The 66,106-nt window shown below is 42.5% G+C and overlaps 2 protein-coding genes across 2 annotated transcripts; one reads left to right on the top strand and one right to left on the bottom strand.

Annotated features, from left to right (window-relative positions):
* The first annotated feature begins 34,141 nt into the window (after positions 1-34,141).
* On the top strand, positions 34,142-43,441 carry f3a (coagulation factor III, tissue factor a). Its single transcript, XM_083778014.1, has 6 exons — positions 34,142-34,576; positions 34,950-35,061; positions 36,550-36,743; positions 38,059-38,240; positions 40,297-40,465; positions 43,276-43,441. Exons 1-6 carry the CDS (start codon positions 34,498-34,500, stop codon positions 43,437-43,439), a joined length of 900 nt encoding a protein of 299 aa, XP_083634140.1. The 5' UTR covers positions 34,142-34,497; the 3' UTR covers positions 43,440-43,441.
* A 3,492-nt stretch (positions 43,442-46,933) lies between these two features.
* LOC310868117 (tartrate-resistant acid phosphatase type 5-like) lies at positions 46,934-60,783 on the bottom strand (the record flags this gene model as incomplete). Its single annotated transcript, XM_083778379.1, has 6 exons — positions 60,643-60,783; positions 56,851-57,041; positions 54,944-55,071; positions 53,982-54,173; positions 49,126-49,273; positions 46,934-47,176 (listed from the first exon to the last, which is right to left on the bottom strand). Exons 1-6 carry the CDS (start codon positions 60,707-60,709, stop codon positions 46,934-46,936), a joined length of 969 nt encoding a protein of 322 aa, XP_083634505.1. The 5' UTR covers positions 60,710-60,783.
* Positions 60,784-66,106: the final 5,323 nt, after the last annotated feature.

The raw sequence follows: 66,106 nt of genomic DNA, 5'->3' as shown, positions 1-66,106 counted from the left end.
GCATTTGACGTGAAAAACATTATTATGGCTCTTTTTCACGTCAAATGCTTAAACCAGAACCTTCCATGACATATGGACTTTCCAGAACCTATGCAGTTCTGTGATTATTATTTAAAAATCCCACTCGTGTGAAGTGAGGGGCACCTGGTAATGTCTGTTTAAAGTGCTCTAAACAAACATTAAAAGTCCATAGACTTGGCTTTGCCATATGACGTAATTCCGAAAGGCAGATGTTGGGAGGGAACCGTAGATCTCATGATCTCAAAGATTTTCTGAATAATCTTTAATTCTTACAAAAAGACATTTAGTTTTTTTCAAAAATAGCAAGAATAGCATTGTTTTCCAGCAGAACCTTTTGAAAGTAAAACAGGCTTCCCAGAACTCAGGATTACCCTACCTCTTGAGGAGAGGTTCAGAGAGCGGCCATGCTTTTCTGAAACCAAGCCGTAGTTTATGGAAACGAATCCAGAATGGCAGTCTTGGCAGAAGCTGTAAAATATGTTACATGGCGGTACGCTTCGCTTAGTTCTTGTAGTCAATGGGCTATATGCACACAGAATAACTCTTCCCTACTTCCGGGCTGCTTCCCTACTTCCTTCACAGGTGTTACCGATATACTAATTAAGGCTCTGTTCCATTTAGGGTGCGTTCGGAATTGCGCCCTGAACGCACTGGTGTGCTCTCTTGTCGTTAGTTTATTCAGTGCACTCGGTGCGTTGCCGTTCGAAAATCCAGTGTGCTGCACACCGGGTGTGCCGAGTGCACGCACTGAGCGACCCTACCCTGAAGCTGGGGTTGTCCAGTGTGAATGCGTCACAGCTGTGTTCGTTCGTAAATAAGGCACCCTGAACGCACTCTGTGACATCACCGCCAACCACACTTAACAAACTGACCACATTCCCGGTGCACATTTCCGAACGCACCCTTAGTGTGCAGTGGTTCTTAACCTTACTCATTTCAAGGACCCCCATATCTCGAACAAAAAGAAACATAGCTTCAAGTTTCTTTATTATTTGTCTCGCGAGGAAGAAATTTGTCTTAGACAAAGGGCCCGCATAAGCATAGCCCTTATGTCCATGTCGCCGCAGTGCAGCGCCAAATAGCTTAGCTGTACATGACATCTAGCTGAGGTATTGCTAAAAATAAAAACAAACATTGCAAAAATGCTGGAGAAAATAGGCTGTGTAACAGCCCCTGACGAAGACATCAGTCATTATGGCGAAACCTGTGCTTTTCGTCAACCAAGCTGTCCTAAGCTCTTCCAACGGACTGTGACGAGACGTGAGATTTGTGGCGATGAATCTAAAACACATGCATGTTTAGGCCGATTATACTTGGTACAGCATTCTGTGGTTTTCGGTTAAGTCTAAATTGATGTGGAACGCGGTTTTCTGAAAATATGTTCTTTGTAACTAGACTAGAAGTGTGTGTTTTTTTCTTAATTCAGAGTGTGGGATTTCTTAAGGATGAGCTTTTCCCACAACTGTAAGAGTCTCATGGCATTCATCGCTCTCTATAAGTGGTACCACGTTTGTTTGTTTTTTGATCATTTTGACAGTTTACCAGGTCCTTGGGACTTGGCATAATTAACAACTACATTTGGAGCAAATTAAAAAATCTCATGATCTGCAGCATACCTATTCTGGGGGAGCGAACATTTGGCGAGAATAGACGATCTACAAGCTCACAGCGTGTCGCGTCGTTGCGTTGCAGTGGGACGTGTTCGGCAGCGATATTTGCCGATTGGCTATTTTCAGCGAAAGCTTTCTTCACACAATAACAGAAAACACGCTATTGCACTATTTCATCGGTTCAGTTATAAAATAGATTTAGTAGACACTAGTCACTCCTCCCTCATGCACTACACTGAGCTCTTTTGGAGGAATCCAGTAGGGCCAATATATGGAGCAATGCGGCAGTATTCCATGTCACTGTCTGGGCGTGTCCTGGAGCCACATGGACCACCAACGCACGCAGGGAGCTCAGCTCACCATGTGAGCCCCTCTGGGTTTGAAGCACTGTAAAAGTGCTGTACTGTAGTTAATGGGGAATATACCACTCATTTTCAACATCTGCCTATGTCATTAATATACCTTAAGGCTCATACATAGTCTGGATTTTTGGTGGTTAAGTGACCACCGAACTACAACATGACGTCACGAGCTGCGGTGAAGAGCAAACCACCGCCACCGCTCCAGCCCTTCTCTCTGTTTTTACTCACCACCGCTCAACGTTATTTCAGCTCCGGTGGTCAGCTCACCACCGGATCGGTGGTCACCTCACCACCGAACATCCAGACTATATGAATAGGCCTTTAGAGTAGTCCTGTAGGTCTGAAAAGAATCAGTGGTCCAGGGAAGTACATTATGAAGTACATCTTTGTGATGTCACTGAGATGTACTTCATAATTTTTTCAGACCTCCAGTTCTATAGGCAACACAGAATGGGACTTTTTGTTTATTATTTCCACACAACTCTAAGGTACAACATGTGAGTATACTTCTTTCATGGGTGTCCATTTGAACTATAGAGCCTTTTCATATCAAGGACCATAATGTCTTGGGCATTTAAACCACGTCGGACCACCATTATGACATTTAGCCTCTAAGACCCAAAATGTAGAATATGTTGTTGTCGGATAAGATTGTGTCCAAAATTCCATGCGGTGTTGATGTTGGTACCATATGGATACAACAGGCAAACTTTGATCAAAATAACAATTATCTTGTGTAGAATTAAGTGATACAATAATCTAACTCTTGAGAGCTTTAAAAAGAGTTAAGGATCTATAAGGGTCCATTTGGGTAACATCATCATTTAGCTGGGGACCACCTGGAACCCCCTCAAGGACCACTGGTGGTCCCTGGACCACTGGTTGAAAACCCAGAACTAGAGTGAAGCAACATGCAGGCAAAACAACTAAACATTCCACATCTGGACCTCCAGTACGTAGAGCCTTCATTAGGTTCCCATGAGACGACACCAGCAAATGGCCTAAAAAACAAACCATGCAAGTTTAAACTGTATTTATTTATTCATGTCTAAGTGTGATGATGCTCTTAGCTCGAAGCCAAGAAATCAACTGTGAGCGTCTCTGACTACAAAACAGAGTGTGAGAAAAACAACTGGCAGGTGTATGGTTGGTCTAAACAAAGGACTGTTGATTATTATCATTTCCTCCATTTGGAGCGGCATTGTGCCACTTTTACATGAATGAATAAAAGTAAATTGAGTTCAGAGTGATGTTTAATACAATATAACTTCTACAATTGGGGATGGATGTATTTTGTCTTCCTGCTCCGCTATTGAGACATTTAGATCATAATTATGTCTTTCCTAGACACGGGTTCGGACAATGGTCAAAAATGTCAGCACTTGCCGGGCCTGTGACAAATAAGGTCATATATCTGATGTATATTGTGAGTCATGTCTCGTTTTAGTTTTTTCTTCTCTTTTTTGTTTTCTGTGATTCATATGTTTGATTTTTGTTCATTTATTCATTATTTGGTGGAAAGACATTTTTTAAAATAAAAACAAAGTAAAAAATAAAAAATAAATGTCAGCACTTGCGCAGCACACAGGGTTCAAATCCGGGGTAGAAGAGGCAAGTTACCTACTGGTGCTTTAAACACTTAAACATTGACGCTCTATACTAGGCCCTACACAAAATCCATTTTGCTGAACATACAGTAGCAGATCTACAAGCTCGCAACGTGTGGCGTTGCGGCACGTCGTCACCTTGCAGTGACGCTATTTCTGCAGGAAAGAGACCTGATTGATTTCAAGTGGTTAAAAGAAATGTGACACCTATACTGTGACCAATGATTTGTGCCAAATCTACATCAGTGAAATACCGGTATGTCACATGTTTTGAAACGAAACACTTCGTCTTCAAGAAAGGGGAAGTTAATTGGGTCCAAAATTAGAATGATTGCTTAAAGTAAATACTGACTCAGTCTAGAGTCTACCATCGCTTCCCAACTTGTGGGCCGGGGCAATTGGATATTGCAAGTGGACCCCCAAATAATTGGCAAAATAACACTCATATTTTAATAATAATATATAACATTAAATGTAGGGTAAGTGATATTTTTTGTGTAAAAGATTAAAGCACCAAATTGTGATACTGATAGTAATCACAATGTGTGAGTGTTTGTTCAGTCTCCCTGTCTTTCCAGCTCAACCTCTTTTCTGTGATAAAGGAGACGGTATCAGCTTGTATAGTGAATCCTGTATCCTGTCTGTGTTCTATTTTAGTTTAGTTTAGTTTAGTCATAGTCTTTGGACTGACACTTCATTTAGTTTTAGTTATATTTTAGTCACCTGGAACGTTTAGACGTTAGTCTGATATTAGTCTACTAAGAGTCATGCAATTTTAGTTGACTAAATTTACAAAATGTATTTTGGCGGGCCTTGATGCCATCGTAATGACAGATTTTACACTTGCTGAAAATACCCAATCTACAAGCTCTACAAGCTTGTAGATCTGCTATTTTCAGCATGCAAAAAAAGTGTAGAATCACTTATTCTGGATCTCTTGTCCACTAGTCCCTTCCTAGCATTTTAGTCTAGTTTTTATATTTGTTGAAGAAATTGTCAATACATTTAGTCTTAGTCATCATAGCTTAGTTTTCATTTAGCTTCCATTCAGTTTTTGCCAGTGAAAAAAGGTACTCAACGAAAAATAATTTGTCTTAGTTTTAGTCGACGAAATCAACACCGGCGCCTAGCAATTCATTTTCAATGAGACCTGCGTTTTGTTTCTGTACGTGCGAAGAGGACGAGGGGCGACTACGAAAACATAGTTATGAGGGCACGGTCTCGCCAAATTGTTTCGTGCACACGCCGCGACTCACCAGACCTGGATTCTGTTGAGCTTTTTTATTACGCTTGTGTTGTCGGCGTCGCGCCCCTCTTGTGTAAACCTGGAGCAGACCTGTCGTTGATCCAGTTGACAATGTCTGCGTTACTTATAATGCCCACCTGAAAGGACCTCAAGTCCAATATTTAGTCTTCTGAAAAACTTTAGTCTTTTTGTCTTAGTCTTAAGTCAACAAAATCAACACTGCTTTTGATGCTTCTGTGTGACGTTGTAGTACGTACGTCGTCCAAGGTAGGACATTAATTTACGGAAAACAAAACACAAAAAGTTAAAATATGGAGACAGTGACGACATAGAAGCAGATTCTTTCCACCAACCCACAGATACAGTATATCTTTATAACAATCACTCTTAAAGTGGCCCGCTGTCTCCGTGCATGCCGAGCATTTGGCCCGTGATCCACCAGACAGATGTGGATCAGACTGCGTCTACACTCTGATATGACCTCATATGGTGGTACGCTAACCCAAAAACTCAAAGTCTGGACGTCATGTCCCCGCACAACAGAAGGGAGTGTGCAGCAGGTCCTGTCTTTAATTGAGATATACAGCGAAAACTGTTCTCCAAAAACTACAAAGAAGCTTATAGTGAAGGTCTGAAAGAAGGTGCTTAAAGTACCAGAAGTAAATTACTCGTTTTGCAGAAATATGTCCCGTTATCATTTTGTCTAAAATGTATATAAACAAGAAAATAGCTGATCTACAAGCTCAAACTAACTCATCTCGTTTGTTGTGTGAGCTTGTGTTTTTTAATAATAATAAAAACCTACAAAGTAACTAGTAACTAAAGGTTTCAAATAATTGTAGTAGCCTAATTGTAGTGGAGTAGAAGTAAAACAAAATTGAAAATGTATGTATTTTCTTTCTTTCATGGTATACGTGCATTTTGAAACGCACAACCAAGATATTAAGCTCTACACCCAAATGCTGAACTTTTGAACTTGAACTTGTGACCGAAACTTTGAGCCCAAATTAATCTATTGTGAATAATAAGTATATCACGACACACAGCCTTTCCTAAAGAATCAGCAGAATGATTCATTCTCCTGATTCACCAAAGAAAAGAAGGATGTGTCATTTTGGTCCTTTGGCTTATTAGATTATGTGTAATGCTTTGCTTTGATCTGAAAAGCAATATCTAGATTTTTCAGGACGCCTCAGATAGTGGCCAAAATGGGTCCAAATCAATCGAATACATGCTGGAGGGTCTGGGAATCATACTCATATATTCTGGACATATGCCCCAAATTGAGACCATTCTGGAGGGAGGTATCTGAAGCATTAAAATAAGTTATCGGTCAAAACATTCCGTAGGATCCCATGGTAATGTTGTTGTTGGAATGATACCGGAAGGTCTGGAGGGTAGAGCCAGAATATATTTATTACATGTGCTGCTTACAGCGGCCATCACATGCATTACAATTAAATGGCTAAAACCAGCCCCACCAACATAATAGTATGTGGGTCGAAAAAATATGGGTCATTTACCAGATGGAACAAATTACATATATGCCCTGAGGCTTCAACCAAACATATTTAGTAAAAGATGGAGTCCTGTACTGCCTTTACAATTCACACTTCTCCCCAGACATTCTGGTGCGTTCAAATGATTTTCTCTGACTCCAGTCATGTCTGTTCTCAGTATTGTTCACTTCCCATTGTTGTCGACGCTCTGTTGTTTTTGTCTCTCTACTTGTATTTTATTTCCTTGTTTTATGGTGAATAATTGTAAATGTATGTGACGTTGTTTGTGTGTATGAGTGTATAATATATATATATTCTGTGAAAGTATGAAACAGCCGAGGTTGTGCAGAAAAAAAGGGGGAAAAAAGCAGTTGTAAGAAATATGTATGCTTATAATTCTGTTGCCTAAATTGAAATAAAAATAAATAAAAATGTTCCTGTGTGTGTGGAGAGGAAGGGGAGAATGTTTAGGCCCGTCACAAAATGATATTAGATTGACTTTTATACCATTTAAATGGTATAAGATGGTTCTTCCGGGTAAATTTCCGAGTCAATTGGAGTGAATATCATCCGATCACCGATCGGTGGGTGATTGATCGGAGCGTCTCTACGCTGTGGTGTGATCAAGTACAGTATAGGGCGTTAATCTACAAAAACACACAAAAGGTTTAAGGAGTTAGGCCTCACTCACACCTTTACAACAGACTGATGTATGCTTGTTGTATGAGATGTATAGCTGATGCAAGCTCGCAATGCATTTCCAATGGGAGTCACATGGTTTGACACAACATTTGTGTTGTATGAGGGGGTGGGGGCAGTCGAAACACAGCCCAAAGCCGTACAACACAAATGTTGTGTCAAACCATGTGACTTCCATTGGAAATGCATTGGGGCAAGATGTATCACACCCTTTGTATACATCTAGCATGCATCAATGTTGTATGCTAGATCGAAAGGTGTGAGTCGGGCCATAGAGTTTTCTGCCCCGACAGCCACGATATCTCTAATCTACAGTACCTATGCTCCTGTCTGAACACATCAGGTGAACAAAGTCTCTTTTGAAAGTCACTGTTTGTTATGATTACTATGATTACAGTCATTCAGAATCTCCCTCTGCCTCGCTGGTTCCACACCCACCACCATCCTACCAGCAGCACTCATAGGCAGCGGTCGAAAAAGTACTCGCATGTTTTACTTTAGCTTGGTGGACTAAAACTATGACTTAAAATCATCGACTACCTTTTTTCACTGATGAAAACTATGCCTAAAAACTGAGACTAAATATACTGACAATTTCCTCAATGGATACAAAACTAGACTAAAATGTTAGGTAGGGACTATAGAGGAGAAGAGAGTTGCACTCTGAAAATAGCAGATCTCAAGCTCTCCTGCAACGCTTTGTGAGGCTGTTTTCAGCATTCAACCCAGTGTAAAATCAGGCATTGCACCGCCATCAAGGCCCGCCAACTGTAGATTTAGGGCTCAGTATTCTCCTGTCTTCAACTTGCGCAAAACTCCACAGCTAGACTACTAACATGGTCTAGGTCCGGAGACATGACCACATTACGCCAATTCTGGCTGCCCTCCTGACTTTTAGAGTTGATTTTAAGATTTTATTGATTACTTTTAAAGCCCTGCAAGGCTCCCAGCTATATATCGGATATGCTGGAACTATATGAGGCCAGTACAGTATGCACTACGCACCCTTAGATCCTCATGTTTGGCTCTCTTGGAAGTTCCCTCGAATCGCCTGGTGGTCACCATGGGCAAACCGGGCTTTTGCTGCCCAGACGCCCAGACTATGGAATGACCTGCCTGTGGCTTTAAGGCTATAGCTGTCATATTTTAAATCACCTTTGAAAACATATTTGTATACCAAAGCTTTTTCTTAGTTGTAACACGTTACTTGCATGTCTTGCACACTTCATTATCGCAAATATGTTAACGTCTTTCAATATTATGTACAGTATATCTGCATGACGGTCTATGTATAATGCTTTGGTATTAATATTTGTCTTATATTGTTTTGTTTAATTCATTTTTATTGATTGTTGTTGGTTATCCCTATATGGATGTTTGTTATCTTGCCATTGTAAAGCACTTTGTAAACATGGTTTTCAAAGTTTATTATACATTTTACAGATTTAGACAACTAAAATAATAATATATATTTAGTCGACTAAAACTAGACTAAAACCAAACATAATTATTTATTAGGTGACTAAAATATGACTAAAACTAAATGGAATTTTATTCAAAGGACTATGACTGAAACTAAAATCAACAGTACTACTCCCTTCCTTCTTACTGTTACAAACCAAATAAGCAGTTCATACTGTGGTATAACATTCCTGGGCAAGTACGGGCGATGCACAGGTACAGTACACATTACACAAGGGCCAGGCCTCAGTGGAAATTCACTGCTCCACCAATGCAAGCTGCAGCAGAGATAGTTATGTTATGATTGTGGATGGCTTATTGGCTTTGCACAAACCGTGTTGTGCTTGGCACAGTATTAATAGGACTACTAACCCAATGCTAGTGCATGGTGGGGGAAAAAGTACTCACATTGTTTATCTATCAACATAGAAGTACTCTAGCTGTTACACGAAAAAGTCCATAATTCAAAATGTACTTAAGCAGGGCTTGACATTAAGGCTTGTCCTGTTGTCTCTGACAATTAATGAATCTGTGACGCTCCTAGCAGCCAACAATATTGTCTGGCTTTCCTAAAGATCACCTTTCCAATATTGTTCTCATAACCCTAGAATATCTGTGATCTTGATTCTTGCATAGAGTTCATGTATTCCAAATACACCATAGATTGGTCCTATCCGTGCACGCGGTTAGCAGACTGACCACGTCGGCATTTAAACTTGTGTACTCACTACTCGAATGTATGGGGAACACATTTAACAGGTGTGTTGCGATTGGTGTGGGGAAATTGATGACACCACCTATTTTGTGTGGCTCGTACAATTGTGCTTCCTAAAGTACGTTTTGATATGTTCCTGCACTCATTCCGGGCCCCTCGCTGGAGAGAATGTCGTCTGTGTGCAGCTAGCAACCTCAGATCAAATGGTTGGTTACGCTATGTCGTGCCCCCAACAAAATCTGAGGCTGGGAAAAAAAGCATTGCTTATTTCGGACCCTGGTCTTGGAATGACCTACAGTCCAGACTCAAACTGGCTGCTGTGATTCCCCTAGTGAGCTTTAAATGGATTGCCATGGGCACACTTCCCATACACTGCTCCTGCTTTGACGTATAGCAACTGTCTTCTTGCTTTTTTAGTCAACTAGCAATTCCCGTTGCTTAGATCTTTTAGTCCTTATTGGTCGCGTTCCTGTTCTCCCTTTTAGCTTCTTTGGTAGTGGGTACTGTATTTATGAGCATTGTATGTCTGTCCTGTTTTTTTGTTGTTATTTTTTTGTTACTGGCAGAGTTGTGTCACTTATTTTGCCTATTGTTCTGGCCAGTTCACACTTGTAAAAGAGACTTCAGTCTCAATGTGGTTTTTACTGGTTAAATAAAGGTTAAATAAATAAATAATAAAATAAAAATAAAAGCTTGTGGAAAAGTGGAGATATTTTGTTTTACTAAATACATGTTTTCTGTGTTCCGATGAGCTTGTAGATCAGCTATTTTCAAATGTATATAGGGCTGAAGTGGAAAGTTTTGTAATAAAAGTCAAAATCTACAAAGTTAACTATAGTAGCTAAAGTTTTCAAATAATTGTAGTGGAGCAGAACTGAAAGTATTGAAAATTGGCAATAAAAGTAAAGTAGAAACACCTCAAAATTGCACTTAGGTACAATACATGAGTAAATGTACTTAGTTATTTACACCACTGCCATAAACATGGAATAAACACTTTGGCATTATGCCTCTTGAGCGATGCAGAGCCATTCTGTTATCAGCAGCAGGTGTGACCATGGTGGATGTTTGATAAGTCAAACTGCTTTTGTTGCTTGCCGGCTTCAAAGTGTTTCGAACCATTGTTTTGTATTTTCCTTTATTTTTCTGGCATATTCCCAGAACTCAAGTGGAAGTGGGCGAATGAATGGCCCGAACGGAAGAAAATTAAAACCTAGAACCAAATCGCTGACCTTTGTGCTCTCACTTGTAGAGTGTAGAACGTACAGCATTGGAAACTTAATCAGCAGTTGAGTCATTTTAATGCATGATTAAGGGCTGCTGCTGCTGTTGGCAAATGTTATGAGCCCTAGTCCTTTAGTTTATAACAGGACACAATGTACGGTACAGGATGGTTTTGCAATTATTCTCTCCACAGGAAAAGGCTGTGTGCAGTAAGCAGGCAGGTTAAAAGGCAGGTGATATCCTACGTGTCATTGTTTGAGCAACACGGCCATAAACAGATTTTTATCAGACTTATCAGACTTTATCAGAGTGTCATAGTATGCCTCTATAGTGGATTGTAGAGAGATATCACAGTCTGGGACACAAATATTGCAAAAAAAAGGGGAACTCCACTCCTTAAGACATAAAAAAAACTTTTACAGACATCCTGAATTGACCACAAGACCTCCTTTACATCATCAACCATGGTGGACCAACCACACAACATCCGTTACAGCCAGTGTTGTCAGATTCTGAGAAACAAGCAGCCAGGTCTGTGAAAACAAGCCCAAAAGAAGCGACTGTAGGCTACATGCTATTTGACAAATGGCAGATCTACAAGCTCGCAATGCGTTCGTGTATGAGAGACGTTGTGTCTAGTAGATCTGCTGTTTTCAAAACAATCTTTAAAAACTGATTCGTTGAAGCATTTTGCCATCACGGATCTTGTATGGGGGTCCCCGACTCCCCGTCCCTCGTATAAATTTTGTGGTCCTTGACATGAAAATGTTTGCGAGCCGCTGCTTTAAACCACATTAGGAAGCAACCCCAAATAAGCAACCACACTAAGCTCTGGCCTTGACGGTGTGTCGCATGTTTGAGTCCCGTTCATGACGACCTTTGCTGCATGTCTCACTGTAACTATCAATAAAAAGTAATAATAACAACCAATATATTTACAAGCCCAAAGCCGCTTAAACAATAAGCAGACATGGCAGCCAGTCGGGGCCTCGCTTCACTTTCTTCTCTGGCAAAAGCCTGGGCATGACTCGTGCTTCAGACTCCATCGCGGTCACTGGAATCGATGACATAAGCAGCTCTGACCGCGTGCGACTGTATTACACTAGTAATCAGTGTACGTACACGACTGTACATCTCATATGTCAAACAGAAACTGCATAGTGTACGTAGGTGGGGGGGAAATTTGATATTTTGTCACACACATGGTTTATAGATTGCAAAAGTATAGACTCTGCATTAGCACGACACGTACGGTACGGCAGGGGAAATGGAACTTTAGAATCAACCTAAACCAGTGTGTTTTCAACCATTTTCATATCAAGGCCCGTTATTTATTCGGAATTTGATCCACGGACCACCATTTAATGATGTGATATGATATAGTAGGCCTACTTTATTGTCAGTTCACACTGAAATTTGTCTTGCGACACAGCAGCCAAGTATGCAGAACACATATACACACATTTGACACACAAAGAACAAGACAATTTACATACATAAAGGCATGAAGACAAGAGCAATATCCACCGCTTAGATTATCCTGTGGCTACTACAACTACTGATTAAGCCTCAAGGTCGAATGGTGGACAAAGGACATCTTTAGTCTGACCTTATTGTATGCTGGTACACCATATCTCCTTCCTTTAGGTAGAAACCTATATTCTCCATACAACACATGCTTAGTATTAGAGGTGATATTAGGCATGACATTTTAGCCTCTCAGACCTTAAAACGAAAGAATATTTGTTAATAATATAATATTTTGTCCACTATACCACTATCCATGCTGCATTGATGTTGGTACAATTAGGAGACATAACAGGCAAACAATGATGGAAATAACAATTATTCTACATTCTCTAATTGTGTAGACATGTAAACTAAGTAATGCAGATGTTTAACAATAATTATTGAGAGCATACAATTAAACCAAATGGACCTGTAAGGATCCATTTTACGCTCTCAAGAGTTCAAAGATCTATAGTATAGGGGTCCATTTGGTTATAACTCTCCTCATCATCTAGCTGGGGACCACCTGGAACCCTCTGAAGGACCACTGGTGGTCCCCGGACCACTGGTTGAAAACCACTGACCTAAACTTTTCGAGAGAGGGAAAATACTGGAATGAAACTCTTAATCACATTCCTATGAATCTGTGTCTATAATATGTACCTTCCCCGCAATGTGTTTAGAAATAACCACTCTTGTGACATAGGTCACAGTTTACTATGAAAACCTGCGTCACGCGTCCATCACGCCTCGTGACACGCTCCATATATGGCCAATAGGGAATGAATTCCATATGTTGATCTGACCTCATCAAACCTTTAGATCTCCATATGGAGCTGACCTGTTCTGACATTCCATATGTTGATCTGATCTCATCAAACCCTGTACACTGAAGACACGCTCCATATATGATTAATAGTTTAGCTCCTGCTTCTTAACTGTGCCGTATTAAGAAGCTCTGTTGTTTCTGTCTTACTGGTTATTAACCCATTTTGACCTGAGATCAGATTCTAAAAATGTCTTCTACATCCTGACAGTTTTCTGAAAAAGCTATGTTTCTATGTCGGTCGTTCTTCTATTTGTCAAAAAATAGCAGACCTACTTGTAGATCTGCTATTTTTCAATAGCTAAAGCATAACATAATGCTAACACCAAAAGGGGTTCCCGCCCAAAATGTGTTAAAGATGGGTCTTACAACATTGCTTCAGTCATCAAATCAATTTCTGTATGCCTATACTACTGTACGTTTTGCTTTTTAATGACTGAAACTGTACACCCATACTTTTCCAATGCTATAGTAAAGCAAATTCTGATAAAACAAAGTACCGGTATCAAATTCTCCAAATTCACCAGAAAATAGGAAATTGCATAGCTACTCTACTCTGTTAGAAAGCTTCTGGATTAGATTCTGGATTACTATCATGCAGCAACAAGGTGGTGGGTCCCAGGGAAAAAAGAGAGAGAGAGAGAGAGAGAGAGAGAGAGAGAGAGAGAGAGAGAGAGAGAGAGAGAGAGAGGTGACTAAGCTACAGTATGCCAGAGCTAGTATGCTATGTACAGTAGGCAGCAAGCCCAGCATGTGTCACTCACTGTCACTGTCATATCCATATCACATTGATGACTAATCGCCAGAGACAGATTCTGTCGGCACCACACCACTGTGCTAGTGTTGTTGTTAGCATGCAGTGCAAATTTTGACAGCAAGCCTACAGTAGGCCTATAGGCTATCACACAAACAGACCAGTTACACTCCAAAGGCAGCAAATAGGCTACAAATGGAAGAGAATAAGCCAGCATTAAGCCTAATTATGCCTTAAAAGTGAGCAAATAAATACAGATTTGATGGCTGACACACGCACGCACTGCACACACAAGGACAAACCAGAAAGTGCTAGCTGTCTTAATTACCTTGAAGATGAACATAATGAAAACAGGCATGATGATTAGTCCAACAGTGCATAGTAGGCAATTATTTTACCAAAAGTAAACAACTTGTCTGCCACGGTATGTAGGCCTACTGACCTACTGAAAAAAATGCACTGTCCCTGCTTCTAATTAACAATAATGCATTGCACCTGTGCTGACCACATCTCATGCAAGACTCGATCCTGCATTGTCATTTCTCCTGGATTTGGTATCAAAGTCCCAGAATTCACCAGACCAGAATTTTAACATAGCAGATATAAGTTCCTTTACATCTAAAACAAAAAGGTTTCTGGGGGAGCTCGGACCCCAGCTTGGGGTGTGTGGCCTGCATGGAAGAATCACATACAGAGATGTTCACTTAAATTTAGGCCTAAATGAATCATGAGTGGTTATTAATAATATTAAAGATGGGTCTTACATTGCTTCAGTCATCAAATCAATTCATGCAGGCCTACATGTGTTAAATGGCTGAAACTGTACCCATCATTTTCCAAAAAGCAAACCTGATAAAAAGCCCAGGCTCGACCCTTCGCTTGGGCCCACCCCCAATAATAATTTACATGTTTGGGCCTTTATTTCTGGAACATTACAGTACAGTCTTACAGCCAGGAAATGCATAGGAGAGAAATGGACCATCACTGGTCTCAGGGATGATGTCACCTGATCAGATCATCAGTGAGAAATTAATGAATGTAAGATTTAATTTATTACGGGTGCGTTCGGATATAAGGCACACACTGAGCACACTGCCAATACAAACTAATAGGCGAGTGTGCTCCCGGTGCGCATTTCCGAACGCACCCTACTACGATAACCAGGTTGTAATAGCTTTTTGCTCCAGATTTTGCCATATCCCAGGAGTTTATTTATTTTTTCTCTCCCTTCATTTCAACACTGGGCGGAGGCTGGCCGACTGAACAGATGGGAAGTGTGTGTGCTGCTGTGCAAACACACCAGCAACATCAACAACACCCTATAGAGCTAGCTGTCATCTGGGCAGGATCGGCCCTAATGTCTCTGAGTGAGAGAGGAGAGCATTAAGGTTTAAGGTCTACTCCAGCGAGCATGCCTAGCCTGCATTGTTTTCACTCATCTCCCTATATTTCCAGTGTAAACGCTTGTGCAGTGTTTTCTCTGCCAAAGAATGCTGAATGCCTTACAGGGGTCATCGCGGCCATGCATGCTGGCTTGTTGTGGACATTTTTGTCAATCTTTCGTTGTGCATGTGTGGACATGCAAAACGAGTGGACAATATTACCAGCATATTTTAAAGAGCCTTCCCTGAATGACCAAAACAGGCCTGTAACTCTGAGTGTTCAAATGTAACCAAATGGACCCTTTATACGGGTCAATTTGGTTCCATTCGAACACTCAGACTTAACGGGGTCCTTGCAAATAAAACATTTGATAATAATAATAATAATACTAGTGGTAACACTAGTATTATTTCGAGCCATATATAGTGTCGTAGTAAATCAGTCTGCGTCATACATATTCTGAAGAAAACCTGGAGACTTGCCATATTCACTAAGTGGTTCTCTTATCATTAAAATAAGAATATTATAATGGTGCTTAACCCTGCAAGACCCGGATATATAGTTTCTAATAGCAAAAATGAGATTTCAGCCTTATACTACTACTTTGTACTACTAGTACTTTGCAGAAGAAAATCTAAATTTCGCCACAGACAAGATGACTGCCACGGAACACATTTGTCCGTGTACGACCATGTTGGTGAATCCTGTCCCTGCTGTCCTGTCAGTCTCTGCAAGGTCCAACTTGCACCCTGACAAGTCTTCCAGTTGTCTGTAAATGTTCTCACTGCTCCTAGTATTGTATAGTATTCATGTCTGTGTATGTCTTGAATGCATTGAACAAACAGGACCACAATGGAAACCAAAACCACCAGGGCATTTTGTGTTATTATCCTATTAGTCCGGATATAGTGGGTATAGAGCTCTCTCGCCTATTAGACCACAAGGTCATGGGTTCGATCCTGGCCACTGCCAACTCAGCGTATGAGGAGCACGGCTTGAAGGTAAGTAGGCTACTATGGGAGCTGATGGTATGGGTGTTGCGCTCCACCTCAGCAATCCTTCTCCCAGAGATCTAGTGCAGGGGTTTTCAACTGATTATGAACCAGGGACCACCACCCTGACTAAGAATCAACCACTGTTGAGTTGGGTGAGGGGATATTAAAATGAATCTAAAATTAAATCAAGCCCTTAACAGTCAGTAATTTAACTGGCATATACTAGTCGTCCGGAGCTATTCCTTTCCGATGGTTGCCCTTACTCTGTTCTCTTAACCTTCCATATTAAACTCATAGATAGCAGACACATGCGTTTGCATGATTATATGGGCACATTTGACATTTCCTAATAGACTCAACCAGTCAATCCGGTTCACTTTCCATTGAAATTCAAAGTCCCTTTCTGTGGAAGTTCTTGACATCTGACTTCCCAGTAACTGACATTGATGTCATCATACATCATCACCAGGTCACTTAATGACCACCCAACTAGTGGTCGATAAAAAACATACTAAATGCATGGCCAGGGACCACATGCAATACCTTCACGGACCACCAGTGGTCCACGGACCACCTGTTGAAAACCCATGGTGCATTGTGAAACGGGGATAGACTCCTGCTGCACCCTGGCTGATACTGACAAGCCTCTCTGACTGACTTATACTTAAAGGACAACTTTTGTTTTTTTCAACCAAGGTTCATGTTTTAGGTTGTTGTTAGAGAAAGTAAAAGGTGAGTATTATTTTTTTTCATTTGCTGCTTTCTTTCGTTTTAGGGATTTTAGCTATTTTTGACAGGGGGGCGGGGGCATTCGAGCATGGGGCTAAATATGTATTTCTTTACAAAATGGTATAGCGATTTTCTTTTTGAGTGGTGCAACCACTCCAAGGAACAGCAATGTCTGTGTTCACCTATGTACCTATGTGTCCGCCTATGTGTTAATGAGCACGAGTATTACTATTAGTACCAGTAGGGGTGCTGTTGTGCCAGAGAGAGAGAGTGCTGCACTGTTGCCTGCTAATGAGAGAGAGAGAGAGAGAGAGAGAGAGAGAGAGAGAGAGAGAGAGAGGGGAAAGGGGGGGGGGGGTTGCACTCCAATTCACACGGGTGTGATTTTTTATTATTTACTATAGTCCTACTAGACCCCAAGAAATTACATCTGGCCACAAAAGATCACAGGATCTTCTGTGTCAAACTGACATATTGAGCCTATATGACATACATATTTGGCTTCCCCCCAGTAGGCTACCTTCACATTATCCATCCATTGTCCATTATTGTATAACTGTACTTCTGTACTTTTTGCACTGTTGATGAAGTATTCAATCAATCAATTAGTCAAGAAATAATGAAGCCATGTTTGTATTTCCAATTAAAAGGCAAAATCCAATGTTATACAATTCAATTCAACGTTACGCAATTCAAGAGTTTTGCAATGCAATTCTTGAAGTCGTGGTACAGCTGTATACGAATAAGTCACTCGTGTTGTCCTGCAGACTGTGCAGAGCTATAAAAAATGTCCATGGAAAAACAAACATGGTACGGTATGCATGTTTGTCTTTCGTCTAGAATACTGCAGACGAGGGGAATCCCTGCTTCGGAACGGTTTGGATTCCGAGTTCCTCTCATCGTGGGAAATGTCTTTGACTGTATACATCTGTCATCTGACATGTTTCGACGACGACCCCCAGCATGCAATCTCTCGCTGCTCAGCGGCTGAGCCTCAGCTCCTCCCGATGGCTGTGCCATTTTTCTTTGGGCTCGTCCATGCCTGTCAAAAGGACTGTGTGGTGCACAGTCATCCCTCCTGACACCTCAGCCACGTTATTGGCCCCGGCTCCCGGGATGCTGGCACGAAGCCAGACCTTGTTTTCGCCATGGTAACCATTGGTAAAGCCATTCCCAGGAGCTTGTGAAATTCTGGTCCTTAAGCTCTCTCCGATCGGCTGTGACATGAGCACTGGACGATGACTCAGTGGAAACTTCCTGCACTGTAGGCTATGTGAACTGCAACCTATTCATTCAATAGCCCAGTGTGTTTTAACCACATTATGCATGTTGTTATGGGTGGCATTATTGTCAAAACTAAATGTAGGTTTTGTCAAAAAAATAATAATAACAAAAATCTGAAAAGTGAAAACTGCAGCTAATCTACCTCACGTACTTAAACCATGCAAATAAATTAATATCGTAGCTGTCGGATGGAACCTGCATAGTAAAGTGTCCAAAACTGTTACCTTTCTGGATTCAAATAAATAGCAAAAATGTACAAGCTCTTGCGACAGGTTTTGAGCTTGTAGATCTGATATTGCGATCGTAGGTTGCAGTTTACTATGAGTCCGTCACGCCTCATGACACACTCCATATATGGCCAATACAGAATTCATTCCATATGTTGATCTGACCTCATCAAACCCTGTACACTCAAGACACTGCCACCCTTTGATCTCCATATATGGAGCTGACCTGTTCTGACATTCCATTATGTTGAAGTTGAACACTCAAGCCACGCTCCATATGGCCAGTACAGAATTCATTCCATATGTTGATTCCCCCATGCCAAAGCGCCAGCGCTCGCCCAGCAGTCTGCCATCACCCAGGTGGATGCGTGCACACAACCTTGCTTCTCACCCTCAGGGCGTCTTACTCATATAGAGGGTATGCACGTGACATCATCATCAAACCAGGAAGTTATGCAGGAATGCCTACTGAGTGGCAAATAACTACTTCCTGGCCTCGACAGCCCATACATCCAAACCGAAAAGTCATATCTGATTGCATTAAACAACGTTAAACAACATTAAACTCACTTTGCATGTTGCTTTGCCACTCGATGTGCCATTCACTTTAAGCATGCGCATACCCTCTATTGAATTGCTACTATTGTAGTATGATGAAGTAGGGAATACATTTACAAAAAGGAAACACAGAGTTCGAATATTGATATATATTCCATTCAAGCATCGTTGCATGTATCCCTTGTATTATGAACTCATGGGAGTCACTAAGCAAATTAAGTCTCTTGTTTGTAGACAGACCATTATACCACACATAATTACAGTGTTTGGAACATAAATTTCACTGACATGAGAAGCACTTATTTTCCGAACAAGTAAGAGAACAGAACAAAACATACTCTCCCCCCTGGCCTTCGGCCTGGTGGAGACAATTAAAGCTTGCAGGTTCTGTGATGTAACTCAGTATTTATTGGACCGATCCTTGAGTACACCAAAAGCTTTTTATTTGCACTCAGCCGCGAACAGTTCTAAAACAGAACATATTTCTTTCTAGACATGTTAAATGAGGTGGAACCTCATGTTGTTTCAACTCCACAATACTTCCCAAAGGCTTCCGAACATTCATGCATATGGGGCCTCTATCCAAACACCTGATGACAGATGGCACTGCATTTGTGAAGAAATTATCGGGAATTCAGTGCACACCAATACAAACGTCTTCCTTTCAGCACTGATTATTTCCTACTCTCAAACTAAGTGCTAGTTCATGCATTGTTTACTTCTTTGATTGAGGGTGAGCCTTTTATGTCTTATCTCTGCCAACTGTCTCTGCGAACAATGTGCTTGTTCCAATTTGCCAGTGTGACCTGGGTTTCATCATAATAAAAAGGTTTATTGTCTTGCAAAGTGTAGTCAAACGGAACCGTAGAAATAAGACGAAACTTGGATATCCAAATCCACGAACTGCACAATATTATGGTACAAAAAGAAGTGATGACAGAAAAGGCACGAGGAAGCTAGAGTATAATTCATTGCTGTCTGTGTGTCTGTGTGCGTGTGCGTGTGCGTGTGCGTGTGTGTGTGAGAGAGATAATCAAACTTGCGTGTGTGTGTGTGTGCGCGCGCGTGTGTGTGTGTGTGTGTGTGTGTGTGTGTCTGTGCGTACATGTGAGTGAGCGAGAGAGAGAGAGAGACAGACAGATACTAAAAGAGGGTGTGTGTGTGTGTGTGTGTGTGTGTGTGAGCAGAGATATACTATACACACCATAAACCCACTTATTTTTCAAAGGGCATTATACATGTATATAAACTCACTTCTAGTGTGCACAGCAACAAATAGAAAAGTGCATTCCTGGACTCCACCAGGTCGGGTTGCCTACCCAGGGCCTGCAAACTTTGGAAGGACAATATAGACAATTGGAATGCATGGGCAATTGGCATTGTTTTGAGTATTTTGAAGAAGAAGGAAAATGGCAGCCACCGGGAGAACATGCAGAATATAATTTACAATTCAAAAAGTTTGTGCCGGGGACTAGGTTGGTGGAGGGTGTGTAGAGCCCAGGATCACATTAGATGATTGACACAGGGGTGAAAAATGGGTTACAAAATCGTGGGATAAAAAATATATTAAAAGAAAAAAGAAGTTTGTGCCGAATCTGGGGGAAATGGAATGGCGTCATGGAAAGGTGAGAAATAAACATTATTCAACAATATTCAACCATGTACTATCATGCCTATGGCACTCTATTCCAACGCATGGCTCATAAACATTGCCCACATTGCGTACAGTATTTGTGTGTGTGTGTGTGTGTGTGTGTGTGTGTGTCTGTAAGGAATGTAAACCAAGTGTTCAGATCTTATCAGTCATCTGGGCGCTGCTTTGTGATAAGCTTTGGACCGTGTCAAGTAAAACCCTGTCTGACTCTGAAGTATGCATGTACTGTATGAGAGACTCTGTGCGTGCGCGCGAGTGTGACCGTGCGTGTGTAAATGGTAAATGCTGCATTTATATAGCGCCTTTATCCAGGGCACTTTACATAGATTGTGCAATACATTCACACATTCACACACACACATTCACACACCGATGCCGGAGGAAACCATGCATGCAAAGGCACCAACCTGCACATCTGGAGCAATTAGGGGTTCAGAGTCTTGCTCAAGGACACTTCGACACGACCTCAGCGGGAGCCTGGGATCGAACTGAGAACCTTCCGGTTCCCAACCGGCAACTCTCACACATGAGCCACCCGTGTGTGTTTGCGTGTGCATGCATGTACACTATGTTAATGTAATCATTAACCACTTTTCCCCCCTACTGTCTGTGTGTGCATGCGTGCATGCCATGCTGAAAATAGGTATGCCAGTTTCATTTTTCAGTGTCTTCTCTGTGTTTTTTGTAATTGTATTCCATGCACTCTCCAACCTCCCAATATATAATTCTGGTTTCACATTTTGGCTGGTCTCCTTGTTGCTTTGATATACAACAATCCATATTCCGTCTGACTGTATACCTCAACAGGTCGCTACTCGCCTTGCTTCGTGGCGTCTGTGTGTGTTATCAACCTCCATAATCTTTTCCACTGCACAGGATGTCCATGACTGACAAAGGAAGAAAGAAAAAAAATGCAACCACCCAAATCATACAGACTCTGTCATGCTTTAGCATGCCTATTCAACCCATGGGCATTACTATTACTATTCATATTAAATAGGCATTCAGCGAATAATATTGCAACGTGTTGTTGTGAGCTTGTAGACTGCTATTTACGAAGAATAGAGATGTAGTGGGGGAAAAGGGAGAAGGCCAAGGGCAGCCCCCTGAGGTCTCCCAGTCCCCACATATGTTTGGAGGGAGGGTCCCCAGATGCTTTGCCTAATGTGCAACATTGTTTTCTCACTCAACAGTAAACAAACTAACATACAGTATAAGTGTAAACAGGGTATCTGCACACTTCTAAAGTTACAATTTAAACATGTAAGAAATGGTCAAACATTGTCCAAATTATCAAATAAATATTATAATACAGAGGCAAACATTGTGAAAATTTTCGGACAAAATCCTAAAATTCAGGGCTAGACAAGGACAAAACTTTAGGCCGGGAGTATATGCCCACATATTACATAACACACATGAACACGCCCGCACTCACGTACATGCCTTGCACGCGCACTGCACACACACATGACAGCCTGACAGTGCTTCAGCTCAGGCCATAACAATAGTACATTTTGTCTGATATGTTTCCTGTATAAAAAACCCCCAGAAACAAACATATACTGTACCACACCGCGTACAGTCGTAGTCAGTGGTCACTATGGCACTCACTTCTATATGATGTATGTACAGTACGTACAGTAGTAATCCATATGAATTCAACAGTTACAGCATTATTCCATTCCACTATATGGGCTAAGTAATTGAAAAAAAAATCATTATTCCATAAATACCAACAGTAATACAATGTGATGAGAGACAAGCTACCACAAAAACCACATCTAATGGAACAAAGCTTCGATACGAAACCTAAGTAGTAGTAGCCTAATTCCGAGGTTACTTTTTACAGGTAAACATTCAGCCATATAGAAGAGCCTACCAACTTGGGTCAATATGTTACAGTAAGAGTTAAATGTTTACTGCTTGTTATGCCGGTGCTGAGAATACACTGCTTAGAAACATACTGGAATATGCTACAAATAACTCAATTATTGTACCAGCTATGTGGATTGTTTGTTGTGGCATCTAGGTCTGTCATATTTTCTCAACTTAAAATTTAAAGACTCACAGCTGCAGTGTATTGATTAGACCACGGACCTGAGAGCTAAATGATTAACTGTTAATCATAGCTGGGAACCCCATGTTGAGAAGAATCGTTGTTGTGTAACGTTACTTAAGACAGTCATAGCTGCCAACTCTCACGCAATGACGGTGAAACACACGCAACTTTGTATACCAGAACGCTCGCCTCAAGACACAGTCACCCTGTGGGCGCAATTCTGGCGAACTCTGAATGGTCTACACCTGGTGGTATTTCCTAAACGTAACCTCAGTAATCTTCTATATTATGTCTAAACCCAGTGGTGTGTTCTAGCCTTTTCAGAAGCAGAAGGCATAGGACAATATATTTTGGTATTCAGACAGCCAGCAATGAGTAAAAAAAAAGAATGTTGTCTCTGTGTGTCATCTGATTCAAAAATGTTCCTAGAAGCTTTGTCATTTGTCATGAAAAAGAAACCTGGTCGAAATGATTAACCAATTAGGAAGTAGACAGGCAAATCGACCAATTACAAAGCTTCTAGGAAAATCTTTGAATCCAGATTGCGGCCCCTAGATGTGTCACAGAGACTACATATTTTGGGAGCGTTTTACCGATTGCTGGCTGTCTGAATAAAATGTAATACAAAATAAAGAAAGTAATTAAAAATGTGACATATTATTGCTTATAGCAGCTTTAACCAGTATTAACTTGATTAGACCAATGTTGAATTAATTAGGGAATTGTGTGTGTGTGTGTGTGTGTGTGTGTGTGTGTGTGTGTGTGTGTGAGTGTGTGTGTGTGTGTGTGTGTGTGTGCGCGTGTGTGTGTGTGTGTGTGTGTGTGTGTGTGTGTGTGTGTGTGCGTGATTGAGGGACTTAAAAAGGGGAGGGGGATGGAACCAAAAGAAACAGGACAGGCCACCGGGGACTGTCCCACTCCCACGCTTCTGTCCAGGCCTGTCCATGTTTGTTTGTTTTGTTTTGTTTTGTTGTATTTTCATACCTCCTTAGTTATTTGAATATTAGAAGGGCCAGCATTATAAGCTGAGGCTTCTGCCTGCACTTTTAAAAAAAAGCACGTCAAACAACTGAATAAATTGTATAAGGTGTGTTTATTTGAATGACCAATAAACTTGAACTCAAGTGCTTGTCAGGGTGTGTGTGTGTGTGTGTGTGTGTGTGTGTGTGTGTGTGTGTGTCTGACGTGTGTGTCTGACGTGTGTGTGTGTGGTCTATAGTTCAAATTATCTAGGGGCGTCCCCATTTCAGATAATTGCGTTTAGTTTTGCGGCGTCCCCAGTTCAGATAATTGTGCAGGGTCCCCAGTAGAAATGTTATTATTTTGGGGTGCCTCCCAGTTCAAATTATGATTATTTTTGGGGAGTCACGGACAGGAAAGTTTGAGAGCAGAGTATTGTAAATATAGACCCAACAATAGAGCAACAGGAAGTGTGTTCACTGTTCAGTCACAGCCTATACCTAACGAGTATGACAAAGACATTAGCCCCAAGAAAGAGGAAGGAAACGACGTTAACAAAACATTTCAATGGAGGACTTCTAAAAAGAAGCCACCGATTTAAAAGAAAGCATATGCCTTCATGGCTAGAGGAAATAATAACCCTGACTTCTACTAATGTCACCGTTGTGAAAGAGTTTGACAAAATGTGACATGGAGAGAGGGGAAATAATTTGAATAGAGGGAAATACCTAGTTATCTGCCAGTGACCCTTGTCAGGGACTGTGTCAAAAAGTGACGCTTCTGGCCTGGGCCATGGCTCAGTGGTCCAGGCACCTTGGCTGGAAATCCAGTCTGGCATGTGCCGCGGGTTCAACTTCCGATCCCGACGGCCTTTACTGCATGTCTTCCCCCCCATCTCTCTCCCCATTTCCTGTCAGCTTACTGTCTGTCCCTCCATAAAATATATAAAATAAAGGCGAAAGCCACAAAGAAACATTAAAAAAAAGAAAAAAAGTGACACTTCTCACTCAGGGGCTGTGTCAATAAGTGGCCCAAACATTAAGCTAATGATAATGGGGATAAGGGGAAGGCTCTGCTGAGAAAGATTAATAAAAAGTTAATGAGAATTCTACCCTTTGGCGATATATTATGTTGGAATTTGCATCAAAATCTGATAATACTCTGCACTGCAAGTTTGAGCATGTATTTTGGTGTCCTCAGGAAACTACTACAGGAAACGTAATGTCGGGCAGCGAAACCTCTTATCTCCATATATGTTTTCATAAATTAAAGTCCTTCTTAACCCATTCTGACCTGAGATCAGATTCATACGAGATTTCTGCACTGGACACACACTGGTCTGATTAAAGTCCTGCGTTGCACAGGAAACTCAGTTGCAGTTGTTCACATCCATTGGGCCGCCTCAGCTCCACGTTTAGTAACTCTAAAGGTCCTTTCGAACGGGCAGCGATGAACGCAGACGTTGTCACCTGAATCATAGGGCGCCGGGTGTGCCGAGTGCACGCACTGAGCAACCCTACCCTCAGGGTAGGGTTGCTCAGTGTGAATGGTGTGTTGTAACTGGTCGTTCGTAAATAAGGCACACTGAACGCACTCTGTGACGTCACCGCCCACCACACTCAACAAACTGACCACATTCCCGGTGCGCATAGCCGAACGCGCCCAAAGACAGGTCTGCTCAAGATCGAGGTGCGCAACAACGCAAGCGTAAAAAAAAGAAGAAGCTAAACAGATTCCATGGTCTGCTGAGTCACGGTCGTTTGCACGAAATGAACACGCATGCGACAATTTCACGGGACCGCGCCCACGTAAATACGCTTGTTACGTTGTTGCCCCTCGACATCTCCGCGCGTACAGAAAAAGTCACACCCGTGTGAACTGAGTGGTGCGTGCAACTCCCCTCTCCCCCCCTCCCCTCTCTCTCTCTCTCTCTCATTAGCAGGCAACAGTGCAGCACGTGCAGCACTATCTCTCTCTGTTTCTGGCAAACAGCGCCCCTACTGGTTCTAATAGTCATTCTCATGCTCATGGCCACATAGTTAGGTAGGCTACACACAGACATTGCTGTTCCTTGGAGTGGTTGCAAAAACTACAGGTCTCATTGAAAATGAACTATAGGCGTGTTAAATCACTGCCCGTTTAGGCCTGACGTCGAAATAAATAAAAAGGTCTTCTGAAAGCATATATATTTAAAGATTTGTGCCACATTTTCACGATTTTTCCAGAATAGCAGACCTACAAGCTCGTATATCTGCTATTTTTCAATAGCTAAATAATGCTTAGTTAAAACACCAAAACGGGTTCCCGTGTCACACACTCATTTCATTCTCAGACCGCTCTACGTAAACTGGAGATTGCACTACTCACTGCTATATGCTCACACTCCACCACCCCAGCTACACCACCAGTTGTTTTGGATCTTCCGTTCATGTACGGGGGATTCGGAGTCCCAATGGGATCCCAATTCATTGCCAAACCATAATAAAATAATTCAATACAAACATTTATCCCTGTTGCCCTGCACTGAACTAATATGCTATTACCGTAATCACAATTCCAGTGCTATATGCTGGCCAGCAATGACAATTCTGGATCCAAACTTGGAAAAGCTGCATATTCAAAGATCTCTCTATGGACCGCATGCAAGAGAAGTGAGATCTTTCGGATTTCATTTCAGATCAAATCAAACCAAACATTATTGTCACATCACACAGTCTCATGCAGAGTACAAAGAATGGGTGACATGCTTCTTTGCGCAAGCTCTCATGTTGCAGTTAAAGGAAGTTCAAGTTCAGTTCAAATCGGGACGGGAGGATAAGGGAAATGCTTAAAAATAGCAGCAGCTACGTATATATAAAATCACACAGTTGCATGAGCATGGTCAAAATGTCATGGATGAATATAAATAAAAAAGCATTGTGTATACAAATCAGTTTTCATGAGTAGCCTATGGTTAAATGGCCTTTATTACATCAGAATCAGACTCAGAATCAACAAAAGGCTTTTTGTGCCTTTATTGATAGATCACAGTATAAAGTAGACAGGAAACGGGAATTGAGATTGGGGAAAGACACACAATAAAGTTTGTCGGGATAGGGACTTGAACATGACACTGTCATGCTGGATTACCAGCCAAGGTGGCCAAAGGGTCCCGGAAAAAAATCCCGGAAAAAATAATTTTACTGGATTTACTGGAAGTAGCAATCTTTTGTTACGTGCGGCCACTTATCTAGACAAATAAAAGAGTTACCTTGGTTACAATTGTCTCAGTTCAAGGTAGAGTTTAACCCATTTTGAGCGGAAACGCCTTTTGGTGGTTATGTTATAATTTAGCTATTGAAAAAAAGCAGGTCTACAAGCTCGTAGCGCACCACCGAGTGGCGCGCTACAAGCTTGTAGGTCTGCTATTTTTGAAAAGTCGTGAAAATGTGGCACAAATCTTTGAATATATAATTCAGAGCGAACATTTTTAATTTGTATTGACTTCTGGGGGGTCCCTGGAACAAAATATTTTGAGATGGGGATCCGTGGCCCAATAGAGATAATTCTGGGGGTCCTTCACATGAAAAAGGTTGAGCACCACTGACATAGAATCATGAAGGATTTTGAAGCCTTTTTTTACCGAACTCCAAAATGGGTTAAGGAATGAACAAGTCCGGAAAAAAGCCTGTTGACTCCCGCTTTCCCTCCAGAGATAAAACATTGTTGTTGTTGAAAATGATGGTCTTATCGCTCTGCTATGAATTGAGCTAAGCTCCTGCAATGACACGCCAACTGCAAAGACTGCTTGCCACAAGTTGCCAGAAGTGGTGGAAAAAGTATTCACACGTTTTACTTAAAGGACAACTTTAGTTTTTTTCAACCAAGGTTCATGTTTTAGGTTGTTATTAGAGAATGTAAAAGATCAGTGTTCATTTTTTTCATTTGCTGCTTTCTTTTGTTTTAGGAATTACGTCTAAATTTGTAATAGTGTATAATAAGTGTATTTAGTGTAATAGTAGTGTAATAGTGTAATATAAGTGTAATAGTGTATTATTGTAATAAGTCTAATAGTGTAATAGTAGTGTAATAGTGTAATAAGTGCAATAGTGTAAAAAGTGTAATAGTGTAATAGTAGGGTAATAGTGTAATAGTGTAATAGTAGGGTAATAGTGTAATAAGTGTAATAGTGTAATAAGTGCAATAGTGCAATAGTGTAATAGTGGTGTAATAGTGTAATAAGTGTATTCTGTCTTCTCTCTCTCCACCCCCCCCTCTCTCTCTCTCCGTCTCTCTCTCCACCCCCCTCTCTCTCTCTCTGTCTCTCTCTCTCTCCACCCCCCCTCTCTCTCTCCACCCCCCCCCCTCTCTCTCTCTCTCTCTCAACCCCCCCCCCCCCCCCCCTCTCTCTCCACCCCTCTCTCTCTCTCTCTCTCCCCCTCCTTGGTCCCGCCTTATTGCTGCTATAGCAGCTATATTTTTAGCTGTTTTTGACAGGGGGGCGGGGGCATTAGAGCATGGGGCTAAATATGTATTTCTTTACAACATTTTATAGCGATTCATTTTTTTATTAATTACTATAGTCCTACTAGACCAAGAAATTACATCTGGCCACAAAAGATCACGGGATCTACTGAATGTGTCAAACTGACATATTGAGCCTATTACAGTGTGGCTTCCCCCCAGTATAGGCTACGTTCATATCCAGTAGAACCTGTGAACTTTTGTGGCCAGATGTAATTTCTTGGGGTATAGTATAGGACTATAGTAAATGATAAAAAAAGAAATTGCTATAGAATTATGTAAAATAAATAATACATATTTAGCCCCATGCTCGAATGCCCCCGCCCCCCTGTCAATAACAGCTAAAATCCCTAAAACGAAAGAAAGCAGCATTTATGTATTTTTTAACACTCATATTTTACTTTCTCTAATAACAACCTAAAACATGAACCTTGGTTGAAAAAGACTAAAGTTGTCCTTTAAGTAAAAGTATCAATACTGCAATGTAGAAATACGCTGTTACAAGTAAAATAAGTATTGGTATCAAAATGTACTTGAAATACCAAAAGTAAAAGTACTCATTATATACACAATGTCTCATTTCCAAATTAATAAAGGTCTTTTGAAAATAGCCGATCTACAAGCTCACAATATGTCGTGATGCCTGAGACACATTTTGAGCTTGTGCTCAAAGCTTGTGCTATTTTCAAATAGCTAACATTTACATAGGGCTGAAGTGGGTAGCGTTGTTTTGTAATAATAATATCAAATATAATATCAAATAATCAAATCATCTAAATAGGTGTCAGTCGTATACGGTCAGTATAGGTTTTAAAAAACTTGTAGTGGAGTAAAAGTACAATATCTGCCTCATGAGATACGTGTAGTGGAATAGAAGTAAACGACAATACTCGGAAATACTTACTAAAGTAAAAGGTGCCAGAAAATTGTACTCAAGTACAGTACTTGAGTAAATGTACTTACTTTACACCACTGCTGAATGGACACCCTGAGTACAACAAAGTCATCCTTTCGTGTGTCTTGCCAGATACGACCCGTGTTTCACAACATTTTGAGGATTGCCCTGGCAACGGCTCTATTTCAGTAGCACTTTGAAGAACAACAAACATGTTCCATGACACTTTTACGAGGCAAAAACTGCCTCCGACGGACGGTCAGTGGGGTTTATGATGAGGCCTAGAGTCTATAACGCTTAAAGAGCGGTTCACCACAACCTGCTGTGACTCACATTTAACTCCTCGTTGAGTTTTCCTCACAGGGGAGAAATGACTGAGAAGACGGGGAGAACGCAACGCTGAATGAAAACGTGGGACGTACTGTACTGTGGAGCGTTCAACTACCCGTCTGAAATGGAGATTCAAGCTGGGCTTTCTCAGCATAATCAGGACCTGAGCCCAAATCATGCTGGTTGAGAAGCCACTTTCTGTGAGAAATTACTTTTGTATTAGCCAACTGCCATGTACGTCCTCAAATGTAGACATGTGGAAGAGGGTAAATAGCAGGAGAATGCCATAATGTTGATGAGCAGGTTAAATTCCAATGTCATGATGGAACACAAATTAATTAAGCAATATTACACGAGAAGGTGTGGTTTAACGTGATTATTGCCACGACAGTGATGTGGTCAGGAACTAGACGTAGTCGAGTTCCGCAAGCATCACTGAAGTTTCAACAGTTACCCTTAAAACTAAGAAAATTGCAGATTATTATTATTTTTTTATGACAGATGTAGTCACTAGGACCACAAATGTCCCAAGGAACTAGCTATAGCCTAGCCACCGAGTTTGCTGCGCTCTGGGAAAACGGAGCAGCTGAATTATTTGTTTTGATTAGGTGTGGAGTGGTGCTCGTTTGAATGAAGAAAAAAGTGGAATGTCCGCACACGATATAGTTCTGCTCCCCGTCTTTTTTATTTCAACCTAAATACAACGTTTCGCCCCTCCGGGCTTTCTCAAGTGGTGCTCGTTTGAACCACGTCTAGAAGGCTGTTTCAACCAATCAGATTGCTTCCTCGAAACGACCTGTAACCTGTTGTATAATAAGTTATTATTTAACAGGCCGTTTCTGCATGATGTGCATGGTCGAGTCGAGGAATGAAGTGGCCCATGTTATGTATTGTACAAACAGTCTCAGACGGAGGTTTTTTCCACCCCAAAACAAGATAAACAGAACGTTTAAATGTCCCCACGCGGAGTTCTGAGAACTGGCCTTAATTTGACATGCCTTGTCCTCTTCATCATCCATCAACAGAGCTCAATCACAAATGCCCCAACAAACAAACGTCATGAGACTTTTGAAATGATATTTGATACTATGCACATTCCAACATTCTCCAATCAAAGGAACAAAAGACGTGCATTAGTTTGAGTATTTAACGGCATCAACAGCAGCTCTCCTTTCAAGATTCTGGCTCAAAGGTTGGATAAACTCAGACAAAAAGAATTCCGCCACACATAATCCACTTAAACCGGAACTGTACAGCGCGTATGCTAATTCGGGGCTCACTAGTGGCTTTGATTCTGAAGGAGGACTCATACTCACTGCCGGGAAATGCTGAATGCAAATCCAGTAGCAAGACAAATACGTTCCATTGAGCGAAAAAACAATAATAATAAAGAATGAAAATCCACGGAAGTGCTTGGAGACAGATCTGAATCTGAATAAAGAATGAAAACCCATCTGAATAATAAAGAATGAAAACCCATCTGAATAATAAAGACGAAAAATTTCGAAGCACGGAAGTGCTCGGAGACAGATCTGAGTCTCCGAGCACTTCCGTGGGTTTTCATTCTTTATTATTATTATTTTTTAGCTCAATGGAACGTATTTGTCTTGCTACTGGATTTGCATTCAGCATTTCCCGGCAGTGAGTATGAGTCCTCCTTCATAGAATCAAAGCCACTAGTGAGCCCCCGAATTAGCATATGCGCTGTACGGGCCGGGTGAGCGAGAGAGAGAGAGAGAGAGAGAGAGAGAGAGAGAGGCCTGGCCTCGGAGTGCATGCATGACAGCCTGCTGACTGAGACAAAGACGCCGGTATGCCAGCATGCTGCCATATATATAGGAATTTAGGAAACATGAGAGTCACTCTGTCTCTATGGAGGGATAGAGGTGTCATCCCATTCCCCAGGGAGTTAGTTACAAACACGTTGCCATGGAAATCCATATACACATAATAATCAACCAAATGTTGTGTGTGTGTGTGTGTGTATGCGTGTGTGTATATGTGTGTGCATGCGTGTGCTTAAAAAGGACATAATTGCCACTATCATCCTTCTTTGGCAAAGGCTGTAAAGACACCTCCACATTGCACGGCTTAAAGGACCACTTCACCACTTTTCAACCTATCTTCATATAATAGGTCCTCACTAATAATCATGATAAAATGGCACGTTTTTCTAGTCAGTCTGTGTCTCATAGGAGGGCTGTGGGCAATTTAGAAACCGTCCTCCAGTGACATCATCATTAGGCAAATTTTGTTTTAAACAAGATTTTTTTTACAAAAATGTTTAGATTTTCATTATCGTGAGAACGATGGCTTCCATTTTCGCATTGCAGCTTTTCAGGACTTTAAGCCTGCAGTTTCTATTAGCTTGTATTCCCCATCGATGATGTCACTGGAGGACATTTTCTGAACTGCCCACAGCCCTCCTATGAGACACAGACAGAGTAGAAAATCGTGCCATTTTTTCATGATTATTAGTGAGGACCTATTCTATGAAGATAGGTTGAAAAGTGGTGAAGTGGTCCTTAAACTTATACGTCACATACAGTATAGTCATTGTGTTCTTGTGTATATATGCAGACACGCTGCTCGGAAAGAAAGGCAGCCTATTTATAGACAGTTAGCTCATTCAATGTGTAGAAGTATGCACTTCAATGGCACATATACTGACTGAGACGCACACCACACACATTGGGGGGACTGACTGTCGGACTCCTAAATGAAGTTAGCAGAATGTGTGAGTCAGCTTCTCCAGATGTGTGAGGACTATTACTACGAGGTATTTGCGAGCGGCAGCATTACATCACTCAGTCAGTTAGAAAGTAGAAAGGCCTAAATGTGGTGTGTGTGCTGCTGTGGTCAGCCAATGCACCACATGCCATGCCAATGGAGCACGCTCACTCACTCTCTCTACTATGACACCGGACCATCTCAGATGTAGTGGAGTAGAATTTAGGAGTAATTATTTGAAGTCTTTAGTTTACTAGTGACTCTGTAATATTCACAGATTTTGACCCCCTATGATGATATCGATTTTTTTTTGTTTTTTTTTTGTGAAAAGTCATGACAAAATATTAAAGAAGAGTAGCTCAAGTTGCCGTAAGTTGTATTGCTGTAAAATATACCCGAGTTTAGAGACGGTGTGTGACTAAAAAACAATGTTTAGTTTTCTAGGGTTAAGTAAAGAAATGTAGTACCTTTCCCCCCCAATGATGGTTGACATGCCAATGTACGTATACAGTGCGCTGCTCACCCACTCACCATGGTGGCTGCCAAGTGTCTGAGCCAACAGGGCCGGCACGCGTAAATACTGTATTCTCTATAGGAGAGACAATGGCATGTTACAGTATATCAAAACATTTTTTTTCCTTGGGAGGAGAGGATAAGAGAAGAGTTTTGCTTATGGAAAAGCTAGCTGAGGTACAGTATAGGTCAAGCAATATAGTAAAGTTCACATTTTCACTAACATTTGGAATCCTGCTAGTAGATCTGCTATTTTTGAATATAAGCCACATTGGATAAAGAGGTTAAAAGTATTGTTGTGTTACATTCACTGCTTTTGCCAGGGACCCCCTGGAAAAGTGTTGGGGGCAAGTATGTCAGCACAGCTAGGTCTTTGTATAAAACTGAAACTTTAAACAATTCTGTTTTCAATAATTGACAATAATCTGGTGCAGAGAATTTGACTGTCCAAAGTTCATTTTTTTTGTCTCTCCAAGTCTTTAAAGTTATCCCCCCTGGATGAATAACCAAACGAAGGGAAATCAATCAATCAATCAGTTCTATTAGAACAGAATCTAAAAGAAAAAGAAATGAAAGAATAGACCATAATGGCATGTAAATTAATCATTAATAATCATAATTCAGTGATGTAAATATATACGTTTTCAATGTAATGGGACCACCCAGGGGTGGTCTTTTAAATGGGTCCCAGGGACATTTTATGAGTCCTACTTCAACGACGTTAGAGTACAGTACCGAGCGAGTACAGTATTGCATCCCCCGCGGAGCGTGACATGATTGCGTCCTTTCTCAATTTAGTCTAAGGATGCAGGCTATTTGCATCACTAATTCAATGGATTAAGCCAAGGGGGTTATTCTTACTACTGTGTTTCTGCATTAGTCATTTTACTGTAGTTGTGTAATGTTGGATAATTTGGCCTCTCTGTCTGTCTATCTGTCTGTCTGCTACTGTACTGACCCTATTGTTTCCACTATCTGTCAACATACTGTCTCGTCATCTTCCGCCATGTCTCCCTTTCACAAGTATGCATGCAATCATGCACAAAGAAGTTCGTAGGCAGTGGTGGAAATCGACGCGTTCTCACGGAACACAGCGATTCAGGCTGGAACCCAGGCTTGTGGAAAGTAACTAATACTCAAGTACTGTACTTAAGTACTTTTACTCCACTACAATTATTACCATTTTGTAGAGTTGGATTTTATTACAAAACCTACAATTACTCACTTCAGCCCTATACTTAACTGTATACAATTAAGCCATTTAAAATTAGCAGGGCAAATTTCAGAAGATTTTTTAATCCATTCTGACATGGGAAATGGACATTCTGCATGATGAGTACTTTCTAGGCTACTGTTTGTACTTAATGTAAATTTTATGCCAATAATATGTTTTATTATTATGTAATATATTTTATTCTAGTCTACATTTTGAATAATTTCTAAAAGATTATTTCTAAATTGCAGTAGGCCTATTGATACTTTTACTTGATGCAAAATCATTAGACTTTTTCCACCACTAGGTTTTAGTAAGCTATAGTTATTGCAAAAAAAAGGAAAAAGAAAAAAAAAAGTCACCTCAAATGATATTCAGGTGACGTGTGTGAGACATGTACAGTGGAACAGAATACTAGGCTACACATACCATAGTAGTAACAGTAGCTCTTTTTATGAGCTCATCACTTTTTTGTCTGGCCCGTCCCACTTTTAGAGGACGGCCCCACCCCCAGACAGTCCTTATTTGGATGCACACATCCTGTTATATGGCTGCAGTCGGTTCGCTTTTCACTCACACGCTCAGAGCTCAGAGCATCAGAAAGGTTCAGGCAAGGCAACAGAAACAACTCAAATCACAGCCGAGCGTTCAAACTGGTCAAGGATCCGCTACAACCTGTAGACTAGAATCCGCGGGGCATTATTATTTTTTTCTCCTGAACATCAGGAGCCATATTAACGTGGGACAGCGCGCTGTATTAATTCTACTGGTAATTTATATTTTGTCCAGTGCAACAGGAGCTGCTGCTGCGCGCTTGGGATCGTGACCAAACTATATACTACCTGAATCATTCCAGACGCGCCCAACACCTTGCAGGATTTCTTCCATTTCATAGAGAGAAAAAAGGGAGATACCAAAGAAAAAGAAAATGCTGAAAAGTGGAGTATTAACGGTGGCCTTTCTGGCACTCTTTGTCGATACATTTTTCTTCACAACTTTAGTTTCAGGTGAGTTGTTGATTTAAGGGACCCTTATGTAAACAATTAAGTCTTATAGGCCTATTCACCGGTAATATAGTGCTTTTTCTGCTTTTTCCCTCGTGGTCCTATAGCATGTTTTTGTAGCCTACCCATTCTGCAAATGTTTTCATTTTTCAATCAATCATTGAGAAAGCTAGCTATTATTTGTCTGCCTTTTAAAGGAAGGTCGTGTGCATTTTCCAAATAATGTTGGTCTTTCTACTACATAATCCTTGATATTAGCTTAATTAGATCTGGAAGTCACAGTAGGCCTATACTGTAGCTATTTCTTGATCTAATAGCTTCCACTCTCGTTGCATTTTTGTCTGACGTTTAATTGTTGGAATCAATTTTTTTGCAGGTTCGTTTCCCAAGGCACAGAATGTCACTTGGCAATCGACCAACTTCAAAACGCGCCTAACGTGGGAACCCAAACCTTCCTCTGAATATTCCTACACGGTGGAATTCTCTGTGTGAGTTATTAAATCACCATTATCGATGTCATTTTAGATTGAATCAGCTGATTCAACTCATCCTAGGATATGAGTAATTGTGAACAATCTAAAAAAAAAAAAATCACCACCATATCGATGTCATTTTAGATTGAATCAGGATGAGTAATTGTGAACAATCTACAATTAAATGTTGTTTGCCGTCTTAATTGAAATATTTCATCAGCCAGACCATAGCTCAGCCCACCCAGGCAGTGTAGTGACCTTGTGAGGGACATTCATCCTCAAGATGAGAGCAGAGGGTGACGAGATGAGATGAGAGACTCCCTTTATTGATCATCCACTAACACTAAAAGCTTTTACTGGCATGTCCAGTTTAGCTCATGGATTGTAGGTAGCCTACCATCAACTCCATTTATAGCCCTTAAACTTGAGACCAGATTCTACAAATAATCTTCTTTCTAAATCCTGAAAAACGTGCTATATAATCAGTGCTGCTCTGGGTGTAAAGATCTGGGTAATCTTTTTTTTTTCTCCAAAAATAGCATATCTACAAGCTCATTTGCACGCAGTGACATGACATGAGCTTGTATACTGTATACTGCTATTTTTGAATAGGCAAAGTAAGTTATAAGTGGTTAAAATCTAAAATGACACAGATATACTTTCTGGGTTTTACTGGGTTTAGCACGTCCATTATTACCATCCTGGATAAATATTAACAGAAACCAAATCAACAGAGGAAGAATTATGGGCTTCACCTAACTTGAACAAAATTAAACATTAATACGTTATACTGACTGGGAGCCAGTTACCATACAGTACAGACTCTATTTATTTGTTCTCCACTGTCATCAGTTTGTCTTAATTGCACCTGTTTCATAGCTCTTTGTCCATTAACTTAAAGCGGCACTAGGCCTGACGTCGAAATAAAACAAATGTATTCTGAAAGAATCAAAGATGTGTGCCGCATTTTCACGATTTTTCAAAAATAGCAGACCTACAAGCTCGTAGCGCGCCACCGATTGGCGCGCTATGAGCTTGTAGATCTGCTATTTTTCAATAGCTAAAGTATAACATAATGCTTATAGTTAAAACACCAAAAGGGGTTCCCGTACAGAATGCGTTAATAAAATGTAATTTTGTCCAATGTGTCTATGATCTCATGATCATTAGATCATACAATTATTGTGTATGTTAATGCACAATCATTCATACAATTGGCATATAATAATATTATATTATTATTATTATTTTCTCCCTGCTCTTCCATCGAGACATTTAGATTTGTGTCAAAGGTAACGTCTCACCTAGACACAGGACCTGACACACATTTTGACCCGACGGTCCAGATTAAATTTATCCCCTCGAAGGAAGCAGGCAGGCTCTATTAGCTCAATGGTAAAAAAAACTTCTGGACAGAGTTCAAATCCGGGATAGAAGAGAAAAGTTACATAGTGCAGATTTAATAGCTTTTACATTGTCCTCTTGATCTTCGTTCCTTTCCAGGGCCGGCCAGAACCGCGAGAAGAACAAGTTCTGCATCCGCACGAGGGAGACGGAGTGCGACCTGACCAACGACCTGACCGACGTGAAGGCCTCGTATTCGGCCGACGTGCTGTCGGAGCCCCCGCTGGGCGTCACCTCCGACGTCGTCGAGTTCCCGCACACCCGCTCGCCGCGCTTCTGCCCGTACAAAGACAGTGAGTGTCACTCTCTCTCACCCCCGCAAAAATGTAGCCTCGGAAACCCAGACGTTTTTATTTCCAGGGAGAAGAAAAAAAAGGTCAGAGTCCACTTCAATTCGGCAAACATTGCTCACTCTCTGTTGATTTCTGATCGCCTGCACCTTTGTTAAATTGACACACACACGCACACATGTACATACACACACACACTCCTCTCTCTCTCTGTCACTCTAAGTAATTAGTCTCATGTCGCGCAGCTGCGCATAGTTTCTCCCCGGATCCTGCCGGGAGTTGCCTATGCCTGCATAAAAAGCATAGGTGAGTTCAAGGCTAGCAAAAATGTTGATACTGCACACTCACACAGCTACATCTTGGGACCACGAAACGTGCCTGTACGACGTACGGTACAGCGCCATGCATTCTTCATTCTCTCTCTCACGCCTAAAAATACCCAGCCCAGGACACATTGACATTCCAGGACATTGTTTCACAACCGCTCATTCGCTGCTGCGTGGAATTACAAGAGATTAAAGCCAGATTGTGGATGAGCGCACAAACACAAAGCAAGCAGAAACAAACGCATGACAAGGCAACAAGATGTCCCCGTTATGTTTTCCTTCCGATCTCCGATACCGGTCCACACAGAGTACCGATCCCATAACCTTTTTATTTTAATTTAGGGAGAAAACAACAATTACCTTTAATAAATTGTTCAAGTGCAGCCACACATTAGTAAAACAAGAATGTGGATGGAACAGCATAAGAGTATAAAGTGGAAGTGTAAAGTTCATTCCATAGTCCTATATGACATGAACTTCCCATTACAGTCAGAACTGCAGACTCACTCCCAATCTTCCACCATAGTCTGAAAACTCAACATTGGCCCACAGCACTTGCCCTAGCCTCGACAACCTCACAGGCGTATATGCAAAGGCTAAGCTTATGTAATTTAGATAGTATGTCATGTAGACATAGCATTCTATAGTGTATACAGTATATATCATAGTTTCATTGTACAGATATTCTACTGTTAAGACTGACGTTAGGTTATTCGCTTGCTTAGTTATATGGTCCTTGATTACTATTTCTATGTATTTGATGTATTACCATGTGTTGTTCTCGCTTACTGTAAATCGCTCTGGATTAAGAGTCTGCTAAATGCCTAGATTGTAAATGTAAATTGTAGTGCAATATCAACCGAAGCATTCAAAAACACAAAACAATTGTTTCATTGAAAATTTTAATTAAAACTAAGCAGCTTGTGCAACACCAGTATAGCAGCATCTTATACTCACAACATCTTCCGTTAATTCCCCGTTTGTTTACCCAGCTGACATCGGCGACGTCGGCGACTTCAAGATCGTGCAGGGCGACCGGCGGAACGTCACGCTGTACGTCAGCGACCCTCAGACGGCGCTGTTCAGAGACGGCCGGCCGCTGACCATACGGGACGTCTTCGCCGACGACCTCCAGTACAAGGTCACCTACAGGAGAGCGCACAGCAGCGGCCAGGTGAGATTGGGGTGACGGAGATAATGAAAAAGAAAATCTTTACCACTGGGCCGTCCTTGAATTAGAAAAGGTTGAGAATCATGACGGTATGCGGTATGTAGCCCAATCATTTAGAATCTCGTAGAGGGTTTTTTTCGATTCTGACGAATCTCTCTACGAGAGTCTAAAACATAACCCCCCCCTTTACCGTCGAACGTTTGTGCCTCAAAATCACTCTTACCTTGTACAAATGCAAAATCTAAGCTGCTTTTAATGTTGCCCCACTTGTTTGTGAGGTGTACGGATTCAGATTAAACACGGAACATGCTTATCTTTCAATAAAAAAGGTATTTTAATCCACTCTGTCTCGGAATCTGGCGGCCATCTTGCTTTTCTCTCCATTGTAAATGCGCAAGAGAACCCTGGCCGCTAGGGGCGCGGGCAATATTCAATATTCTGCCGTTTACCGCATTTACAATGGAGGATTCAGAAACAGAGTGGATTAAAATACCTTTTTTATTGAAAAATAAGCATGTTCCGTGTTAAATCTGAATCCGTACACCTCACAAACAAGTGGGGCAACATTAAAAGCAGCTTAGATTTTGCATTTGTACAAGGTAAGAGTGATTTTGAGGCACAAACGTTCAACTTTCGACGGTAAAGGGGGGGGGTTATGTTTTAGACTCTCGTAGAGAGATTTGTCAGAATAAAAAAAAAACCTCTACGAGAATCTAAATGTTTGGGCTATGCGGTATGGATTAAAACTAGCCTGGATCCAGCCCAAAGACCCCGCCCACTCTCTGAGTGGACTGCATCTCTTGGTCTGGTGTTGCACTGTGAACCTATAATTTCTTCGGTACAAAAATGTATTATCCAATGAGAATTGGTGGTGGGTCTAACGAACAACCAATCAGTGCCGAGGCCCGTTTTCAGCGTCATCACACAGCGCAACACACATGAGGAAGGAGGGCAAAACAACAACGATGGCTATTGGTTGAGGGAAATTCTAATCCCCTCCCCCTTGAAATCGTTCAGACAGGAGACAATGTCAGACTAAAGCTTCAAGAAAGCTACAGTCTGATAATCAGGCTAGATTAGAACATCATTATAACGAGACTTTGAGTACTTAGATATTTATTTATTTTATACTATACCAGTATCCCCATTACGCTGACTGGCACATAGGGCAGCAACAAAGAGTACTTAGAAAAGTTTATGTCCTAGTTAGTAGGATTATTATTATTCAGAGAAAGGAGAGAGATGCTTCCTCTCAAGCAGGCAGAGATTCCTTTCTAGACACAGAGAAGGAAGGACATTTGTAAACATTTAGACAGAGCTGTGCGGGGCACAGCCATGTTTCTTTTCCTGTTCCTGGAGGGAAGGCTTTTGTTTTTCCCAACATGGAAGATGGAAATAGAACGCCAACGTCATGGGTCATCTTTTGATGTACTTACTTTACTTACGCCTGACACCCTTTCCAGGGTATAGGCCGTCGACAAGGGACCTCCAGAGTTCTCGGTCACTGGCGTTCTTTTCTATCTGCGACCAGGTGCCTCCCAGCCTCTTGGTGTCTGCCTGGAGATCCCTCCGCCAGTGTTTTTGGGCCAACCTCTGTTTCTCTTCCCCTGGGGGTTCCATGTCAGAGCCTGTCTGGTCATCTTTTGATGTAGGACACTTTAATAAAAAAAAACTCTATCCATCCATCCACCCACCACAATAAGAAAAATCACACCTGTGCGGCCTTAAGGATCGGGAGGCCCCGTTCATTACTTCATTTTAATAATTAATAATTGTGTGTATTATCGGACTTCAAAGCATGAACAGCATACACAGCCAAGTAGAAAATACACAAAAGCAGCTTGCAGCTTTTGTGTATAACTGGAAGGCAGCATAGGCTATGATGCAATCGCAACTGTCAGCGCTGCTAGTGCAGTGAGTGCACACACTGGGAAGTGGGAACTATTACAACCAAACAACACACTATACTACTACTACTATTTATTAGGCCCGTTTTGAAACATATATAAGGCCGCCACTGACCGTTGTGTGTGTGTGTGTGTGTGTCCTCCTTTGGCAGAAAGTGAAGGTCTCCAAGTCCAGCGAGATCGAGCTGACGGGTCTGGACCGGGGAGAGAGCTACTGCTTCCAGGTGCAGGCCTACATCCCCAGCCGCCGGGCCGACAAGCAGCTGGGAGCCGAGAGCCGACCCCAGTGCACCCACAAAGACAACCCGTCCTTCTTGGAAAGTAAGACATTTTCATTGTTTTTTAGGGAAATCTTTAGGCAAGAGTATGGGAAGTGTTCACCCGACATGACCACACGAAACACAGGGAATTCAGGTTTAATCCATTTTGTGGCGGGAACCCCTGTTGGTGTTTCAATCATTATGTTATACTGTAGCTATTGAAAAATAGCAGATCTACAAGCTCATAGCGAGGCACAGAGTGCCGCACTACGAGCTTGTAGGTCTGCTATTTTTGAAAAATCTCGAAAATGTGTCGCAAATCTTTATATTCTTTCACAGTGAACGTTTTTAACTCAAATCTTTGCTTCTGGGGGGGGGGGTTGGGGGGTGTCTGGGACAACACATGTTCAGATGGGGGTCTGCGGCCAAATACATATAATTTGGAGGGTCCTTGACATTAAAAAGGTTGAGAACCACTGACTCATAGAAACAGAGGTTTTCTCGAAAAACTGTTTTTTTAATCGGCCTCAGGTCAAAATGGGTTAAAGTGGTTTAGAACAGGACAATAATACAAATACAAAGGTACAATAAATGAATCAACGATAACGAAAATAAAATACACTTACAGTACAGTAATTCCCTCACGCAGAGCTCATGGGTTTCCATTAAAGGGGAAGTGGACGCCGTGTTGCTTGAGTCCATGTTGTGCTATTAGAGGAAAGAACAGAGGGATTCCCCCAGTATGGACGTTGCAACTGGTCAGCAAATATCTATTTACCGCATCAGCCCGTATATATTGTTTCTGTAAGAGGATACAGTCGTCTATATATGACGTTCGAGTGTCACAATCACTTAATGCAGGTTAATAAAAGTTTTTTGCAAGTTCCACACAGTGTGTGTATAGGACCTCTTCCTTTGACATTTGATATCAAAGATCCCTTTCTGAACATTACCGTACAATAGACCGCTCAAGATTACCATTATTACACTCTCCGAGGCAAGCAAAACATGGAGGATTTCTGCTTTAAATCAGAGCATCAGATTCATTTTGAACGCTGTCCCTGCCTTTATATAGGTTTATATTTCATACAGCCTGTTCAGGACTTTAACCCATTCTGGACGGGAACCCCTTTTGGTGTTTTTAAACATCGTTATAATTTAGCTATTGAAAAATATCAGATCTACAAGCTCATAGCGCGCCACCGAGTGGTGCGCTACGAGCTTGTAGGTCTGCTATCTTTTGAAAAAAAATGTGAAAATATTTATTTCATAAAACTGGAGGATTTAGAAGGATTTATTTATTTATTTCGACGTCAGGCCTAAATGGGTACGTAACTCTTTTACAAAAGAAAGTGGGGGCGAAGGGAGGGAAACCTGGAGCCTACTGTGTGTGTGCTGACGATAACCAGTGCTGGGTTTATGTCTAAGGAGGGGAGAGAGAGGATGGAGGAATGAGGTTATAGGTTGCGACAGAGATACTTTCAGCACTTTTGTGATGGGCTCTGCATGGTGAAAAACGTTGCCTCGCCCCAAATATTTCGTCCCAGGTGATAAGATATTGCCTCTCTGTCGAGTGCGGGAATACCTCATATAAAGTCCCAAACGGTTACTTTTCAGGATTCAAAATATAAAAAGCAACAGAAAGGAGCAGATCTACAAACTCGAAACGCAACGTGAAGTGATGAATTTCAAGCTTGCAAGGATCTGCTACTGTTGATGCTTTTGTGAGACGCTGTAGTGCGATACGCGATAAGTATGGCATTCATTTCCGAAAGAACACAAAAAGTTTAAATATGGAGTTAAGAGGTTTCGGCCCGACAGCAACGATATGATACTGTAGTTTTAATTGGGGCGGTTCTTTCACAGGCACGCACGTAGCCACGTACAGTACAGTACCACACACACACACACACACACACACACACAGGATCACAGTGAGGTCAGCAGTTCTTTCAATGGTCGACAGGAAGTTTAGCGGGGGCGTAGATGGGTGGCTCAACAGTTGTGTTTGGATAAATGAATATATTTGCTACTCAGCAATAGTTCCCGAGCGCGCGGGGGCGGTTGGTGGATTGTGAACTCGTGTGTGTGTGAAGTTTATACTCGTCAGCAGCATGTGTGCAACCACATTCTTCAGTCTAATCCATACTTTCACACACACATAATTATGGCTTTCAATTTCCCACGAGTCTTAAAAACATCTACAAATGCAATACATACAGTCAGATTCGGTCATAATTAAAGACAAATGAAGACCTTAAATTTCACACAGAGTCACTGACATTGCTGTTCCTTGGAGTGGTTGCACCACTCAAAAAGGACTAGACCTGTACGTGCCCGTCAGCCACCGGCCTACTTGAGAACGATGCAACTTGGGAACCTAATAATACCCTTGTCAACTTGTCATAGCACCCTTTTAACTATCCATCTGTGTCCCTTTTGTGCCCATACTGTATATGGAGATCCGCCCGCCTGTGTCCGAAGAGTGGAAACTTGACTGTGAAAAGTGGACTTGTTAAGTAATCAATAATTGGCAGGTGTGGGCAATCAATTGGCTGAGGTTAGAGGCTGGAAATTTCACAGGTGAGGGGACGTGGCCTCGTTATAGGTCCACTGACAGAGCCTGACCAGAAGAGCCTTTTTTGTGGTGTTTCTGGACAACGGTATTATGCCGCCGACTCGAGGCCCGGGCACTGCACTCCCTGCGGGGGTGTGGAACGCGTGTGTCAAAGTTGAAGTCGGTGGGGCAAACGGTTCTCGAGTTATGTGCATTACAACCGTACTGCGCACACACACACACACACACACACAGAAGTGGCGCATTTATAGTAGGATTTGAAAATAACCCGCTCTCCGCTGTCTGTCTTCCAGAGTACTCCGTGGGCGCCATCGCTGGCGGCATCCTGCTCCTCCTGGTGCTGGTGGGCGTGGTGGTGGGCGTGGCCTTGTGCTGCATCAGGTGCCGGCGGAGCGGAGAAACCCCGCGGGAGAAGGCGGAGGGGGCGGAGCCTCTGCGAGGAGGAGCCAACGTGTGATCCAATAAGAGCAGCGGGAATATACGAGGTATACAGCTGGACTGGAACCAAGCGTTGGTGGAGGACGGGTCGACGTTCCACTTGTCAATCACACTGGAAGTGGAGTTTTGTTTTAAAGGCCTATTCCTACTCCGGTTTTCCGTGAAAAAAAACCTACAACGTGACGTCACTGAGCGGCTGGTGAAGAGAAAACCAGCGCTCTCCCCCAACCCAGCCCTTCTCTCTCTCTGTTTTTACTCACCACCGGAACTCAGTCAGAGACTCGCTCCGGGGGGCAGCCCAGACAGAGAGGGCCCCCCCTCTCACCGCCACGGTGATGGACTATGAGCTCCGCCAACGCCGCCATCAAAACCACCACTTAAGATGAAAAGGTGACCACCACACCTAAAACTGGAGTATGAATAGACCATTTTTTTGTTTCTGGGAAACAACCTTAATGAATAGCCTATGTTAGACATTATGTAATGCTCATTTAATGCTGCAGATATATATTGTTAGGAAAACTCTTATCTACGTAAATTAACGCGCCTCCTACGGAAGCATCAAACATAGCAGATCTACAATCTTAAAATGCTGCACGAAGCGACGCAGTTTGAGCTTGTAGATCTGCTACTTTTGCCATTGAAAAAAAAAAGAATCCTGAAAACGGACATATGAGGTTTCCATCCGACATGATAGATATATATATATATATATATATATGATTCAAACACTCCACAACTATTTATGAGATTCAAATATTGCACAGAACGCTGCTCGGGACGGGAACTATACTCTTTATTTTGTTTTTGGTGACTGGTACTACTTCTGCTGATTTTGACTTTTTATTGGTATTTATTTATTACTTCTATTTGCCTAGTGGTTTGTATAACTTGAAATGAATGTTGGGAAAAATTATATGAAATAAGAGTATATGATTATGGGAGACTGGTGCATGATTACACTTCAGTGCGAAATCAAAAGCTAGTATATATTTTTTTTTATTGAGAATGCTAATTTATTGCCTTTTAACGGCCGTTTTTATAGATATTTTTTATCCTTCAAAAGGAGCTTTTTTTGGGGATCAGTTTGTTACTATGCTTAAAAAACACGTTCAAAGTATATCCACGAGTGTATTATTTAATTTTCCACTGAAATAAATCTGTTATGTACGTTATGTGAACACTGTAAAAAGGATTGTGTTTGATGTTTTATATCACTTTAAGTAGATGACAAAACTAGAGCATAATAAATCACTCAAGAAAATGAAGAATCCTCCACTTTGGCTTTTTGTGTTCCAATTTAATCGGAAATTCTTTCATCGCCGTAGAGCTTTCTTGGCTTCATCAAAAAGCCAACGCTCGTTACATAATGCAGGAGGAGTGTTTATCTCCAAGCTAAAACGTCCTTCCCAAACCGATTACAATCCGCATTCCCACCATTAAGAAAAACAAACAAAACAAAACAAATAGCTCACTTTTGCCCTCTGCTGGTGAACCAGTGAGATGATTCACATAGTGGAAGGCATACTCTTCACATCAGTGGTGGAAAGTACATTTATTACATGGCTTGGCTGAATGGTTTGATTCTCATTGGTCAATCGCTGAATTCAGCGGTCTGTTATTTCTGGATAATGACCGCTCCGCTCTATAACAAACCCTCGGAGCACCTGCTGTGCCCAGCTTTACCACTGTTTCCAACATGACAGCCATGTAAATACACACAGACTGTCATTTACAGCTAAACATTGCTCTCTTGTTTTTGAAAACATTTGAGCGAGGAATAGACGACAGCGCAGTACCCGGAAATTGATTCTATTTGATCAATTCACTTCCCTGTTTTCCGACAGTGCTGCAGCTGGGCAGACGCCAAATACACTTGAATTACCGCAAGCAAGGAAATATCTATATCTATTATTCATTTATGTATTTATGTATTTTATGTATTATGTAATAAGCGGGATAATGTCTGCCTATAGGTGGTCATTGTCAGGGTATAATTCACCTTCAGGGTGGTTAAAACCCCCTCGTTGAATTATCTCCCGACAATGACCACCTGGGCAGACATTATCCTTTACTTAATTTTGAGGTGTTTACTGGAGTACTGGAGTACTTTACTGGAGTATTTCCAAATTTCCAGTACTTTTACTTCTACTCTACTACATCTCAGATCCAAATATTGGACTTTAACTCCACTATACATTTATTTGAAAACTTTAGTTAATTGCTTTGTAGATTTGGATTATTGTTACAAAACATACATTAATCACTTCAGCCCTATATACATTTTGGCCATTTGAAAATAGCCGACCACAATGCGTCGTAGATCTACCATTTTATTTTCAAAATATTTTGTATACATTTGAAACCTTGAAATGGAACATTCTGCATAGTGAGCACTTTCTACTTTTGGTAATTAAAGTGCATTTCGATGCCAATTCTTTTGTACTTTTAAATGAAGTACATTTTGCATTCCGGACTTTTACTTGCAATGGAGTATAGTTCTACATTGCAGTATTGCTACTTTTACTTAAGTAAAACATTCAAGTACTTTTTCCACCACTGGTGACCAGTGAGATGATTCACATAATAAGGTGTTCCCTGAGGAAAAAAAAGTCTTTGATGTTTGGCGAGAGTCCTCAGGGCTGCCAACGTTGGACTGTGAGAATCCAGGGGTTTCCCTTTTTCTTATTTTTCTTTCTCCTTTTTTCAGGGGGACTTCCCAAGCAGCGTAGGTCCTGCCCCCGCCTTTTTTTAATTATTCTTTAAGATATTTTTTATTTATAATACCACCACTTTTATACTGAAAAATATCCGTCCAAGTGGCCAGTCCAGGCCCACTGTACTGTACTGTACTTGCACGGTGAGATTGTAGACCTGAGAATACTTTTACTGCATGTGTGTGTTAGAGACAGACTCAGAGACATACAAACATGGCTGCGTGTAGGAGTGGTTAGCACCACTAAAACAAATCTTTGCTTCTACTTCTGAGGGGCCACTGGCACAAAATCCATTGTGTCAATGTTGTCCAGCAATATCTCAGAGTCACTGGTGGACACTGGGGGGTGCGTTATCTCTTCCCCGTCATCAGTGCCCATATACCCGTGGCGGGGTTGTCGAAAGGGCCTTTCTGTGTGGAGTTTGCATGTTCTCCCCGTGTCCCCTAGGGTAGGTAGGTACCCTCACAAAAAACATGCAGTAATCCTGGTCTCTAAACTGCCTCCCCCTGGCCAGTCGGGAGGCGCCTAATGGAGGGTAAAGGAACTGGTCGGAATAACGCGTTCCTTCCACGCGCTACATCCAAACCGGGTGAAACTCCCCTCTGTCAGGTGAAAAAAGAAGTGGCTTGGACTCTTCATGCATTGAGTGAAGCATGAGGTCAGTCCGTTGCCGCCACCCAGGTTGGCAGAGGGAGTGTAAGAGCCCAGAATTATTAGATAATTGACACTGGGTGAAAAAAAATGGATTACGAAATTGTGGGATAAAAAAAAAAAAAGATAACAAAATAACAATGTCTCAGAGGCTCCGCTTGGCCAGCTGTGTCTGGTAGACACACTTGCCGTCGGTCTGCAGGAAGCTGACGGTCATCTGCCGCTCCGTGACCTCAAAGTAGGCCAGTCCTCCGGACGCCGTGCGGTTGGCCGGGCTGGAGTAGCGCTGCCAGGAGAGCGGGACGGCATCCGCGTGTCGGCTGGACGGGTCGCTGACCACGCCGCACCCGCTCACCACGTACGAGCTCCCATCGTCCTCCCTGATGAACTGTGGGAGGGGGAGCGGTTATATATGGCAGGGGGTTTTAAACCATTTTGGGCAGGAACCCCTTTTGGTGTTTTATAATAGCATTATATGTTATGCTTTAGCTGTTGAAACATAGCAGATCTATACAAGCTCGTGTAGCGCGCCGGCGCGCTACACGAGCTTGCAGGTCTGCTATTTTTGAAACTTTGTGAAAATGTGGGCCAAATGTTTTGAGTATATTCTTTCAGAGCGAACGTTTTTAGCTCAAATCTTTGCTTTTGGGGGGGGGGGGGGTATTTTGAAAATAGCTCAAACTATTTCATGTGAAGGAACTCCAAACTTGGATGTAATTTGGCCGCGACCCAAATCTGAAAAAGAATATTTGAGTTAAAAAACATTCGCTCTGAAAGAATATATATTCAAAGATTTGCGCAACATTTTCAAGCTTTTTCAAAGAATAGCGGATCTACAAGCTCGTGGCGCGGTAGGCCAGTATAGGCCATGTATTGTATGGCCTACTGGTGTGCAAGGCGCAAGTTGGCGACCTCAACAGAGTGCATTTCTAGTTTCTCTCTGTCGCTGTCAAAACAGAAGCCGTGATCAACGCACGGAACGCAGCTACTGTATACTGAGATCTTTAGTAGGTCAGGCTACCGAACGCATTCAATGGTCTGATTAAACGTGACGTTAATCCCCTTCAGTGTCATTGATAGCATTTGTATCAAGTTGGCTCCACAATGTTCTGCAACTGCTCCGGCTCACACAACGGCTCACAACATGTTCTCCATGGATCCATGGATGGATTTTTCCTAGTTTGGGGGCCCAGTTGTGGAATATATATAGGAGGAGAATGCGCAGAAATACTATCAAGGGGGTTTTGCAAATTAAGGGATCATTCCTGTTAAGTACAAAGGTTTTATGATTTCGAAGACTACATGAAGTATTAAGAAGATGATGATGTATGGTCGTATGTATGCATAATGTATGTATGTATGTCTGTCTATGTGTTAGTGAAGTCGGTCTGTGTATGCGAGTCATGTATCAGTTTGTGCAACAAAAAAAAAGATTGATTGAAAAAACAAATATATATATATACTGTATATAGCATTTGAACCGGGAGGTGAGAATACAACACACATACAGTCCAGTCTCTAGTTGGCACCATGTTGGCTTGTGGTCGACATTTTTGTCAACATGATGTTTTAGCCACAGACACAATACACAATGAGTGGACAATAATATTACCAGAAACGCATACTGTAAATAGATAGCCTTGAATAACAGGTCTGTAAACCTTTTAACAAGAGTTAAGGGGGTCCTTCCAAATAAAACATCTGAGAACCACTAGTAGGCTACTAGTTGGACTCCTAATAATTATGTCAGTGTCGTAATAAATAATTGCCGTACATATTTCTGAAGAAAACCTGGAGACTTGACATTCAGTAAGTGGGTGTTCTCTGATCAAAATGAGAACATTATAATGGTGTGTAAAATAGAAAATCTAACATTTCCCACGGACATGACCAAGTCTTTGCCACGGACACATTTGTGACCAGATTTTACTGAGAGACTGCCATAGCGCAAATTCCAGCTTTTCACCAGTTTCTTTTTTCAAAAATGAATTAATAGCACAGGCATACTCTTCACATACTAGAGCATGTCTGAAATAAGTGTCAGAGCTGAAATCGACATGTAAATATGAAATAAATGCTTAAACATGTAGCTATAGGTCTAACAGAAGTGAACCTTTCAAGCCTGTTTTTCAATTCACTGTTTTCTGCAAGACATTGATTACTCTATAAGCCATATCTCCAAAACTGGTGGGTCAAACTGAACAACCAATATGTCAATTTGAAGCTATGATACCCTGCTAAAGTCTAATGGCAGTCTCAGTCAAATTTGGTCACATTTATCCTTGCACACACACACACACACACACACACACACACACACACGTCACACACACACACCTGCAGGTCGTGGTCGTGGCCACTCAGGTAGACGGTGACGGCGTACTTCTTCAGCATTGGCCTGAGGCGCTCCACCAGGCAGCGGGTCGGACCGTGGTGACCGATGGACCACACAGGGTAGTGTCCAGCCACCACCACATACTGGGACCTGTTGTTGAGCACATTGTTAACCCATTCTGACCTGAAAATCGTGGGATCAATTTATTTTAGGGAGAAAAAAAAGAAAACCCAGCTCTATCACACCCAGCCCAAATTACAAGCTCACAACGTGTCGATGTAGATCGGCTAGTTGAAGTATTTTAAAAGGTTTTTCAAAATTGTAAAAAATGGCAAATAAGTTTAGGAATACGGAGTAAGGGGTTAGATATAGCCCTCAGTCTTTTGAATAACACAGCATTTAGCTTTAGTCCCATTTAGTCATCTGAAGTGGTTTCTTAGTCAAGAAGATTTACTCACTTAGATCGGCAACATAGTTGAAATACATGATTATACCCGATTACCAATGTCATGTTACTGATAACAACTTAATGCGGCCCGCAGGTTAATATCAGAATACTGATATAGTATTGATCTCAGCTGTTGCAATTCCAAACATGCAAACATGACCTGCTTTAATTATACTTAACGACTAGTATTAGTGGTATTGTCTTTTTGTGTACAATTTGTATTTAGTTCATAAAGTTATCATAACTAAAACTAAATCCATTTTAAAATCAATGAAAAGGTTACTTTTCAGGATTCTAATTTTGATCTACAAGCGAGTCCCGCTCATGATGACCTTTGCAGACAGACATGCATGTCTCTCCCCTTCTTTCTTGTCCATCTTCAATTGTAGCCTAACTATCAAAAAGGCAAAAACCCCAAAACAAATCTTAAAAAAAAAACAAAGGGTGTCAAAGCCAGCCTTCAAACGGTTCTCAGGCTTATAATATGTCAGCAGTACAGATTTTGTTTTAGGCCATAAAACCGGTTCCATAATCCAGATGGATAACATTGTTACACATTCAGGTCCAACACAACACAACACACTGGAGACGCGTTTTGTTACTGTTGACACACACACACACACACACACACACACACACACAGCAGGCAGAAGAACACGGTGCATTCTGCGTACACGTTGTGCCTGTGTGGGTCCGTTTGTCCGTGACTCCAGTTTGGTGAAACCACAAACAAAAGGATTACCGCTGTGATAAATGACTAGTACTGACCCCCAGATTACATTCTTTCACGCTCGAGAGGGAAAGAAAGCAAAGAACTGCTGCTTAGAATCTGAAACCAAGAACGCGATAGATTCTAGGTTATTCTTGAGTGGTGCAACCACTCAAAAAGCAATGTCCCTATGTCCTAACCCAGGGCCCTAATGTGGCTCTCAGGTTAATGTCAAAATACTGATATAATATTAGTTTCAGCTGTTACAATTCCACAACATGCAAACATGACCCGCTTTAATTACTTCAGTCTAAATTAGTAGCTCAATGCTCAACACAAGTATAATTAAGGAGTTAAAGGCATTTGAAATGACATAAAAATGTTAATTTTAGATCGGCTATTTTTGCTATGACAGTAATACAGTATATGGCCCTAGGGAGTGAGTGTGGAAATATAGTGGCCCTCTCCATCGTTAAAGTTGCCCACCTATGTCCTAACCTATGTGACTATGTCCCGATGTTTAGAGTACCAATAGGGAGTGCTGTTGCTGTTCATTCAGGAAGTTTCTGAAACACTTGCATGTGACATTCCAATGATTCCTGTGAGCTGTAACGCTACACATATTGGGTGTGTAAAGAAGACCCTTGGCTTTACTGTGCAAACCACGAATCATGATCAGGTGTAACATTTAGCTAAAAGGTATCATATTAGATGGTGGATGTGAACTACAGTATGTGTACAGTACACTTTTAACTACAATTTCAATTCATTGTTGATAAAAATAAATTAAATTACATTGTATTTGCTAAAATAGCAGCTCTACAAGCTCACACAATGTATCACAATGCATTGTGAGCTTGTAGAATAGATATAGAGGTTAAGCATGTGACATCATCACCATACCCGGAAGTTATGCGGGAAGTTCGGGAACGCCTACTCAGTGGCAAAAAACTACTTTCTGTCCTTGACAGCCCATACATCCAAACAGAAAAGTCTCACTTTGCCACTTTGCCACTCACTTTATACATGCGCATACTCTATGGTCGACGTTTACCGTACAATGAAGGACAGTATACTTATTACTTGTAGGGCTTAAAGCTGCACTCCATTACCGTTTGGTGGATACGATTTTTGTGCTGCTTCTGGTGTATGCGACCGACTCGACACCGGGCACTGCACTCCCTGTGGGGGTGTGGAACGACTCGACACCGGGCACTGCACTCCCTGTGGGGGTGTGGAACGACTCGACACCGGGCACTGCACTCCCTGTGGGGGTGTGGAACGACTCGACACCGGGCACTGCACTCCCTGTGGGGGTGTGGAACGACTCGACACCGGGCACTGCACTCCCTGTGGGGGTGTGGAACGACTCGACACCGGGCAGCGGGCACTGCACTCATTTCAATATTGTGCATCTCTACAATTTGATCCAATAAATTCTGTTTTTGGCTTCACCCGGCCGATGGCTGACCAAGCGATCAGACTTTAGCACATGTTGGGGGTTATAAAGACGGCTTGTTCTGTTCAGAGACACCTCAAAAACATCGCTGAGAGGGGACTGGAAATCAAACCCTGTCTATACTCTGCCCATTCAGCTATGGCCGCTTGTGTGTGGGACACAGGTTGAAATTAGGACAGAAATGAGAGCTGTGTCGCTGGGACAGCAAGCATTGTTCCTGCATGCTCCCTGTCTAACAGGGTGTGTTCTCCAATATCAGATTTCAGAAAAAGAAGAATAAACCTGCTCCAATACCAGTACTACGTCATACACATCCAATATCTCCAACTGATTTTGTTTTGTCCACATAAAACCCTTCATTTCCTTCTTCTGCATGGATGTGATGGCCATTAGAGTCAATAACCCAACTACAGTATCAGTTTGAATTAATGTAGAATTATGTGCTGCATGTTATTTGTATGTGAGGGGGGCTTAATTTAACGGGCTAAACTTTATTTTTTTATATATATATTTAATTTGAAAACACACACACACACACACACACACACACACACACACACACACACACACACACACTTATGCCAGTTGATCACTGTGGCACCCGTGCCTAAGGTTGCCTACCTCTGTCTTACAGACCACATTAGAGCTGGTGTGCTGACATGTCAGTGTTGTCAAGGTACCAACCACACGGAAAACAAAGCTCACATTGTTACCGACTCCTCCTCATTAAGTTTGGCTCCGATTCTAATCCCCCAAACGATGCGGCTTCTCATTGACAGATGACAGGTGAACATTCCAGATACTGGAATGCATTGTTTATTCTACCACCATCACTCACTGGTGATGTATAACGTTATGGTTAACTCTAACTTCAGTAGAGGTGTAGATGACTGAAGTGTTATGAAATGCAATGTCCAATACTTGAACTACTTTGGCTTTTAACGACTTGAGCCCCATGTGTTTTGTGGTATGATGAATAGCGGAAATAGTTCACTGTGTGTAGATCTGCTATTCTTTCACATTCCATCTTCAACCGCTTATCCGTAGTCGGGTCGCGGGGGCAACAGCTCCACCAGAGTGCTCCAGACTTCCCTCTCCAGAGCAACATTGTTAACTTCCTCCTGGGGGATCCCGAGGCGTTCCAAGGGCAGTGAGTCGATGCGTTTCCTCCAACTGTGCCTTGGTCTGCCCCGGGGTCTCCTCCCTAGGGGGACCTCCCGAGAGGCATCCTAACCAGATGCCCCGAACCACCTAAGCTGGCTCCTTTCCAGGCGAAGAAGCAGCGACTCTACTCTGAGTGTCTCTCGCGTGACTGAACTTCTCACCCTATCTCTAAATGAGATGCCAGCCACCTGTCGAACATTATTTATTATTATTATTTTGCCCAGAATAGGGATATATATGCCAGATCAAGTACCTTGATTCAGTATTTGATATGCATTCAGACACGCCCCCTTCCTAGTTCCTATACAAACCCACTGAACTTGGAACTACATTAATGCAACACATCAATGAAAAATCAATCTAACATGGTTAATATGGAGTTTGAAGTTACAGGTGGTTACAGTAGGAAGGGGGAACATCTGATCAAATTATCGAATATCTATAAATACTGAATCAAAGCCAGAGTAGACCATAAAATGTCCCCCCCGCCAACATGAAGTAATTGTTCAGTACTTACACTGAGTCTCTGCTGCCACCTAGTGGCACCGGTATAGTCCTACACATCAGTGTCTGATCCATTGTACTGTCTGTAGGCCTAGGTATTGCAACTTTAACGATGGAGCGGCCCATGGCCACTATATTTCCACACTCACTCCAGAGGTCCACTATATTTCGGATTATTTACACACTCACTCCAGAGGCCCACATTGCATATTACTGTCGTAGCAAAGATAGCCGATCTACAATCTCAAAACGCGTCACAGTGCGACACGTTTTGAGCTTGTAGATCAGCTATTTTTGCTATTATTTGAATAGAAATCTGAATTATTTTTTCTCCATTTGGAATCCTGACAAGTAACATTTTTATTCGATTTCAAATGCATTTAATTATAATTATGTTAACTTTATGTGCTACTTACAAATACATAGGACATAAAAAAAGACAATGACATTTTAATACTACTCATTAAGCTACTGCTTTAGACTGAAGTAAAGCAGGTCATGTTTGCAATTGTAACAGCTGAAATGAATAATATATCAGTATTCTGATATTAACCCGAGGGCCACATTATCTAACCTGCTGTTTTCCAGTGTCTCTCTGATCCATCTCCACTGCCTCTCCGCTGCATTAGCGTCCTGCGGTCCTCCAGGTTGAAGCTCATCGTAGGTGTTGCCGCACAGCGTCACGGTGTCAATCATCAGGACGGCCAGCGTCACGTTGGTGTGCGGAACGCTGAACAGCAGGTCGTAGTAGAGGGCTGGGTAGTTCCTACCAAGCAGAACACATGTAGGTTTATTTACAGTAGAGGGCTGGGTAGTTCCTACCAAGCAGAACACATGTAGGTTTATTTACAGCGCCGCGTTGTGAGCTTGTAGATCTGCTATTTTCACTGCTACTTAAACAATATTGTTTTATAATTTATGGAATTTAAGATTTTTCTTTAATTTAATCAAGAAATAACTTAACTTGGCATTCATTCATGAAAAAGTTCCTACCAAGCAAAACTTGTAGGTTTAGTTATAGTAGTAGAGTGCTGGGTAGTTCCTAGCAAGAAATCACATTAGTTACAAGGGTTCCCCAAACCAACTAATCATATTTTTTGAACTGAGGACCCTGACAAGCATTAGGCAGCATCGCATACACATTAGTTTGACTCCAGTTCCACGGATCACTATTGTGAAAATAGCCAAACCACAAGCTCAAAATGGTGTGAGCTTGTAAATCTGCTATTTTTATTCATGCTTTTTAAAATATCATAACCTTTGGAACTTCGGAAAGTTTTGAATAATTTAGATTTATTTCTTTACATAGCTTGACATAGTTTTTGGAACTTCGGAGAGTTTTGAATAATTTAGATTTATTTCTTTACATAGCTTACACATACATCTTCTCTTCTGAGGGTCCCTGGCACAAAACCTTTTTCAGATGGGTGTGTCCTTGTCGGCACGGAAAAGTGTAAGAACTACTGGGTTTAAAGCACATACAGTTCAAATAGTACCTAATAGTTCAAATAGTGACAAACTAAATATGTAGGCTACCATCTGTGCGATCTGTCGGAGTAAGCGATCTGTGCAGAGATGTTGCCTCGGTGGTCGTGGTTCCCTCCGACCAGGTGCCAGGGGACGTCGAGCAGCGACGGGTGATAGAAAACATCCTCAAATGTTTGCTGTTGTGGAGGAAACGTGAGTTAAACCATTTAGGCCTGACGTACACATAAGAAAAGCGTTCGCTCTGAAAGAATATATATTGAAAGATTTGTGGCGCATTTTTACGATTTTTCGAAAATAGCAGACCTACAAGCTCGTAGGTCTGCTTGTAGATCTGCTATTTTTCAATAGCTAAAGAATGACAATGCTTAGTTAAGTTAAAGCAGTGATTCTCTGGCAAATACATCATTATATTTGCACACCGACAAACCAGTAGCTTCATAATTGTATTGTCTTGAATATTTGTTATATTGTGGTATTGTTACTTTTAGTTTTACTCAAACTAGCCTACTTTTAAGCTTCCATCACGGCTCAGAGGTCAGAACATGGACTCATGTCGACATAAAAGTGATTCTAGTTTCACCTTCACTTTTACTGCCACAAGGGGGCGGTGGTTCCACTGGATTGGAAGGCTCTCTCTCTTCTCTCTGGCCTCAGGGTGAAATCAGTTGAATGACCAAACATGCCCTGATTGCCCTCTGTGAACGTGTTATCAGCTTATCGCCCTCTGTCTCTTAGAACTTGTTGCAGCTACAGCAACACAACTTGTCCAACTGCCACAAATGTTGCATCACGCACTATCCCAACAGACCACATTCTCTAGATAACATTATGCGAGGTATTTCATTTCTGCTTTGTACTACTATATACTATATAGTGGCTTTGGGAGTTCCAAATTGCTAATTTTCTTTTCACAACAGCTGCCAAGCGCTGACCACTGACAAGATACTAAGAGATAAGGTTGACGGCTTGATGACAACATCCTACCTCCATTATTCTAGATACTGTTTGCACCACGTCTGTCAGTTCCTGTTCCTTCTGTCTTGCTCACTTCTGCATCAGTCAGACCTCAACTCAAATAATCTAAATGTAAGGTTGTAAGTAGGCCTTTGTGTTCATCGGTGTTGCGATGAGGGTATAGTTGGAAATATCTAACACCTCCGAGGGTAGGGGTACACCTGGTCAAATAGACTACTAGTCCACTAGTCAAGTCAAAGTATAGATAGCCTACCCCTGGTCAAATAGGCTACTAGTCCACTAGTCAATAGACCATTGACTAGTTCCTCACCCAGGAGTCAGCCCAGCTCCATATCCAGTCATCAGTGATATCAAAACTTTACTATTGTATTTGTAACTCTCTCCTTACTAGCCTGCCCGCATGTGCACTTAAGCCTCTCCAATTGATCCACAATGACTCAAGCACGCTTGGTCTTCAACCAGCCAAAATTCTCACATGTCTACAAAACTCTGATGCTGGCCTTCAAAGTAACCAAAAAGGTATGGCACCCCCATATCTTCAAAGTCTGATCAAACTCTTATCGCGGCACTCGGTGCCGCACTAATGCTTAAAAACACCAAAAGGGCTTCTGGCGCTCATATGCTTTCCTCTGTCTCCAGTCATGTCTCCATACTTGTATTTTATTTCCTTGTTTTATGGTGAATAATAGTCTTTTTTTCCCTTGTTTTATTGTGAATAATTGTAAATGTATGTGAAGTTGTTTGTGTGTATGATTGTATAATATATATATATATATATATATATATATATATATATATATATATATATATATATATATTCTGTGAAAGTATGAAACAGCTGAGGTTGTGTGAAAAAAATAAAAAAGCAGTTCTAAGGCATATGTATGCTTATAATTCTGTGAAGTTGCCTAAACTGAAATAAAAACAAAGTTAAAAAGGGGTTCCCGTCCTGAATGGGTCAGGGGTGTGTGTGAACTAGCCTTGAAGCGCGGGTCGTCCACGTCCTTCACCCCGTTGTAGTAGAAGTGGTCTCCCAGGCTCAGCACCAGGTCCAGGCCCGGGTTCTGGGCCAGCCATGCGGCCTCCGCCGCCACCGCCTTCTCATGGGGCGTGTAGAAGGGAGGGAACGGAAAGCCACCCCAGTCCCCCAGACCAATGAAACGCAGCGGTACTGGAAGAAAGAAAAAAGAAATACACGTTTTTGTTGTCGTCTGGCACAGAGACAGAGTGGGGACAACCGGAAGTTTACAGAATGCATTGGGCTCGTGCGAGTACATGAACCACGTGACCAGGCTGTTTTCTGCCCCCTCAATGTCGTAACTCTGTCTTACTCTATGGCCCTTTCTGAAACCAGTCCCTTGACTTGAAGTGCTCTCGTGAGGTTCCCTCGTCAGGAAGTGCCCCTCCAGCTGAATCAAGTTCCCTTGATTAGGGTGATGGGTATAAAAAACTGTTTGGAAATACACTCGCCCTCCTTGTGAAGAAACAGGAAACAGACACCATTCGTTGCCATGGTTACCATCCTGCAATTGTGTTACCAGTTATTTTGTTTGTATAGTTATATTGCATTGCATCGTGTATGTTTGTGTGACATGTGGATTTCATTAATATGGAAAAAGGAAATACAGCATGACTGTCAAAAATTACATGTCATATACATCCATGGTGTTTATAAATGATTGTGTTAAAAGTTGTTTTGTTTGTGTGGTTTCATTTAGTTTTTCACTGTGGGGTGAATAAAGAGCCCTTGTGAACATCAGTTGGAGAGTTGTCTATTCTGCATCAGATGAAGATTGTTTAGGAGGAGTTTATTTATCATTTATTTGTGGTGGTACTTCCATTTGTAGGTCGCGGTTTCCATGTGGACAGAGAGCAGGGCTGCACAAGGCAATAGATCGGCACAGACTCTCTCTTGAGGGCTTTATAAGCCACTTCCACTCAAGGCTGCTTGGTTTCGGACGACACTTAATATGGCGCAGCCTCGCGTGAACGCGCATATCGAGGGCAAGTGTGTAGGGCGAGTGGCGAGGAGCTGGTTTCAGAAAGGGGGTTGGGCTCTGGTCTGGCAGACACCTCTTATATCCATATTAACAAAATACATTTTTGAGTGGTGCAACCACTCCAAGGAACAGCAATGTCCGTGTTCACCTATGTGTGGTTAACCTATGTGACGTTAATGAGCACCAGTATGAGTACCAGTAGGGGCGCTGTTGTGCCAGAAACAGAGAGACAGGAGGGGGGGGGGGGGGGGGGAGTTGCACCAATCAGTTCACAGTTTTTATTTGTAAATGAATGCCCTACTTCTGTGGTTTTCAACCATTTTCATATCGGGCCTTTATTTATTCTGAATATATATATTTTGTCCACTATCCATGCTGTATTGATGTTGGTACCATTAGGAGAGATAACAGGTAAACGCTGATGGAAATGATGCCCTATACTTGATCAGTATCAAAACACACAGAAGTGTCAGATCTGCAAGCTCACACTGATCTGCTATACTTTTGAATTTGAATCCTGAAAAGTAACAGTTTTGTCTGAGACAAAAGTCTGGAATTCAAAATGTACTTGAGTAAAAGTACTAAAAGTATTGGCATAAAAAATACTAAATACTTATCGTAGGTCAACTCATCATACATAGGTATCCATTATTTAATATCCATTATGTAATTATGTAATAATCTAAAGTATCTAGTAGGTCAAGTTTTCAAATAAATGTAGTGGAGTAAGTAGTGCAACATTTGCCTCTGAGATGTAGAGGAGTAGAAGTAAAATCACTGCAAATTTGGAAATGCTCCCGTAAAGCAAAAGTACCTCACTTATGTATTGTTATACTTTAGCTATCGTTATAATTTAGAAAAATAGTAGATCTACAAGCTCATAGCGCAGCACTTGGTGCAGCGCTATGGGCTTGTAGATCTGCTATTTTCTTTTCTTTTTAAAATCATGACAATGTGGCGCAAATCTTTGAATATATGCTTTCACAGAGAACGTTTTTAACTAGAGTCTTTGTTGAGGTCCCTCAAACAACATATTTTCAAATGAGGGTAAAAGTACTAAGTATTACATATATTTTCGGGGTCCTTGACATGAATTAGGCCCCTTTTCCACTATGGGGTGGAACCAGAACCAGAACTAGAACTTTCCAGATCCCAGAACTACCAGGAACCTGTGAAGTTCCAGAACCAAGTTCTGATTCTGTTTCCATATAACCAGAACCTTCAAGAACCTGTTAAGTCTGCCCCCCACACACACAATTTCCCCCACTGCTGAGTAGCTCGGCCGGCAGGGACCCCTCTTGGCACAGCCGGGGGGGGTCCCGGAATACAGAGATATTCATGTTTAAATAATGACTGGTTATTATTCAACAGTGGTGGAAAGTACCTATGTATATAGTATTGTACTTAAATACATTTCGGCATTTGAAAATAAACAATCTTGTAGATTGTCTATTTTCACATTTATTTGCTTTATTGTACTTTTCTAAACCAATAATATGAACATATTTTTATATGCCACATATGCCACAGTTGTCACATGTATTTCCTATACATAATGCATATACTGTATATGCACATACTGTAGTGTATGAACATGGATGCAGCATACATTCTGCATATAGGCTATATTTGCCGCTATATAGGCTATATTTGCCCCTTTCCATGTGGGGAGTACACCCGTTTTAAATGCATAAGACCAGTTGGGGGGGGCATCCTCGTATAGCTCATATGATGCTAAATGATAACCCACCTTTTGAATATAGCATTTAACATGAGTGTGGGTTGCAATTAGTGCCTCTTGAGCAGATTGTGCCATAACATCCAGTCCAGTTGTAATGTCAATATCAAGAAATGTGCAAATACAAATCAGTTAACCGTTGTGCTAGTTGAATTTAATTATTCCAATGTGTAGTATTGTGTACAGCACATTTCTAGTAATGATATGCCTAATGCCTTGCCCTGAAAAAAAAAGTCTAGTGCACACTGCTGTCCATGTATAAAACAATATACTCTAATAATCTCCAGTAGCATTAGCCTCATAATACTGTGCTTCTGTTCTGACAATTTAGAATAGATCATGGCTCTCGAGTCTCTCGCACACACACACCCCCGGACACCCCTCTCTGCAGTTAGCCTAGCTGTTAGCGGTAGAACAACAACTGCAAGCAAACTCGTCGCGACAGCTTTATGGCTCTCTCTCTCCCTCACGCACACACACGCTCTTTTCTTTCTCTCCCTCTCTCGTGGCCATAGTGTTTCTGTGTGCTTTTCCAGGTTATTTTTCTGTGTGTCTGCGGCGCTGTGTCGCACTCAGAAGTTTAAAATGTGCGGTGTTGTGTTGTGTGGCTGACTGGCTGTGCGCTTCGCCTCGCTCCGGTCTCCTCAGTGTTGTCACCTCAGCTCAACCAATCGAGAGCAGCAGCGCTGCTGGCCCCGCCCATAGGTTCCCAGAACTCAGTGTTAGTACTACCTCAAAAGCAGGGCCGAAAAAAGGTTCTGAGAACCTGGTCTGAAACCGTGCCGTACCGCGCTGTGTGCTGTGGAAACAAACTCAGAACTAAAAAAAATAGGTTCAGGTTCTGGATAGTTCTGGTTCCACCCCATAGTGGAAAAGGGGCCTTAGTCTCAGAACCACTGACATAGAAACATATGTTTTTAAGAAAACTGCCATGATTTAGAATAGGAGACATTTGTAGAATCTGCTCTCAGTCCTAAATGGGTTAAGTAAATGCAATTTAGTTACATTCCACCAAGTGTGTTCACAGCTCTTACCTTGTTCCAGGAAGTGGCCAAGATGCAGTGCGGCCTGGAAGCAGCAAACAAACAGCACGGCGTTCATCCTGTCTCTCAATCTGTCATTTTCTTCACACCACAGTTCACGACGCGTGTCATTAGGAGAGCAGAGAGAGAACACCAGACAGACGCTCAACTTGGCCTACTTTCTAGTTCCGTTATCATAAAGCCGTTGTTACGTTTTATGGTTTGTAATTATATAGGCAGCTTCCTCATTTTGTTGCCTGTGTGAGGGCGACGACTGACGACGTCAGCTGATCAGTCCACGCTTGTTAACATTATCTACGCTCAATAAACAAAGAGCGACGCTCAGACATGTCTTTAAGTCATGATAACAATAGGAGGTCCTTTGGCATGTTGTTCAGTGACATGACGGGTTACATTCCATTAGGTCTGCCTTTTCTCTTTTGACACACATTTTTAAAGATACCCATGTTGACGAAAAACTGCCTGGTATCGCATAGTGTTTAAGTGAAATAATATATATATATATATATATATATATATATATATGACATGCCATTTCCAAAGCACGATATTAGAGAGTTCTGGCATCGTGCCATTTTTTAACACAACAATCTACAATTTCAAGAGTATAAAGCCGACCGTTAACTTTACAGATTTGTGTAGTGCGTCGTGCGAGAGACAGAGTGGAAATGTACAGTGAACTGTCCCGAGATAACGCATCACCATTTTGTGCTCCATCAGCTTCGCCTTTTAGATCACAACAGTTTGTGCATTAAATAAAACGGCATGCATGACAAAAAATGTCTTGAGTGCACACAATGATCCAAAGTACAGTAGCAGATTCGCATACTGGAAACGCAACCCGTTTCGAGCTTGTAGATCTGCTACTTTTGGATTTGAATCCAGAAAAAAGTTTTGGACATTATGAGGTTATTTCCAACCGACAACAGAGGCGATACCTCGATATGAAAATAAAATTGCTGGAACCTCTCGTCTTTTACAGCAAACTTTCCGCCCCCTCCTGAACACACATCTCTCTCAATGTTTCCTTTAGCCACAGCATACAGACAGTAAAAACTCATTGGAGTTATTAGGGGTGGAAAGTTGTGAGCACATGAGGACCTCATACAGTACATGTACTGTATGACCTTTGACCTGGCTGCCTGGGTGTGCTAATAACCAGGGCCAGTCACCTGGGGCAAAGGTAACCACTAAGTTACTCATCTAATTCTTAAGCCTGGTTTGTACTTATACGATGAACGTTGTGTCAGTAAAGATCAAGGAATCATTAAAGGACCACTTCACTTTTCAACCAATCTTCATATAATTTGTCCTCACTTAAATGATCATGATAAAATGGCAAATAAAATAAAAAATCTGACCAGTCTGAAGTGAGTGATGCTGTACTGTACAAGCCCTCCTCCCTGGCCTGTGTGTGTTAGGCTGTGCAACAGTGACACTTGGTGGTGAACAAACGCTATTTTCATGCTCGGACACAGCCAGGGACACAATCACACACATAGCTGTCTATAGGAGTGGTTGCACCACTCAAAAACCTTGTTTAAAAAAAAAGAAGAAACGCCGATGTCACTGGTGGACAGGTTTCTGAACTGCCCACAGCCCTCCTATGAGACACGGACTGTAGAAAAAGATTGTGCTATTTTATCATGAACATGAATGAGGACAAATTATATGAAGATGGGTTGAAAAGTGGACCTTTACGGATTCAAGCCATCCCAACCGGGGACAGTTTGAGATGCCGCATGCGGCATTGGAAAACGGTTTTGCAGTCAAAGCCACTGGAAATAGACTGCAAAAAAGCTTCTTTCCCCCGAACAATCAGATACATGAACTGATAAGAACCAGAGAGAAACAGGGCAAAGGAAAATACCTTTTCCGGCACGCCACACTGGCATACGATATAATAAATTAACAAGGCTTAACAATCGGCATGCTTCGTGGGCTCAGCGAATCACAGATAGGCCAGACATATGGATGGACAATCCAGATGTCATCATCACTGCTCACACACAAGCTTGGAAGGGGTTTAAAAGAGAGAATGAAAGGGAAAGTGTACAAGACAGTGGTGAGACCAGCCATATTGTATGGCTTAGAGACAGTCGCACTGAGGAAAAGACAGATGGCAGAGCTGGAGGTAGCAGAGACTGAAATCTTGAGGTTCTCTCTGGGAGTAAACAGATGGATAGGATCAGGAAGTACAGTACATCAGAGGGACAGCAGCACATGTCAGATGTTTTGGAGATAAAAGCCGGAGAGGCCAGACTGAGATGGTTTGGACAAGTACATAGGAGGGATAGTGAGTATATCGGTAGAGGGATGTCGAGAACGGAACTGCCTGGCAGGAGGCCTTAAGGCTCATACATACTCCAGTTTTTTGGTGATAGGTTATCACCGTTTTAGGTGATAGCTTATCACCTAAAACGGTGATAAGAGTCGAGGCCATCATACTCGCGGTGATGTCCTTAAGGATTGATCCCGCCTCCCTGTGGTTTACCCAACTTCTAGACCAATCAGTGAACGGGGTGATAGCTCCAGAGTGAAAAGACTTGTCTGATAGTAAAAACAGAGAGATGGGTCTGTGTCCGCGGTGATAGCTGATCATCACCGCGACTGACGTAATGGTGTAGTTTTCCAACCCTTTAAAAACTACACCGCGGTGATAAGCTATCACCAAAAACTGGAGTATGTATGAGCCTTTAGTGGAAGACCCAAGAGAAGATGTATGGATGTAGAGAAAGAGGACATGAAGTTAGTTGGTGTGAGAGATGAGGAGGCAGAGAGGACAGGGTGAGATGGAGGCAGAGAGGACAGGGTGAGATGGAGGCAGAGAGGACAGGGTGAGATGAAGGCAGAGAGGACAGGGTGAGATGGAGGCAGAGAGGACAGGGTGAGATGGAGGCAGAGGACAGGGTGAGATGGAGGCAGAGGACAGGGTGAGATGGAGGCAGAGGACAGGGTGAGATGGAGGCAGAGAGGACAGGGTGAGATGGAGGCAGAGAGGACAGGGTGAGATGGAGGCAGAGAGGACAGGGTGAGATGGAGGCAGAGGACAGGGTGAGATGGAGGCAGAGAGGACAGGGTGAGATGGAGGCAGAGGACAGGGTGAGATGGAGGCAGAGGACAGGGTGAGATGGAGGCAGAGGACAGGGTGAGATGGAGGCAGAGGACAGGGTGAGATGGAGGCAGAGAGGACAGGGTGAGATGGAGGCAGAGAGGACAGGGTGAGATGGAGGCAGAGGACAGGGTGAGATGGAGGCAGAGGACAGGGTGAGATGGAGGCAGAGAGGACAGGGTGAGATGGAGGCAGAGGACAGGGTGAGATGGAGGCAGAGGACAGGGTGAGATGGAGGCAGAGAGGACAGGGTGAGATGGAGGCAGAGAGGACAGGGTGAGATGGAGGCAGAGAGGACAGGGTGAGATGGAGGCAGAGAGGACAGGGTGAGATGGAGGCAGAGGACAGGGTGAGATGGAGGCAGAGGACAGGGTGAGATGGAGGCAGAGAGGACAGGGTGAGATGGAGGCAGAGGACAGGGTGAGATGGAGGCAGAGGACAGGGTGAGATGGAGGCAGAGGACAGGGTGAGATGGAGGCAGAGAGGACAGGGTGAGATGGAGGCAGAGAGGACAGGGTGAGATGGAGGCAGAGGACAGGGTGAGATGGAGGCAGAGGACAGGGTGAGATGGAGGCAGAGGACAGGGTGAGATGGAGGCAGAGAGGACAGGGTGAGATGGAGGCAGAGAGGACAGGGTGAGATGGAGGCAGAGGACAGGGTGAGATGGAGGCAGAGAGGACAGGGTGAGATGGAGGCAGAGGACAGGGTGAGATGGAGGCAGAGGACAGGGTGAGATGGAGGCAGAGGACAGGGTGAGATGGAGGCAGAGGACAGGGTGAGATGGAGGCAGAGGACAGGGTGAGATGGAGGCAGAGGACAGGGTGAGATGGAGGCAGAGAGGACAGGGTGAGATGGAGGCAGAGAGGACAGGGTGAGATGGAGGCAGAGGACAGGGTGAGATGGAGGCAGAGAGGACAGGGTGAGATAGAGGCAGAGGACAGGGTGAGATGGAGGCAGAGGACAGGGTGAGATGGAGGCAGAGGACAGGGTGAGATGGAGGCAGAGAGGACAGGGTGAGATGGAGGCAGAGGACAGGGTGAGATGGAGGCAGAGAGGACAGGGTGAGATGGAGGCAGAGAGGACAGGGTGAGATGGAGGCAGAGGACAGGGTGAGATGGAGGCAGAGGACAGGGTGAGATGGAGGCAGAGAGGACAGGGTGAGATGGAGGCAGAGAGGACAGGGTGAGATGGAGGCAGAGAGGACAGGGTGAGATGGAGGCAGAGAGGACAGGGTGAGATGGAGGCAGAGGACAGGGTGAGATGGAGGCAGAGAGGACAGGGTGAGATGGAGGCAGAGAGGACAGGGTGAGATGGAGGCAGAGAGGACAGGGTGAGATGGAGGCAGAGGACAGGGTGAGATGGAGGCAGAGGACAGGGTGAGATGGAGGCAGAGGACAGGGTGAGATGGAGGCAGAGGACAGGGTGAGATGGAGGCAGAGGACAGGGTGAGATGGAGGCAGAGGACAGGGTGAGATGGAGGCAGAGGACAACGTGAGATGGAGGCAGAGGACAACGTGAGATGGAGGCAGAGAGGACAGGGTGAGATGGAGGCAGAGGACAGGGTGAGATGGAGGCAGAGAGGACAGGGTGAGATGGAGGCAGAGGACAGGGTGAGATGGAGGCAGAGGACAGGGTGAGATGGAGGCAGAGGACAGGGTGAGATGGAGGCAGAGGACAGGGTGAGATGGAGGCAGAGAGGACAGGGTGAGATGGAGGCAGAGGACAGGGTGAGATGGAGGCAGAGGACAGGGTGAGATGGAGGCAGAGGACAGGGTGAGATGGAGGCAGAGGACAGGGTGAGATGGAGGCAGAGGACAGGGTGAGATGGAGGCAGAGGACAGGGTGAGATGGAGGCAGAGGACAGGGTGAGATGGAGGCAGAGAGGACAGGGTGAGATGGAGGCAGAGAGGACAGGGTGAGATGGAGGCAGAGAGGACAGGGTGAGATGGAGGCAGAGAGGACAGGGTGAGATGGAGGCAGAGAGGACAGGGTGAGATGGAGGCAGAGAGGACTGGGTGAGATGGAGGCAGAGAGGACTGGGTGAGATGGAGGCAGAGAGGACAGGGTGAGATGGAGGCAGAGAGGACAGGGTGAGATGGAGGCAGAGGACAGGGTGAGATGGAGGCAGAGGACAGGGTGAGATGGAGGCAGAGAGGACAGGGTGAGATGGAGGCAGAGAGGACAGGGTGAGATGGAGGCAGAGAGGACAGGGTGAGATGGAGGCAGAGAGGACAGGGTGAGATGGAGGCAGAGGACAGGGTGAGATGGAGGCAGAGAGGACAGGGTGAGATGGAGGCAGAGAGGACAGGGTGAGATGGAGGCAGAGGACAGGGTGAGATGGAG

This window comes from Protomyctophum parallelum (assembly GCF_964188405.1).
Source record: "Protomyctophum parallelum genome assembly, chromosome: 12".
Lineage (NCBI taxonomy): Eukaryota > Metazoa > Chordata > Actinopteri > Myctophiformes > Myctophidae > Protomyctophum > Protomyctophum parallelum.
This window is presented reverse-complemented; position numbering and strand designations above follow the sequence as displayed.

Bases quoted from the DNA above. Each gene is read 5' to 3' on its own strand.
- f3a (XM_083778014.1), top strand. From the start codon at position 34,498: ATGCTGAAAAGTGGAGTATTAACGGTGGCCTTTCTGGCACTCTTTGTC. The intron at 35,062-36,549 runs GTGAGTTATTAA...GTTCCTTTCCAG, and splicing joins TACACGGTGGAATTCTCTGT to GGCCGGCCAGAACCGCGAGA. The intron at 38,241-40,296 runs GTGAGATTGGGG...CTCCTTTGGCAG, and splicing joins GAGCGCACAGCAGCGGCCAG to AAAGTGAAGGTCTCCAAGTC.